The sequence below is a fragment of the Lepisosteus oculatus genome, chromosome 13 (genome assembly GCF_040954835.1).
Source record: "Lepisosteus oculatus isolate fLepOcu1 chromosome 13, fLepOcu1.hap2, whole genome shotgun sequence".
Taxonomy (NCBI): domain Eukaryota; kingdom Metazoa; phylum Chordata; class Actinopteri; order Semionotiformes; family Lepisosteidae; genus Lepisosteus; species Lepisosteus oculatus.
In genome coordinates, this window is record NC_090708.1 from 29,851,054 (window position 1) to 29,923,142 (window position 72,089).

A 72,089-nucleotide genomic window follows, 5' to 3' on the forward strand; every position below is an offset into this window, starting at 1 on the left:
GTAGTTAGTTTGCTTTAATGGAACAAACCTCCAAACCATCCTAGCAGATACCCAACACAGGTGTTGTGGTTTATCGGGGGGCTGGGAACAGGAACTGTTGTTATTGTAGCACTACTGCCGAGTAGCTGGATCATGACTGACAGTGTACTCTGAATGCTGTACTCTTGCATCAAGATGTACTCTGGGTAGCATGAATGAGTCAAAGGTAGCATGTCAAAAGAAAGGAAGTGACTTCTCCCCAAATATCTACTACAGAGGTATCAGATATTGACAGTGAGCTTCCTGATGTGTACTCCTAGACTTAGATAATGTCTCCTACCGTGTTTATACATACTCCAGATGTTATTCATCCTGTTTGTATCCAATGCTGGTTCCGGTATGAATTCTCGAGGAGTAATGTAGACATTTAAGATTAATGTTCTAATGGCAAGGGACATCACTTAACTCTGTTTTGTTTTGAAGGCAACAATGCCTCGGGACCTCGTGACCTTCAAAAAGGGGGGATATGTAGCGGCGAGGCTTATTAATAAGAAAGAATTAAGTGTTCTGAGCCTTCCCAAATGAGGCCCCATTTCTCTGTTCATCTCTGTGGTGCAGCCACAGAGAAACCATTCATGCAAGATGTTTTCTTTTGATAAGGACAGCTCCCAAAGGGGGATGCACTTAGCTAAGCCTGGCTATCATGATCAATGGTCATCCATTGGCGCCTATCTGTCTAGGGAGTGCCAGTTGGACATCTGGACTGCATTACTAAGTGTCAGGAGTAAGTGACTCATATCTCACCTTGATCAACCAATCAGGGACTGGTAGGGCCGAGTAACCCACGTGGGACTCTGATGCCCATGGAACTTTCAGCCAATCAATGAGCTGAAGTTCCTCCAGGTAAAAACAGGCAACACAGAGAGCCTGAGAGATTCAGATTCAGATTCAGATTCAGATTTAGATTCAACAAGATTCAGTAAGATTCTAAAGGGAATTCAAAGGAGAATTCCAGGGCAGGACGGCCCAGGAGCAGAAGGCTCCCAAGGGCAGGACATTCTCGCAGCGTACCTCCTGACCATCCTGAGACTCAGCCCGGACAACCACGGAACGACCAGTGTGTCCGAGTGCCAGAACTTTCCTTTGTTCTAAGAGTCTAGAGTGGAGGTTGCCAGAGAGTAACCAGCAGCAGGCCTCGTGAACAGGTCGGAACTGTGGAAAGCTGAATCACTATTCAGAACTAGCTCTTCATCAGGAACGAACCGGTCCTCTTCCTGACTTGCTGGGACCCACAGTCATCTTTTCTCCTGTGCACAAACTGTGCTAGTTAAAACCAACACTAACTAGCAGGCCAGTGAGCATCTGCAGCGCACCGTCGCAAGTCGCACAGCACAGCCTGGCACGGAGCCAGAGAGCGCGGATTGGACAGCAACAAGCCTGCAACTGTTTCTTTGTGCCCGCAGGAGATCTTAATCCCCAAAGATTGGATGAGTATTCAACTTCAATGCATTACAACTCGAGAATTCAAATGTTATCCAAATCAGTTGATATCAATTTAATTCCTAAGAGTTATGTACTTGTTTTGAGTATCTAATGTAGAAGTTGTAACCAAGTTCACTTTACGAAACGGTCTTAATGAATGATATACTGAACGTATGTCCTCTTGATATATGTAACTCTTTGTAACTGATTGAATATATACCTTTTGTATTCTGATAACCCTCTCGATAAGATATGTTAGGTTTACATGCATATTCTATGTATTAATAAATGTATCCTCGTGTATTAGTACCTGTGTGTGCGCGTTGTTTGAGTTATGTCGCATGGTTGGATTCTAAAGCCATCAAAAGAATCAACTTTGTGATTTACTGCTACAATTAATAATTGTCTCAGTAAATGCCCATACCCTACAGAACTGGTGCCTTCAGAGAGCCACTATGATTACATATTTGGCGTCCCTGAGCCGGTTTTCCCTACACTTCCTAGCACAATTTATGAGCGCTCTTACATTGTCATTCTCACTGTGCATAACAAGGAAGATTAATCAACATAAGGTTGTTTAATGACAATCTATTGTTTATCTCATGGCTAAATAGTCAAGTCTAGCCAAAAGAGAAAACATCGACTTTATTTAAACTCCAGCGAAAGTATTAATGGTTTTTAATTACCATACTTTTATGGTACATGACTTTGCTAAAATGTATTTAAAAATAAAAACAATTACAAATGCCAACAGAGAGAGAGAGAGAGAGAGAGACACAGTTTTTCAAGTAATTGTTTTTTACTTTGTGAGAGACTCTTCATGATTGTTTTTTACTTTGTCAGAGAGTTTTCATGATTTTGGCCATAGTCCGTCTCCTTACCAAAGCAATACAGTGGTGTAGCTTGAAGTCTGTGCCTGTATACAATATGGTACAGATAAACTTACCATACAGATGAGCTAATACCTGGGAAAGACACTCCTATCTTATTTAAAACACAATACGCAAGGAAATGTGTCTGATGCATTAGCAAGTTAAATAAAAGCTGCATCGAAAAGCCAGGCATAACAATTGTTTCCTTTTTCTGATCACTCACTGTTTGGATACTCGTCTCACCTGCTTTGTTTTTTGTTTTCATTTGCTGTGTATTCCTGCTGCGATCCACTCCTGCCCTCACACCTAAAGAAGACTATTTTACATTTCTTTGTGCGGTCCATAGCTCAATTAGCCCTTGCTACTGTAGTATTTTGCGACCTTCTGAGCCTGTGCTGTCCTCTGAAAGCGAGATGATCTCTGGTTCTTTGACAAAACAAGGCTCGCCAGATAATGTGAAAAAGTCACGAATCGAAACCTGTTTTTATAGCTTTTAAAGTCGTGCAATGTGTAAGCAGGAACACATCATTGTATCTTATATATGAAAAATACATACTGTAATATAGCTCCCAAACAATCGCAAATGTTTTACATATATTGTCAAATGATTACTTCTTTTTCAGGAAGTTAAAAAACACTTGAAGTACTTATCCAGTCTCTCAAAATAAAATTATTTTTCAAGCAATGTGATGCAAGATGCTTTTTTAACGTCAGGCAATGTGTTTTTTTTATCTAACATTGATAGATTAAAAAATAATTCCTAATAGAAATCAATCTTAATAGAAATTATTTACCTAAATTATTTAATCCACCAGGGATTAAAAAAAAAAACATGGAATCACATATCTAAAAAGATGCTTAGACTTTTAATTAATTTAAACTGCATTACAGCAGCACAATGTGCTTTTTCACGAAACCTCCTAGAGTAACGAAATGTCTTGCGTTGTACAGCTTTTCAGCTAAATATATTTATTGCTTACGCCTGACGTAAGAGGTGCCTGATAAAAACGGGTTGAACAGCTCTGTTGGAGGTTTCATGAAAAGGAAGTTTCTCTCTAGGAGGTTTTATGAAAAAGCTACAGGCGTGCCAATCGTAATCGTTTTTATTTTTAAATACATTTTAGCAAAGTCATGTTACATAAGAGTACGGTAATTAAAAACCATTAATACTTTCATTGGAGTTTAAATAAAGTTGCTCGCCTGCGCTGTGACTTCACCGCATTTCCCTCTGAATAGCGACTAATAAGCTGTGAAAACATTTGTCTGTCTTTCCTTGGGGGGAAGGGAATCTGATCTGATCTGCAAGGCCCTTTGGCTACAAAACTAAAAATAAGATACACTCTACAGACATTCACAACAGCGACATATCATAAAACATTTGCACATACTGTATTGTTAAATTATTACCTGTTTTTCAGGAAGTTAAAAAACACTTGGATTACTTATCCAGCCTCTCGAAATAAAATTATTTTTCAAGCAATTTGATGCAAGATGCTTTTTTAACATCGGGCAATGTGTTTTTTTTTTTAAAAAACTGCGAGCCTGCACTACAGTGACCATAGTACTTCCCTTTTACGGGAAGAAACGAGGTGCTTCTGCCGCCCCAGATTGCAAAGAGCGAAGGGTAAGCAAATAAAGCAGGCGTCATCTGAAATGATATTAGTGCATATTACAAGGTATTATTGCCGTTTTGAATTATACATTCAATTATAAATATTTCTTCGCAGCCTGTTCTTCAGGAAAACACAGCACGGGCGAAACGATCTTAAAAATCTACCACCAGGACAGTAAAAAAGAAAGCGGTAAGACAGATGACAAGAAAAGTTTATTTTGACGTCTGTTCCGCAAGTGATGAATACTACTGTGTGACTTTATTTCTTACATGAATTATGTTATTTTGCCACAGGCTATGGGTCTCTTCTCTTGGCCACTGGCCAGGGTGCCAACCTGTAGAAGCAGCACTTGTATGGAGACTTTTCGGCAGCAGCAGGAGCAGTACAATGCATTACTGGGGAGGATTGGGAGGTTAGAGACACACCTGAAGATGCAGAAGAAGGAGACAGTATGTTCCGGCATACTTGTGACTTTTGAAATTTACTGGGGTGAGGACCACATCGGTAAATTTCGCTGGGTCCAGAGGCAAAAGTGCCTTGCCTTGCAATCTCCGAGAAACCATTAGTAGCATGGTGAATCGAAGATTCTCAACACTTACATCGTGCGACTGGAAAATAATTTGCGATCGGATCAACGAAATGCATTACCATTCTCACGTGCATAACAAGGAAGATTAATAAACATAAGGTTGTTTAATAACAATCTATTGTATATCTCATGGCTAAGGGAGCAAAACATCAATATTTACTGCTAGTAATTATGTGCGATTTATAGTTGAAATCCTGAGCCTAAATATAAACATCTCAAATCAGTTTCGATCAAGGTCTCCAAAACGAACAAGAAAAAGAGCATTTTCAGAGAGCAATTACGCTGTGTTTATGTAGAATAAGTGATTAGATTTATGAGCAATCTAATTTCTTATTTCTGAACATTATTACACAGAAGACAAAGGTAGGGATTTACGTTGTATTGTGCATTGTGCTGCTGTAATACAGCTTAAAATAAAAGTCTAAACAGTATCAGCTTTATTTATGGGTTGTAATTTAAAAAAAGTCAAAAACCGCACTCAAAATGCAATTTAGAGCTTTCTGGCAAGAGGAGACACCAAACTAATAATGTAACATGCTACTGTTTGTGCATGAACATAGTTACAGTATACTGTTATTTCTTTAGATACGTGATTGCATGTTTATTTTTTAATCCATGGAGTGACTGGACGTCCATAAGAATCAAATTATAGGTTTAATTGGGCTTTGACAGAAACCAAATTTCACAAATTTAATATGTGCTTTTCTATATTTATATTTGTCAATTAATTGTCCATAATATTGCTAATCTATTTTTTCAAAGACATGTTTGTTCAAATAAAAGTCACGGCGCCAGCTGGATTTGAACACCCAACCTGTGGTTTAGTAGTCAGGGACATAGACCTAGACCACCTGCTAGTTCACATGAGGAGTGGTGAAACAGCCCTACACAAACAGTATCAACAGACATTGTACAGAGTATATTATTCTTGTGTTGCAGTACATGGATATAATTATTTCGTTATTAATTTCATAATATATTCCCTATTAATCAACATGGAAAGCATACACCTAACCCATTACACCATAGATGTAATCACCTGGGAAGGAGTGATGGAGACATTTTCAAAGAAAGATGGAGACATTTTCAAAGTAGCTCAGTATATTTATATACTGAGCTACAGTATATAAATATAATTATATGGTTATTACTTTCTTTAGATATGTGATTCTATATTATATTCCCTATTAATCAAATTCTAAAAAGTATGCTTTTGTTTACTGCGATAACAAGCATATTAGCAGAAAAGGTTAAAACATTATAACTTTTTACAAAGTATAGAAACTTAATATAGTAAAAAGGAGCATGTAAAAACTTTTTCAAAATAACCACAGTATGTAATCGAATGAAAGACTTTGATGCTTAAAATGTTTAGGAAGAAAGTGGAATACTGGTGTGTATTTTTTCTTTAAACTACCAATACCAGCCATTTACAGTTTACATAATATGTGTATGTTCCTAAATTATTATCGTTTATGAGCATGTGAAAGGCATGGTGAGTCAGAGATTCTCAAAAGTTACTTGGTAGGAAACTAATATGTGATCGTATCAACGAAATGCTGTGGTATTACTTTTTGTCAATGAAAAAATAAATTGTAAAACTTTCGTTTACAAAGACGGTTACAAAGAAAGTGGACCACAGTAATACTTTGAGCTTACAGCCTGTCCAAGGTCATTCATAATTAATATTGTTAGTAATATCTTCCGTAAAGACTTTGATGCATAAAATATTTCTACATCATTAAAATATTTATGATGAAGCTTGAAAGTTGTGTGCTTTTGTCCAACTGAGCAATCTTGCTTTTATAAAATTTACCAACTTTCTTATGTTTAATGATACACATGCTGTAATACACAGTTTAAAATTATTAAAAATCTAAAGAGTGTACAACTTAAATTCTTAATTGGAAAGAGATTGTCTTTCAGCAGTGACCGGAAATTAAAACTGGCCACAGCTCAAATGTTCTACTAGAGAGGTTAAGCTTTATTAGCTCCACCTGGTGGTTTTACAAGGTGATTCCAGATACTTTTATCATAACTGCGGTATGACTTTTCCATAGCGTACTCCGTGCATTTTGAATGGCTGCATCTGTACATATACAGATATAAAAAGTGTAACTTTTCTGAAGGAATGCTCATAGATAACAGTTTCCATAGATTCACTGGTACACACAAAATGCATTATTTTTACCCCCCACCAATGTCACCTTACTTTAACTTTGATTAAAAAAAACATAATGAAGAGATGGGAGAAAAAGAAGTGAAGTAAGAGGCCAGAAAATCAGTCATAGTCCTGTAACGTCCTTCTTCTACTATCCCACAGATTGTAGAGGAAGAAAGATATACAGATGCAGCCATTCAAAACAAGCGGGCGATACCGCATTATTTTGTGGTGCACTTTATGCAGTCTACCACGAGTTACCATAAATTCTCCTATAATACCGCAAGTAAAATAATAGTATCCGGAATTTCCGCAAGGTGGAGCTAATAAAGCTCAACCTCTCATGTTTGAGCTGTCGCCATCAAAGTCTTACTAATAGTATTAATAATGAATGACCTTGGACAAGCTGTAAACTCAAAGTATTGCCCTGGTCCACGTTCTTTTTTTCATTTACCGTCTTTGTAAAAGTAACACCACAGCATTTCGCAATCACACATTTGTTTCCAATCATGCAAAGTACAGTAATTTTTGAGAATCGATTTACCATGCTTTTCACATGCTCATAAAAGAGATTAATTTAGGAACATAAACATATTACTGTATGCAAACTGTACTGTATACAGTATGTGTATGTATATTTAATGTCTTTACTGTGCCCATTTAAGTATTGAATATTTATATGGAAATTTACCACTGAAGGGAAATCTTAGTACCTGAGAAAATTAGGTAGGTGACTATTCATTGTTATTAAAATGACTTAAATTCGATCATGTTGTGATATTTAGAAATATAAATTTGTTTGGTGCGAGTGAGGTTTTAATTTAATCTCCGACCCAGGGAAACGTTTTATTTTTTCAAAGAAATGTTTGTTAAAAAAAAGTCATGGCTCCAGTGGATAAACACAGAGCGTGTGACGTGGGAGTCAGGAACCTAAACCACAGCGCCACCGGCAAGGTCACATGCAGAGTGCTGAAAAAGCTCTACAGAAACATTATCAACAGACAATGTACAGCGTGTACTATTCTTGTGTTGCGGTACATGAATATAATTATCGTTATGAATTTCTTAAGATACATGATTCCATATTATATTCCCTTTTAATCAAATTCTAAAAGTATGCTTGTTGACTCCGGTATCACATTAGTTAAAGACTTCGAAGCTTAAAATGTTTAGGGAGAAATGGAATACTGGTGTGTATTTTTTATTTAAGGTACCGAGACCAGCCATATACTGTATGTTTATGTTCCAAAATTAATATTGTTTATGGCCTTCACACGCGTTACAGTATGCTCCTATTCTTTTTATGCTCAGCTACTAAGATTTCCCTTCAGTGGTAAAATTCCATATAAATATTCAATACTAAAATGGGCACAGTAAAGACATTTACTGTAAATCTTTCTAGACCGACCAACGGACCACGAGTGCCCGTCGGTCAACCAATCACGTACCGCGGTATTTTGTGTCATCATGTGTCACGATGCGCGATGCTGTAGCCAATTACCTCTGGTACGTGTCTGTACTGCGCACTTTGAATGGCTGCATCTGTAGAAATTAGAATTATAAGATTATTGTCACTGTCTTGTTTAGATCTTCTTGCTCTTTATCTGTTTCTAGTTGATGTCACACAACTAGGGAAAGCCAACACATACAACTCAGTGAAACAATTACTCTGTTACACTAATTTTAGGTGCAGTGTCATAAATCTTTATTGCTGGATTGTATCCAGCAAATTGTCATTCAACTAGAAATCTATAGTATTATTATATCTTAAAAAAATATTAATATACAGAAATATGCCAGAAAGAATGGGTTTACAGTTTAACATTCTTCATATTAACGTAGTATTTTAACATTAGTTTTACATTTTATTAGTATTATTACAGTATTATCACAGAATATCAATAAGATAGTAGAACATATTTTCTATGTTTACAAACAGTGCCAAAGAGGCAGAAACAGAGGCACTTCAGTCTTTTTGTTTCATTCAAATTTAGAACTGTTGTTACTATTCGTTTTTGGAATGCAGAAACATAATTTTCAGTTGTGCTGTTCATATCTGACTTCAGAATACACAGACTGTCTGTCTGTTTTTCTCCTCTTCTTCCCAGTCTTAGTTTTAGAGTCAGCGAAGCTCAAGGCAGCATAATTCAGCACATCTGTGTCCTCGTTCTGAAAAAACAGTAACATCACACTTTTCACTGGAAGAAGCCTGAGCTAGTAGAGGGTAGGAAAGGGTCTCCTGGACCATCCTTTGAACTTTTAGTGTGGATACTTTGTTTATGATTGTTTGTGAATTGGCTAGCCTAATGGTATCCAGGGTCTGAAAACAAAAAGATCCCCAAACTTGTTAAGAGTCACTTCAAGAGGTGCAGTCTCATGACTGGGAGCTAATCCCTCAAATATAGAGAAGGAAGTCAGATTCCATTTTGCATGATACTGTTATCAGGAATAGTTTTGGAATAGCTGGAGGACTCCAAGCTGAACCAATTGAGATTTAAGTACTTGGGACACAAGGAAGAGAAGGTTCATAGAAGTAGTCACCTGAATTGGAGAGAGTAAATTTGAGAGACACTGCCTAATGACTTGGAGCTGAGAGCTCAGGGAACTGAAGGAGGGGTCAAGGTGAAAGAAGGGAAGGGGACAACCTAGGGGAAAACTAAAAGATAATGCAGAAGGAGGGAGATCGAGGGAACTCAAAACTTCAAACGTATGCATTTGAGAACTTGAGGTTTAAATAGAGAACAACTGAAAAATTGAGGAGGGTTTCTGTCTTCTCTTCCTGAACCCTCACTTGGTAGTTATCATTAGAAATAACACAGTAATACCTCTGAATGTCATACTGGTAACACATTTTTATTTATTATATATTATATTTATTTAATATATATGAAATATTCCAAACCAGACAGATTATCTTCTCAGCTTGTTGCCTGCTATCTGTGTCCCTATTGCAAATACCAGAATTAAATAACTGTCCACATACTATTCCTTTTTTTTCATTCTGATGAAATTAAGTAATTAATTTTATTGAAAATATCAATAACACTAAATCACATTTTCATAAAAATAATCAATTTTTGCAATTTATCTGAACTATTGCAAGCATTGCATTAACTTTTGTCAAAATGTTTCTCTAATATGATTCACGTATTTGAAGCAAAACCTCTTGAGAAAGCGAACAGAAGAAATTATAAATCAGTTACAATTCATGTGAAGCTCTTAGTATTTATAACAAATTATATATGAAAAAAGACTAAAGATAGGACCACTTTGTAAAATGTTGATAATTTGGGGGCTGATGAAGAGGATAATACATTTGGAATGTCAGACCTCACTAATTATAATGACAGCATTCATTTTAATCCTAAGGCAACATGAATTGTGTTTTCAATTACAGGCTCTATATGTCTTATTTTTAATCAAATATTCTTTATTACTATGACTGTTTATGAAATGTTTATACATTTTATTACTTTAGTTCAGCAGCCAATAAAGTACCTGTTTATTTGAGGAATCCACAGTGGTGTGTTCATGGAGGCTCTGCTGAGAAATATGTCCTGATAAGAAGACATACAGTGAATTATCATCACACATTATCTGCCCTCTGAGTTAAAATAAAGAAAATCACTGAAACTGAAATGAAATTTGTGATTTTTTAATAATATATTACTTATTTTTTCAGAGGATTATGGACAAAGATTTTAAAACACAACACAATCCTTCTTTAAAGCTATAACTATCTGAAATTCATATTTTGGGATGAATCTTAGTATTTAGTTGCAAACAGCAGTATTATTTCTTTAACATCATATTTATTTTTATGTTTATGTTGATTTTTAATCCACTGACCTGTACACAGATTGCTTTTTTTCTTCAGTATTGCATAGTTGAGAACAACGATCACCATCACACAAACGGCATTAGATACCAACAAGCCAAGGAAAAAGGGATGACTTAGAATTTGATCAATATTTCCTGAAACAAGTTGCCATGGTTATGAAATGCACCATAAATGAAACACAATTTCAATAAAAAAATCAAGACAATTTTTTGTCCTTTTTTAATTCAGGTTTCATTGTAAATATTTGTTCATACATGCAATTTCTCATGTACAGCAGCTTTGGATTTGCCAGATCAAAAAATGTGAGAAAACTACAAATCCAAATCCATTTGAACATTTAAATATAGAAATATATTGGCATACATAGTGTTTTAAAAAATAAGCATAGAGATATTTATTTTAGAGTTACCTTATCATGTAGAAGGTGTGAAGGCAAAACATTTTTCAGACATTTCAAATGTTTCTATGTGACGTGATGAAAATTTCAAAGTAATAGGATTATTATTATTATTGTTCACTCACCTTTACCTGTAATCTCCAGCTCTGTTCCATTCCCAAACAAGATCTCCCCACATATAGCCACAGCACAGTAGTAAGTTCCAGCATCAGAGGGGCCGAGGTTCCTCTTGGGGAGGTTATAGACACAGGTCTGTGTAGGATGCTTAGCCACAGAGATCCTCTCACACTGATCACTCCTGTTTCCTTGGGTGTAAATTATTCCTGGAAGGGATTCTCCTGATCCATGTCTGAACCAATAAACACTGTGCTCTCCTGCACAGGTCTCAGTGTGTATTGTGCACTGCAGAGTCACATTATTTCCTTGCTGGACTGGGACTGACACAGGCTGCTGTACAACACTCCTGCTTATCAACCCTGACTCTAAAAATAACAATTATAGAGTTAAGAAAGTGTGAATTATCTACTGTAACTCAAGTTATCTATAAATTGCAATCTCAAATAAATATCCAAAAAAATTAATAAAAATAAACAGAACTACGTAATAGTAATAATATATAGTGTGTATATTATTGTAAAGTTTAGCTACACATCAAGACTATTATGGTGAAGATCATATAACAGTTGTTTATAAAAACTTAAAACATAAAACAGTACAATAATTTTGATAAAAATTAAAAGAAAAGATAAAATTAATAATCAAATACATACAATTATGTCTTCAAATACTGTATAATACCAAATATTGAGGTATGAAAAAATCAATTATAACAAATTATATGTATATGAGTATTATGCACCTATCTCATTTTCAGCATTTTCAACAGTGACTCACATATGCAAAAAAAAAAACAATTCTGGAGGTGTGCATGGGTTATTGATTTTTTTTTTCATTTCGTAAAACATTTAATCACTGTCTTTTTTCTTAATTAAAAGATTGTCGTTTTCAAAACATTGCAAACATAAACAGCACCAAATTCTGATATTTCTTATAAAATATTAAGGCAATAAGAAGAGATACGATATTGACTCCAGCTTTCTAAGAAGCCGCCACTGCAAAAACAGTTATAACCATTAGGAGACTTGTTTGACCTCTATGTTGTACATTACTTTTTTAAAAAATTTAAAACAGAAATTTGTGAAAATGTATAAGATACTATTTTATAGACAAGTTTGGTAAACTACAAATATGCAAGCTGTATACAATTTTTATTATGCATATTTATTATAATATATTTATATCCTTATGATGAATTAAAAAAAATTCTAATACTATTCTTACAGTAACTGATGTGATACCTCATTAATGATGCTTTCATATCTAATTATATCATTGTTATTGTTGTTGTTAAATATTGCCTAAATGTAAGTAAAAATAAATCAGTTATCTCCATAAACCTCATTACTCCGCTGCAGTTTGATTTTTAAGTATATAATCATGATATTGATATTATCAATCCTGTCTTCAATCTGTCACTGTCATTAACTAAGTAATGTTTTATATTTATTAGTGCACATTCATAAATATTCCAGACTGTTACTATATAGAATGCAAGATTCTCATTTACCCTTAACGATCACGAGGGTTCCGTTCCCAAACATAACTTGTGTTGTGTAAGCTGTTGCACAGTAATACGTTGCTGTATCTGATTTCTTTGTTCTAGAAATTATCAGGTGAAAAAATCCTTTTCCTGTGTTCTTTTCCACCATGAAGTGTGATTTTTTAAACTCATCAAAAAATGTGGTGTCATTAGACAAATAATATGATCTTAGTATACATCGAGGTCCCTGTCCAATTGTCTGTTTGAACCAAAGCATGTAAGAAATTTTGTCAAAAGGTAAAAAGCATTCCAGAGTAACACTGTCTCCAGGCTGAACCATCTTCAAGATGCTGGGCTGGACAATGTTATCAATGTTAGCCATACCTGAAATACAACAAAAAGAATATAATTGAAACAGAGGAGGAAACTTATAAATTTTATATATCAGTTTATTTTATTTAACTACAGCTCAACTAAAGTTCAGGTGAGAATTAAATCAGGTAGTCAGCTTACTCATACTTTTTTTTCTTTTGTTGCATTAAATATACAGTAGTACATCTATACTGCTGATTTTATTTTACCCTGAAATGGGTGTTGCTTGTTTTTAAACAGTGTCAGAAAAAGTAAATTAAACTTAACAAATACTTGCAATTTTCAAAATAGTTTGTACTAGTAGAAAAAATATAACAATCTGCTGATTTTATCCTAATATCAAATTGAATTTATACTTACACACATCACAAAACAATGCAAGAGTCACACTGAATCTGATCATGACCATAGTTGATCTGTGTTCAGATCAGCTTGTCTTGATTAATGAAGCATATGAATTGGAATTAGGAATCAGACTTCAAAAACAGTGTCAAGCAGCAGGAGGATAGGCGGAGAAAACAGCTTGAGTGACTTGATTGGGTGAGGGGATTCCACACTGGTTTGTGTTAGTAAATGAGAGGTCAAACTACTCTTAACCACGTCAGGGTTTTGAGGATTTTTACAACTAATAATTCCTGTCAATTTTTTAGATGCTTTGTATATGCATTGCTCTTCTCACTGTCATATCATTTAGATTTTTACACAGTTTGTATAAATAGGTTTATTAAGGATGCCTGCAAATGAAATATTGTATATTTTTTGTCCTCAATCTTCTCATAACTATATTGTAAGATAAGTTAAGCGAGAGATACAACTGGTGATGTCGTTTTACTTTCCAACATGTGACACAGACATTGTGAGAAATGAGAAGGGTGGTTGTGTTCTGGACCCTTTATTTTCAAAGAAACTGCTTTGATGTGTGAACACCAAAAAGGAAATACATTCTTAACTACTTTAAATTAGTTGACTTGTTAGCAGAAAATCTCAAATCTCAGATTTAACAGAAAGGTTAAACTTTCTGTAAAGCTTTTAGCTTTTTATTGAATGGGATTCATTTATATCCTCTGAAAGTAATTGATAATGAACTATGTTATTTAAAAATATTATTTATAGAGGTTCCCAGTGCTGGTGCTAGGGACCAACACACCTGCTGGTTCTAGTTCCAACTGACATGACATATGCGACACTGTTTGAAAATAAATAAAAAATACTTGGGAATTTCTTTTAAATTATTGTGTTTTCAATTACTAATACCATTGTAGAAGTATTGCTCCGGTTTGCTTCAATCTTCCAAAACCATGCAGCCCAAATTAAGTGACCTCTAAGTTAGTACCTGTGTGTGTACCTTGTGATAGACTGGAGTGTCACCCAGAGTGTGAGCCGTCCTTATGCCCTGCACCTGCTAGATTAGGTTCTGACATGTTGTGGTCTTCTAAGGATTACTGGATAAAACGTACTGGATAATAGTAACAGTTATTACAGTATTGTTTCTATTATTCTCACATTAAGCTCTCTAGTGTCCAAAACAAGTTTGTGAGCTATAATTTGCAAATGTGTATGAGTATACACACAGGCATCAAACCTATAGGCTCTGCTAGACAATGAGATTAGGATAAAATGAGTGGGTGTGTTGAGAACTGTGTATTTTGTAAACTGTTAAAGCTGTGTGACACAGTTCTAAGAGTGTAAAGTGGTAACCAATTTCCACAGCTAATGCAGCTAAGAAGCTGAGATGATCATGGGAGGGAATATTCTAATAAGACATATTGGCTACAACATCACAAAACATGGCTTGGAAAGATTTTTCTTCCAGAATATTTAAGTTTTTCACTGCAATATATTCAGCTGCAAGGCTGTGCTACTACTATTGTAACTTTACTAATTTTTGTTAAGTTTATTTGATTTGGCAAATATCTACTACATCTTGGTATCTGAGAGCTCAGGATGAAAGGAAAAGAGACCAAATAGGCCTTGAAGGACACAACTGAGTGATATTGCTTTGAGTAAATAACTCCTCACAACAAATCAGAAGCTTCAATTTCATATTTTTAAGCTTGTTATTTTTAAATATACAACAACACAGTGCACTGATGTGTAGGTTGATTTTACTGAAAGAATTAGAAATTGTAACAGTACATTACTGAGATGGGGCAAGTTGTTTAACAAGCACTCTTTGCACACATATTTGAAATATACAATATAATATTAATAAAAAAAAAAAACAGAACATCACATTAAAGCAGAAAGAATAATATCATATATTTAAGATGACCTGATACTAATTCTGGGGGCTTTGGTTACCTACCACAGTTCAAAGACATCCTATTAAGTGTAAAGGTTTTTACTGGCATGACATTTAGTTGCAATAGTAATTCTGTGAGTTTACCTTGGCTATTAGGAATCAATCGGCAGAATAACAAGGAGGTTTAACAAGGATTCACAATACACACACAATATACATTAATTGATACATAAAAACAACATATGGGCTCGCCCTCTAACTCTGTGCTTTGGTAAAAAAGTTTAAGTCCCAAAGTTCAGACAACAATTGTGTCAGGCACGTGTTTCTATTGTCAGTCTGCCAAATTATTTCAGGAGAGAGAGGAGGCTGGCAGAGTTAGAGGTCACACACTGCTTTTTTTCTGGGGAGAATATGGTTGGTGATTGGTCAAGAGCTACCAGGTGAAGTGGGTGCCCGCACCCTGCAGGTCCGTGATTGGTTGGTCATCTTGTGAGATGATTAATCTTGCCTTGTGACTTTTATAATTATCATCGGATATACCTCTCCCACACATCCAGGCACAAGCAGTGGACTTCTTTCATAAGGGAGTATTGAAAATGGATCTAGACTGCTGCAGAAGAGATGATTATCCAAAAGATAAGCTCATCTCCCTCACTTACTCACATGAAAGACCACTAGGTTATCCTGTGGCTGATCACAAAAAAGGGACTGCTACATTTCTGTGACAGGCTGTTTGGTGTAGGTACACATGGATTGTTAGAAATACTTAATATCTTTTAATTGCAAGTGAAACAATAGGCCTTGTCCCTACATAGATCAATTACCTACTATAGATATTGGTCCTGTTGTGAAAGTGAATGTGTTTGTGGGTGTGTGTGCCCTGTGATAGACTGGCATCCTTTGCAGGGCATATTCCACATTGCACCTGTTGATTCCTGGGATAGGCTTTTATGACATTGAATTGGATAAGCTGTATAGGTCATGCTATTTGATGTTAAGGTATGTTTGTACTAAGTTCTTGCTAACAAGTCCTCATGCCTGCATCTCTGAATAATGGAGGATTTGTTATTCCTTGTTGCTCCACAAAGTCTACAAGAACTGCAAACTGCTCTTTCAAGGAGAGATAAGAGTTGCACAGACACAGCCATAAAACCATTAGGCCATGAACAAAGTAGGCCTGGTGATTCTCAAGACAAGAGAAGAGATTCACCAACACCAGAGACAAGGCCATACATTTGGAGCAACTACTTGGCAAGGAATGCAATTAACGGCTTTTGTAAGCTGCAGTCTAACATACCTTAAAAATGTCCATGTATATATATATACTGTATATCCTATGTACCGCAAACAGCATGTTTTGGTTTGTAAGAAAACCGGTTCAGGGACGCCAAATATGTAATCATAGTGGCTCTCTGAAGGCACCAGTTCTGTAGGGTTTGGGCACTTACTGAGACAATTATTAATTGTAGCAGTAAATCACAAAGTTGATTCTTTTGGTGGCTTTAGAATCCAACCATGCGACATAACTCAAACAACGCGCACACACAGGTACTAATACACGAGGATACATTTATCAATACATAGAATATGCATTTAAACCTAACAGATCTTATCGAGAAGGTTATCAGAATACAAAAGGTATATATTCAATCAGTTACAAAGTGTTACACATATCAAGAGGACATGTTCAGTATATCATTCATTTAGACCGTTTCGTAAAGTGAACTTGGTTATAACTTCTACATTAGATACTCAAAACAAGTACATAACTCTTAGGAATTAAATTGATATCAACTGGTTGGGATAACAATTGAATTCTCGAGCTGTAATGCATTGAAGTTGAATACTCATCCAATTTCTGGGGATTCAGATCTCCTGCGGGCACAAAGTTGCAGTTGCAGGCTGTTGCTGTCCAATCCGCGCTCTCTGGCTCCGTGCCAGGCTGTGCTGTGCGGCTTGCGACGGTGCGCTGCTGATGCTCACTGTTGGCTTTAACTAGCAAAGTTTGTGCACAGGAGAAAAGATGACTGTGGGTCCCAGCAAGTCAGGAAGAGGACCTGTTCGTTCCTGATGAAGAGCTGAATAGTGATTCAGCTGTCCACAGTTCCGACTTGTTCACGAGGCCTGCTGCTGGAGCTAACCTCGGGTGGATCCTCTGGTTACTCTCTGGCAACCTCCGCTCTAGACTCTTAGAACAAAGGAAAGTTCTGGCACTCGGACACACTGGCTGTTCCGTGGTTGTCCGGGCTGAGTCTCAGTATGGTCAGGAGGCGCGCTGCGAGAATGTCCTGCCCTAGGGAGCCTACTGCTCCTGGGCCACCCTGCCCTGGAATTCTCCTTTGAATTCCCTTTAGAATTGTCCACTGAATCTCACTGAATCTTACCTTCTGAATCTGAATCTCGTTGAATCTCCCAGGCTCTCTGTGTTGCCTGTTTTTACCTGGAGGAACTTCAGCTCATTGATTGGCTGAACGTTCCATGGGCATCAGAGTCCCACGTGGGTTACTCTGCCCTACCAGTCCCTGATTGGTTGATCAAGGTGAGATATGAGTCACTTACTCCTGAAACTTAGGAATGCAGTCCAGATGTCCATCTGGCACTCCCTAGACAGATAGGCGCCAATGGATGACCATTGATCATGATAGGCAGGCTTAGCTAAGTGCATCCCCCTTTGGGAGCTGTCCTAAGACCTTAAATCACCCTGCATGGCTGCACCACAGAGATGAACAGAGAAATGGGGCCTCATTTGGGAAGGCTCAGAACACTTAAATCTTTCTTATTAATAAGCCTCGCCGCTGCAACTGTTATCTAGGCAAATACTACCCCCTTTTAATGGTACCTTCATACCAATCAATACACGCATGCGCAATCCTGAAACAGGCACTACTAAGCCAGCCCCTGTTGCCTTGCTAAAGTTTGGGTCCTACAGATTTGCGGGAGAAACCATTTTGATAGTGAGAAATCCTAACAGCTTATTTATTTGAGATACGTGAGTTGATTACCAATTTGGTTCATTTTCACTTCTAAATCAAAGGAATACAGGTGTTTGGTTTGAGTTAATGATTAATTTTGATAATACAGGAACAAGCTTACTTTACTCTGTGTGTGCAAGCAAAGCTATCCCCCTAATTCCAGACTAGTTTGTTTATATTGGAAACCAGCGTTATCGCCTTTGTTTAGACAGTGAAATGTTTACATATGTGTGTGTATGTGTTCATGTGGATACCTCACAAGTGCCAGTTGATCTGGAAATGGTGTCTCCAGTCACAAGATGAAACTTTTCTAAAATGTATAACAAATTAAAGACGATTAAAATCTATAATCTTTCCACGTGTAATGTCATTAGAAAGTACAATAAGTTCCTGCTTTGTCTAACGATGGTATCAAAAAAGAAACCTGTGCTTAATGATAATTAAGGGACTTAGAAGTCAAAGAAAAATATTTATGTTGTTTAAATACTAAGTACTTAAATACTTTGAAAAACCTTGGGGTTATATTCGATTCTGGCTTAACATTCGACCCACATGTACAGCATACTGTCAAAACATCTTTTTTTCACCTTAGAAATATCGCAAGACTACGCCCTATGCTATCATTAACTGTGGCTGAAAAGCTGATCAACATATTTGTATTCTCTCGAATTGACTACTGCAATGCTCTGCTCCCTGGGGTATCTAAATCTACTCTGAACAAGCTGCAGTATGTCCAAAATTCAGCAGCCAGAATCCTGACCAGATCTAGTGCAAGTGTTCACATTACTCCTATCCTGGAGTCCTTGCACTGGCTTCCGGTCAAATTCCGCGTAGACTTTAAAATCCTCATGCTCACCTACAAGGCTTTACATGGCTTGGCACCTCAATACCTGTCTGAACTTTTATCGCCCTACTCCCCACCTCGCAACCTCCGCTCTTCAAATTCTGCCCTCCTTACTGTCCCCCAAGCCCGTCTACATTGTATGGGCGACAGGGCCTTCTCCTGCTATGCCCCCAAGCTCTGGAACTCCTTGCCCAAGGATATTAGAGAGTCACCTTCTCTAAACTCCTTCAAATCCAGACTCAAAACCCTCCTTTTCAGAAAAGCCTTTACTTAACTGCTTCCATTCTTCACCCCTCTGCTCTTCTTAATACCATCTTCCACGGTCTCCTCTATTGTTATTGTTGTATTGTTGTAATTATAATTGTGTCCTGTCTTGTGAAATTTTCTTATTTATTGTTGTAGTCTTCTTATTTATTGTTATTGTCATCCTGTAAAGCGCTTTGAGAAGCCACCTTTAAAGGCGCTATATAAAATAAAGTTTATTATTATTATTATTATTATTAAGTTCTCTTAGTGACACTGTCGCTGTGTCTTATGAGGTCCCTTGAATCCCCCTTCAAACAAACTGTCACAAAGATCCTGAATACCAGCTTTATCTTGTGTTCTGGTGACTACAGAGCATTTATTACATCAGAAAGCAGGTCACTCAACACAGGCAGATACTATCCAATAATCAAGTCATGTCAATAATGTTGCCTGATTGGCTATGTAGATCCTGGGTTCTCCTTCTCCCCCCCAAAATTAAAAAGATGGCATTGCCACAAAGCTGTAAAGCTGTAAATTTAATGGATGAAGGGTGTACAGATGCAGCCATTCAAAGTGCGTGGTACAAACGCGTACCGCGGGCAACTCACTACGTCATAGCGCGTCATAATGTGTCATACCGCGGTAGGTATTTGGCTGGCCAAAATGACCGACAGGGGCACTCATGGTGCGTTGGTCGGTCGTGGAAAGATTTAATCATTTAATGTCTTTACTGTGCATGTTTTAATCCGCTTAGTATTGAATATTTATATGGAATTTTACAACTGAAGGGAAATTTTAGTAACTGAGTATAAAAAGAAGAGGAGCATAATGCATCTGAAGGTCATAAACGATATTAATTAGGAACATAAACATATTACTGTATGTAAACTGTACTGTATACGGCTGGTCTTGGTAATTTAAAGAAAAGATACACACCAGTATTCAATTTCTCCCTAAACATTTTAAGAATTAAAGTTTTATAAAACAGTCCCTAAATAAGCGATTGCTGTGTAGAATTAATTTTAATTTTTAAAATTTATTTAACATGAAAATTAAGCTGCTTACAATCCTCCACCTGAGAATATAGTCCCTCGTTGCTACGCAACACAGAAACACAGTCACAAGTAACTAACAAAGAGAGGAAATTAGCTAGCCAATATTATAAAGGAATAAATTACTTGTTTTTTGTTTATTTCTTCTGCACATTTATTTGAACATTACCATTAACTGTACAAGCACTGAAAAACTGTCCAATCCCTAGTTCGTCAGGCATTTTCTTTCACTATAACAGACATAAAAACTCCCTTGCTTTTAACAGAGCGTTTCATAGTTTCTAAGAGTGAAAATGATTTAAACTATGTGACACTTATCATTCAACGAGAGCTCAAAATATCACAAGGATCCTCAAGAACACAACAAAGACAGCAGAAAAAGATATCAGATACATGAGAATCCAAGCTTTTTTATCTACGCCAAGAAGTAATCTTTAAAATTTCTTTATCACACAGTGAAGTCCAAATTCCGGGGTGTGCGTATATTAGAGAGTATAGCACTTCTTCGAATGTGTGTCAGCCAGATTTCAGGACCGGAATTATTTTAAAATAGGGAATTTAGTGTAGCGGCAATGCTTGTTAATAAGACAGAATTAAGTGTTGCTGTGCTTTCCTAAATGAGGCCCCATCTCTCTCTTCATCTCTGTGGTGCAGCCAAAGAGAAGCTATTCATGCAGGCTGATTTAAAGATGTTTTCTTTTGATAAGGGACAGCTCCCAAATGGGGATGCATTTAGCTAAGCCACGCTATCATGATCAATGGTCATCAATTGGCGCCTATCTGTCTAGGGAGTGCCAGATGGACATAGTGTCCAGGAGTAAGTGACTCATATCTCACCTTGATCAACCAATCAGGGACTGGTAGGGCCGAATAACCCACGTGGGACTGTGATGGCCATAACACTTTCAGCCAATGAACAAGCTGAAGTTCCTCCAGGTAAAAACAGGCAACACATAGAGCCTGTAGTGGACTTTTCAGAAAGGGAGAATCTCAAATGAGAATTCCAGAGCAGGACGGCCCAGGAGCAGAAGGCACCCAAGGGCAGGACATTCTCGCAGCGAGCCTCTTGACCATCCTGAGACTCTGGACAACCGCGGAACGGCCAGTGTGTCCGAGTGCCAGAACTTTCCTCTGTTCTAAGAGTCTAGAGTGGAGGTTGCCAGAGAGTAACCAGAGGATCCACCCGAGGTTAGCATCAGCAGCAAGCCTTGTGAACAGGTCGGAACTGTGGACAGCTGAATCACTATTCAGAACTAGCGCTTCATCAGGAACGAACCGGTCCTCTTCCTGACTTGCTGGGACCCACAGTCATCTTTTCTCCTGTGCACAAACTTTGCTAGTTAAAGCCAATTCTAACTAGCCGGTCAGTAAGCATCAGCAGCGCACCGTCGCAAGCCGCATAGCACAGCATGGCACCTAGCCAGACAGCGCGGATTGGACAGCAACAGCCTGCAACTGTTTCTTTGTGCCCGCAGGAGATCTGAATCCCCAGAGATTGGATGAGTATTCAACTTCAATGCATTACAGTTCAAGAATTCAATTGTTATCCCAACCAGTTGATATCAATTTAATTCCTAAGAGTTATGTACTTGTTTTGAGTATCCATTATAGAAGTTATAACCAAGTTCATTTACGAAATGGTCTAAATGAATGATATACTGAACGTATGTCCTCTTGATATATGTAACTCTTTGTAATTGAATGAATATATACCTTTTGTATTCTGATAACCCTCACGATAAGATCTGTTAGGTTTATATGCATATTTTATGTATTAATAAATGTATCCTGGTGTATTAGTACCCGTGTGTGTGTGCGTTGTTTGAGTTATATTGCATGGTTGGATTCTAAAGCCATTAAAAGAATCATTTTGTGATTTACGGCTACAATTAATAATTGTCCCCGTAAATGCCCAAACCCTACGGAACTGGTGCCTTCAGAGAGCACACAACAATAGTATGGAATCACGTATCTAAAGAAATTAATAATGATATTAATTTAAGTATCTAAATATCTAAAAAATATGTATCTATATAACAGGTAGTATTACTGTATTCCCCTTTCTTTGTAAACATGGAAAAACAGTTTCACAACACGAAGCTATGTCACTCTTCTGTGTAAAAAAAATGGTTTGAACACCTTGTTTTTAATAAGCTGCTGAGTAAAGAATAGGAATGTTCCTACTGTCAGTCTTTACCGAAGATGTCACTTATAGTATTAATAATGAATGACCTTGGACAAGCTGTAAACTCAAAGTATTACTTTGGTCCACATTCTTTGTAATCCGCTTTGTAAACGAAAATACTTTTTCACCACTGCATTTTTTTAACACCACAGCATTTAGTTGATCCGATCACGTATTCATTTCCAATCATACAAAGTAAGTCTTGAGAATCTCCGATTCACCATGCCTTTCATATGCTCAAAAACGATATTAATTTAGGAACATTAAACTGTACTGTATAGTGCTGATCTTGGTAGTTTAAAGAAAAAATACACACAACAATATTACATTTCTCCCTCAACATTTTAAGCATCAAAGTCTTACATGTGGTTATTTCGGAAATGTTTTTACATGCTCCTTTTGATCATGTTTCTGTTTACTGTTACTGTCCATATTATGTTTAAGTAGTTAATGCCATTTTTATGACCACGCACGAATATTCTTATGTTCATATTTTCGCAACAGAATCAGTGCGAATTGTAATACTAATTAAATGACCACGGGCAACATGTTCGTACTGTATGTACACAGCCCGAAAGCCTAACATTAATGTTGTGCATTCGCCTGGTGCTGCGCGGTTATCACATCTCTCTCTGTGTGTGTCTACAATGTTTGTAAACAAACCAGTTTCACAGGTATTTTCAACGTAGAATAAGGGTGACTCCACCTTCCCCCACTGACATGTTTTCTTAGAAAAACAGATTCAAAACACGAAGCTGTGTGAGTCTTCTGTGTAAAAAAAATCAGTTTGAACATTTTTATTGGCATTATTATACAGGACAGACACAGTGACTCAGGCACTCGTTAAATGAAAAATGGTGCTTTATTTTTCAGTACAGCTGAGTACAGAGAGACCCACACACTTTTTCATATATAAGATGTATTATATATTTTTCATATATAAGATAGAATGATGTGTTCCTGCTTAGCCATTGCATGACTTTAAAAGCTATAAAAAGAGGTTTCGATAGTTAATAACCACTTTTTATGCGCAAAACACGGGTGATTTTCTTCCTTCTGATCAGCTTAGAAATCTGTGTATGCTGTAAGGTTTTAATTTCTTAATTTTCAAATAGAAAAAAAATATTTTGTTGTCTTCCTGGTATGTAGAACAGGTCAGCAGGTCTTTTTTTCCCCAATCAGAGACTCGCCACAATTCCACAATTCACACTCAACCACATCACAGATCACACACATACGTATCAGGACAGTGACATCATTGCCTTTCAAATGAATCCTTTCATTTCATTTAAAATGAAATTTTAAAGACTATTTCTTAACATACATAAAAAGCTTGGATTCTCATGTATCTAATATCTTTTTCTGCTGTCTTTGTTGCGCTCTTGAGGATCCTTGTGATATTTTGAGCTCTCGTTGAATGATAAGAGTTTAAATCATTTTCATTCTTAGAAATTATGAAATACTCTGTTAAATGTAAGGGAGTTTTTACGTTTGTTATTGTAAAAGAAAATGTCTGACAAGCTACGGATTGGACAGTTTTTCAGTGCTTGTACAATCGACGGAAATGTTCAAATAAATGTGCTAAAGAAATAAACAAAAAACAAGTAATTTATTCCTTTATCATATTGGCTAGCTAATGTCCCCTCTTTGCTAGTTACTTGTGACTGTGTTTCTGCATTGTGCAGCAACAGGGGACTATATTCTTGGGCAGAGGAACATAAACAGCTTATTTTTTGTGTTAAATAAATTAAAAAAAATAAAATTCATTCTATACAGCAAGTGCATATTTGGGGACCGTTTTATAAAACTTTGACGCTTAAAAAGTTTAGGGAGAAATGGAACACTGGTGTTTATTTTTTCTTTAATCTACCAAGACCAGCCATATACAATACAGTTTACATATATTAATATAGGAACAACATATTACTGTATTTTATGAGCATGTGAAAGGCATGGTGAATCAGACATTTTGAAGAATTGCTTTGTATGATTGGAAACGAATGCGTGATCGGATCAACGGAATGCTGTGGTTCTTTTTGTGAATGAAAAAATAAAGTATTTTTGTTTTCAAAGACAGTTACAAAGAATGTGGACCAAGGTAATACTATGAGTTTACAGCTTGTCCAAGGTCATTCATTATTAATACTATTAGTAACATCTTCGGTAAAGACTTTCATGCATAAGATATTTCTGCATAATGAACATATTTATGATAAAGGTGGTAGGTTTTGTACTTTTGTCCAACTGAGCAATCTTGCTTTCATAAAATATACCAACTTTTTAATGTATAATGATTAACATGCTGTAATACACAGTTTAAATGTAAAAGTCTAAAGAGTATACAACTTAAATTCTTAATTGAATAAAGATTGTCCCTCAGCAGTGATCGGGATTCGAAACCGGGTGTTTTCTGGTGACAGCTCAAATGCCATGCAGGAGAGGTTAAGCTTTATTAGCTCCACCTGCCGGTTTTAGAAGATGATTCCAGATACTATTAACATAATCTAATTTACATATGGTATGATGCGGTATACTGCGACAAGCCCCCCGTGTTATACTCCAGCATACCCCGCTTGTTTGTATGAATGTATGAATGGATGAAAAGACCGGTTTAACTAATAATAAGCTAATAATACTGGGGAACGGAATGTGTTAGTGCTGCTTCCTTCTGTCACAGCACCTTACTCTTTCATTACAGTTTAATTCTATTATTATAATATTTGGAATATATATACGTAATGGCCAGCAGCTATATCACCCTGCAGCTCTCAGCTGGCTACACAGTGAAGCTAAGTAGGGTTAAACCTGGTCAGAACCTGAATAGGAGACCTCCTGGGTAGCTATGGTTCCTGCTGGAAGTGATGTTATTGGAACCAGCGGGGAGTGCCCACCCTGCGGTCTGTGTGGGTCCTAATGCCCAGTATAGTGGCAGGGACGCTATACTTTAGTGGGCGCCATCTTTTGGATGAGACGTTAAGAAATGATCCCCGGGCATTTCTTGATACGAGTAGGGAGTTATCTCAGCGTCTGGGCCAAATTTCCCCCCTCAGCCTTTTCTGTGGCCTCCAAAATTGTTCCCGTGTATGATTGGCTTGCACTTGCCCTGTGATGGACTGCTGCCCCATCCAGGTTGTATCCTGCCGTGCACTCCTTGCTTGCCGGGTAGGCTCTGGTTTCCCGCAACACTGTATGGTATAAAGTGGTTTGACAAATGACATAATATATATACATCATTTTCATTGGTAAGTCAGATACACATCCAGTTTTGTCTATCTCTCTCATCCTCATGCCAGTCTTAATTTTAGTGTCAGTGAACCTTAATGCAGCATAACTCAGTGTATCTGTTGACTCACTCTCAAAAAGAGTAACATCAGTAAATGTATTTGTTTTAATCGCATATCTAAGGAAAATTGCAGTATAACTTTGTTCATGCACAAACAGTGGCATGTTACATTATAATTTGTGTGTCACCTCTTGCCAGAAAGACTTTTTCAAAATTGCCAGATTGACTTTTTCTAAGTTGCAACCCATAAATAAAGGTGATAAAGCTTAGACTAACTGTATTCTAAACTGTATTACAACAACACATTGGACAATGCAATGTAAATTGCAAAAATGCACTTGGAATCTGTCCAAGCCCTCCTACGAAAATTATTTAAACTGCAACACTGATCATTCATCTCTAAATAAACTTTATTTTATATAGGGTTTAAAGCGAATAGGTAATTAGATTGCTCATAAACCTAATCGCTTTTTCTACATAAACACAGCGAGATTGCTCTCAGAAAATGCTTTTCCTTTATATTTAGGCTCAGATTTCAACTATAGATCGTATTATTATAAACTTTCTTGGAAAAATTTATTTTATGTTAAGCATGTTTGCTAATAATTCATTAAGGGCTAAAATATGTTCATTGTCTTCCAATTGAGTCGAGTTGACATTGGAAGCTTGCCACTCCCGGACTGTTAAACCAACGCATTAGCATGTTAAAGCGATTCCATTGAGGAGCCCAGCTACCAGTTAACACTGTACTTCCTACTTTGAAAATACCTGTGAAACCGGTTTAATTCATCACAGCCAGCACTCCGGCAGAGAGGGGGTTGTACTCGTAAAGTGGAAGCAGGCGAGATTTCCAGTGAAAGACACCCCCCCGCCCCCTCAAAAACCCAGTAGGCAATAATGCTTTAAGTTGAAAATTGAGGTGGATTTTGTTTATGATAAAGAGGATAAACTGGGATGGGAGGAGGGTTTGGTTTTACATAAAAGGCGGGATTATGATAATTGGAGGAATTTGCGAGAGTATAATGGTTAGATATATTTGATTTTGTATTGTGGTCGTTATCTATGTTTTTGGTTGGTATTATGTTTATATGGTTGTTTTTGTTGGTTGGTTGTTATTATGGTTATTAATAATATGATCTATAGTTGAAATCTGAGCCTAAATAAAAATAAAAAGGCCGTATGGACTAACCTACAGATGGCTGTCAAGTGTCAAGAAAGGACTGCTAACTGCTAACTGCTAGGGTCTTAAAGAAGAGTTGCCAAAAAGTCTCACTGCAACACTTAATTATTTGAATGGCCGGTGGGAAGCTGGTGTCCCCAGTTCATTGGCCCAGACAAAATCCTGGATAATGTAAACACTGTTACTTACTGTCTATCCCTACCATGATCACTACGGCAACCAATATCATTGGTGTTAGACATCTTATTTCTGCTCATCCCACACCACATCCCAGTTGCCTGTTGGGTCCAATCAAGTCTACAGTATCTAGCCATTGGCAAAGAAGATGACCTGAGGAATGGACTTGGGTTACAGCCTGGAACAATCCTCAACTGGTCCAGACTTTCCGCCAAACATCCATCCCGACACCATCTATATGCCTGGGCTGGGAGCAGCTTGCATCTCACTGTTGCCAGGGGCAATTAGAGCATTTTCATGGGGACCTTTCAATCAGGCAGACTATTTGAGGCCAGATTCTCTGTTAGATTGGTGCTCCAACACTGAACCCGAATCACTGTTGTAGGGGTTTTGTGCATTTACTGGAACAATTATTAATTTTAGCAATAAGTCACAAAATGATTCTTTGATGGCTATTAGAAAACCGACCTTGCAGGATAACTCAGCAACACATACACACGGATACTAATTCACGACAGTACATTTATTAATACATAAAATGTGCATATAAACATAACAGATCTTAAGAGTGAGGGTTAGCAGAATACAAAAGGTATATATTCAATCATGAAGAGTTACAAACCAAGAGAAACATACATTCAGTATACCATTCATTTATACCACTTTGTAAATGAATTTTGATTGCAACTTTTACACTAGATACTCAAAGGCAAGTATATCACTCATAGGAATTAAATTGATATCAGCTCAGGTTGAGGTAACAATTGAATTCTTGAGCTGTAATGCAGAATGTTGAATACTCATCCAATCTGTGTGGATTCAGATCTATCGCGGACACATAGAAACAGTGACAGGCTGTTGCTGCGTCCAATCGGCGTCCTCTGGCCTGGTGCCAGGCAGTCGGTGTGAGGTGTGGGAGAAGGAGGGAGAGATTCCTGCTGCAACGCGCTGGCAGTAGGCTCTCTGGCTAGTTAGTGTTGGTTATACTAGCAGATTGTGCACATGGAAAGTGACTGCGGGTCCAAACAAGTCACACTCTTTAGACGGGAAGAAGACTGGTTCGTTCCCTGATGTAGCGCTAGTCTTGAATACTGATATTCAGCTGTAGACAGTTCCAACCGTAGTTCACTCGTTGATCAGGCGAGCATTCGCGGTGGGTACCGGCAGTTCACGAGGCTTGCTGCTGGGCTAACCTCGGGCGGATCCTTTGGTTACGCGCGGATGACCTCCATTCTCGACTCTTAGAACAAAGGAAAGTCCTGGCACTCATACCCACTGGCCATTCCATGATTGTCCGAGATGAGTCTGAGACTTTCCTGGAGGAGCCTCTTTCTGGGCCCTATGCTGCCTGTTTTATCTGGAGGAACTACAGTCGTTCATTGGTTGAATGATCCGTGGACATTCAAGACCCACGTGGGGTTACCCTGCCCTACCAGTTCCTGATTGGCTGATCGAGGTGGAGGATGAGTAACCATGCTTTCTAACATTAGGGTTGTAAGCAACCTGGGATGAGACTCTCCCAAGGAATCTCCCAGACAGTAAGGTGCAGAGATGACCATTTATTAGGGTGGCTGGAGAATCTAAGCCTTGGGAGGTGTTCCTTATCAGGAAACTCTATCAGCTAGAAAAACACCTTAAATGTGAACCAAATGGAATGGCCTCTCTATATCCAGCACCACTGAGATGAGGGAGAGAGAGACTGGCAAGGGAGCAGAAACTTAATTTCTGCATTTTTAATAAGCCTTGATGCTACACTGTAAAGCTACTGCTTATTTGTACCTTATAATTGTATTTTTCTGTTGCAAACAGCGATTCAGTGGAGTCTCACTTCTCCCTGATTAAGCACCCTTCAGCACTCCTTATTCCACTCATTCTCATGTCCCTGCTACTGGACCTTGCCTGAACCTTCCTGACAGATTCTATCCAGAGATCCAGTTGCCTGAATCTCCTGGCGATCTCTTTCCCACTGGTTTTCCTGCCTATCTCTATGGACAGTCCTCACTCAGTGATATTGCAGCCTTTGCTTACTTCTTTACTTCCAGCCTACCTGCACAACTCTTTTTGTTCCCTACTCACTGACTCACTACCATCTCATCTCCCTGGAACTCCCAAAGATCCCAAAGTCTTATACTTGGGGCTCCACCTGTCATTTCACTGCAGCACTTAATTCAAGAAATTTCGCTTGAGGGTAAGATCACCAGAATCCGGCTCACTTATTTTTGTCACTTGATGCGATCAGATTCATTGGAGAAAGCAATGATGCTTGGAATGGTCAGTGGAAGAAGAAGACGAGGCTGCCAAAGAACGCGGTGGCTCGACGCCATCAAAACGGACACTGGCTTAGGCATAGAACAGCTGAAAGAGAAAGTCCAAGACCGGAAAGCATGGCGGGAGATGGCCTATAGAATCACCGAGAGTCAGATCCGACTGAACGGATGACATCATCACATCTGATATTTAATAACAGTGACATTATTTACATGTTTTAAAGTAAATAAAAGTAATACAGTCCAGCTGAGTATTATTTTTTTACAATTGTTTTACAATTATGTATAAAATAACATCTACTTGAACTTTTTAGTCATTTTAAGCATTAGTGATAGTGACTTTTTTGAGTTACAAATATGACACATCCATAATATGTAATCATATTAATGGTATTGGACCTGTGAATAAATAGCTTGTCTATCCATTTCGTTCCTCTTTCTTCCAGGATTAGATTTACCAGCACTGAAGTTCAAAGCAGCATAATTGACAATATCGGTGTCCTGATTCTGAAAAAAAGAGGGTCATTAGTTTGCTACAGCACGTTTGTATCAATACAGTGACAAATAGAACCACAAATAAAAAAACAAACAGACATTATTGTCATGCAAAAGAAAATAGTTTTAAACAGTTCTGTCAGTTTTGCAGATATTTTCAATACTGGTAAAGCCATTACCAAACATGTATACTAAATATGTGTGGACTAAATAAAAACACCATTTAGGTGGCAAAAAATAATTAAAAATAATTCAAATTACCAAAACTGACTATGAGTATTTAGAATACTTTAGAACGTGCAATGAAAATGGTCTTTCTCCCATGTACACATTTGTTGCATTCATTTTTTATAGCAAATTCATTTTCAGAGCGAAAAATATATAAAATGCTCCTATATAAACATATTTTATATGTAAGACCCTCTGATTTAGACTGAATTTTGTTTTTTAATTTAATTCAATCACTTTTCATTTAATTGCATATTTGTTTTATAATCTTCCTGTCCAGGGTCATTGCTCACATTGTAGATCGTGTTACATTCTTTGATTTCACTATCCAACATTGTAAAAACATTACACAAATGAGAGAGAGACAATGAATGAAGTTGAAGTATTTAAAGTACCACATTCAGGTAAAAATACCCTTTTTCCCCTTGTAATTGTTATTAAAAAATGTACTGTAAATGGCTTAGATACAGTATGCATTTTAGTGATTTCAACAGCACACTACCACGGCTTATTTTTGACATTTTGTTATAGTTAGTGAAAATTGTTTTTCATAATTGTTTTGCGTATCACAGATTAGAATTACAATTGTTTTCACTTAGGAAACTATTAATAAAGTATAAATATAAGGTATAAATGACCTTGATGATGATTCTACTTAAGTGCACAAATCATTAGAACATAAGAAAAATTACAAATTAGAGGAAGCCATTCAACCCATTTATATTTTGGTAGTTAAACATTACATTTTTGGTAGCTGTTTTGATTCAATACTTTCAATCCAGCCATTTCTTGAAATAAGCCAGGACAATGATGTAACCAAAATAGCTGGATAGCCTGTCACTCACACAACCCCTTCCATATAACCACAATTTTTAATTATATTATGATGCACTTTTTATTCATTATTAAGGCAAACTTGCTACCAGGAGACCTATGTTCATACAGATGCAGCCATTCAAAATGCGCGGGCTGTACGCAGTCTACCGCAAGCTACCGGTAAATATCGCGAGTTACCGTAAATTCTCCTATAATACGACAAGCAAAATAATAGTATCCAGAATTTCCGCAAGGTGGAGCTAATAAAGCTCAACTTCTCATTTTTGAGCTGTGGCCATCAAAGTCTTTAACGAAGATATTACTAATAGTATTAATAATGAATGACCTTGGACAAGCTGTAAGTGTAAACTCAAAGTACTGTCCTGGTCAACATTCTTTTTTTCGTTGACCGTCTTTGTAAAAGTAACACCACAGCATTTCGCAATCACGCATTTGTTTCCAATTATGCAAAGTATTTTTGAGAATCGATTCACCATGCCTTTCACTTGCTCATAAAAGAGATTGATTTAGGAACATAAACATATTACCGTATGAAAACTGTACTGTATACAGTATGTATATGTATATTTAATGTCTTAACTGTGCCCGTTTAAGTATTGAATATTCATATCTAATTTTACCACTGAAGGGAAATCTTAGTAGCTGAGCATAAAAAGAATAGGAGCATACTGCAAGGCTTGTGAAGGCCATAAACAATATTAATTTTGGAACATAAACATACAGTATATGGCTGGTCTCGGTACTTTAAAGAAAACATACACGAAACATGGTTTCATTATGACCAGAATCGGTCTTGAGATATTTTTAACTTGATTTACAGTATTTGAGAGGTATGTCTTAACACCGATACTCCAGTGCGTAAATACTGCTCACGTATATGTTTCTAGGTTTATATTATGCATTTCATACAGTAAAATTACTTTTGAGCAACTAATAAGAAGCGCGAAATGGTATGCGTTTTAGTTTTGTTTTGTGCTGGGACTCTGCTTAAACCTTTGTCTGATTCTTGTGAAACTATCCACACGACAGTTACAGTACCTAGGAGTTGACTTCAGTGATGTCACTGATGGGATGTTTCTAAAAATCCATCCTCTGTAAAACGTCTTCTCTAGTTATCCTGCATATGTATTCGCTAATGAAGCTGTGTGTTCTGAGCCTGGGTCTCTACATTTCTGTATGAACCAGCTTAGAGGGCTAAAGACAGCTTGTGTAAGGCAATTTATGCTCCTAAAGTCATGGTCAGCATTTATTATTGTACTGTGCTGTAAACTTGTTCTGTGCCTAGTCACATTATTTTATAGCGTTTTTATAGCGTTATCAAATCTGGTGGTGCTGTCTGTTAGTTTCCTGACTCCCATGTCACATGGTCTGTGATTGAATTCCATGGAACTATGACTTTATTTTTTAACAAACATTTCTTTGAAAAAATAAAACGTTTCCCTTGGTCAGAGATTAAATAAAACCTCACTCGCATCAAACAAATGTATATTTCTAAATTTCACAACATGATCGAATTTAAGTCTTTTTAATAACAATGAATAGTCACCTATGCGTTACAAAATAAACATTTATATTGATTTGAATCACGTTTTGAACCCGCTACCAGTTAACACTGTACTTCCTACTTTGAAAATACCTGTGAAACCGGTTTAATTCGTCACAGCCAGCACTCCGGCAGAGAAGGGGTTGTACTCGTAAAGTAGAAGCAGGCGAGATTTCCAGCGAAAGACACCTCCCCCCCCCCCCATACTATTCAAATTGTATTACAGCATTGTAATTACACATTGTAATTGTATTACACATTGTACACATGCTTAAAAGAGAAGAGAGAAAACGCCAGCCTTCTTCAGGTGTGAGGGTTTCTGCTCAGAATGAAACGCTGAAATGTAATGTAGGCTCTGAATGGGTTCAATTATGATTTGGGCTTGATTAAGGTCGCTGCCTTTCATCTAAAACCCTACTTGAATCCTTCTAAACTAAAAATCAGTTCTAAATAAAGAGGTATCCAGGTAAGAGTGAAACGGGCTGACAGTCTGTGGAGATCGCCCGTTTTCCATGTAAATAGTTCCCTGGTTCCGCACCCCTTGGTGTTTCTCTCGCTCTCTCTCGGGTCACCTGATCATTAGCTCGAAACATTTCAGTGCTTTGTGTATATTCTAATGGTAGTGGGGGCAGGGTGTGTGGGAACAGGTTTGGTTGAAATTGCATTGGAGATCTATGTTCTTCACACCTGAAACATTTTCTTTGAAAGCATTTTCTTCGCAGTTTAGCCGATCTTGTTACAGCATGTTACAGTTTACTATTATTAACCATATTAATTTTAAGTGCTTAATACCATTTTTTGACCAGACACGAATATTCTTAAGTCCATATCTTCGCAAGGGAATCAGTGCGAATTGCAATACTAATTAAATGACCGCAGGCACTTTCCACCCCCTCTGCCAGCAGGAACATTCCTATTCTTAGTTCAGCAGCTCATTACAAACCGTTTTTTTTTACACAGCAATACAGCTTTGCGTTGTGAATCTGTTTTTCCGTGTTTACAAAGAAAGTGGAATACAGTGATACTACCTGCTATACAGATACATATGTTTAGATATTTAGACCCTTAAATTAATATAATTATTAATAATAATGATTATAATGATAATAATGATAATCAGCCAGTGAAAGCTCTGTTGTCCTTCACATCAATGCCTGAAACATTTTACCGAACCCAGGATTTTACAGAGAGGGAGGAGGCGCGGAGCTCAGCAGTACAGAACGAACATTCTGCTGCCTGGAGCGCTTATGGCAGCAATCACGTCTGCATTTATAACTTAGTTTTTAAAATTAATCAAGCAATATGAAGCATCTCTTTTTACTTTTAAGTCCCTTAATTATCATTAAGCACAGCTTTCTCACCACTTAGACTACTTTTTGATACCATCCTTAGTCACACCAGAAACGTGTTGTTCTGTCTAATGACATTACAAGTAGAAAGATTACAGATTTTAATCGTCTTTAATTTTGTTACGTTATACATTAGTTATACATTAGTGCTGGCTTAAGGAAACAGCCTTTCCACCTCTCTTGTACATCAGTATCCATACCTAGTTATTTAAACAAATTGCCTCTAATTATAAACATCTTAATATGCTGGCTCTGTGGATCCGCATCAGCTATGTTTGCCCATTTCTTCAATTCATGTGCATCCAACACACAGTTCAATGCCAGCAACTACACATAATCTAAAATACAATCCTTATTTCAGTATCTATGTAAACATATAGTCTGTTAACTTCATCATCTTCATCAAAAGTATGCCTAACCCCATTAGGAAGTGTTCTTGTTATAAGTGTATTCCTCAGCTTTCCCCAAATTATCTTCTTCTTGCCAACATCTCTAGTCTTTTATCCTGCAATAACTCAGCCAACACTTAAATCTCCAAAAGCTGCTTGTGTTAATTTCTTTGAATCACAAATATCATGTGTAAATACTGGCCATGTAATACTCTGCATTGTGGAATAATAGTTTATTTTAAAGGGAACTAGAGAAACTAAGAACTAGAGAAATCAAGAAATCTTTTTTTTCTAGAATTAATAAATGCACATCCTGTTCACTGGGGAAATTAAATCCACACTGAGCAATCTTCAATATGTTCAGAATATGACAGCAAGATGCATTACACCTGTTTTCAAGTCCTTGCACTGGTTACCTATCAGATTTCGAGTCAACTTCAAAATCTTTATCCTCCTTATATACTGTCCTACAACTGTTATTATTGATCACCGAATTATTGCACTTGAAAATAACTTCATTCAGCTTTTCCTGAACATCTATGACAGGCAGAGAGAGTGCTGTTTCTGGTGCGATCTTTTGCAGCTGACATTTCACTGTTTTAAACGAACAAGAAATTAGATTGCTCATAAATCACTTATTCTATATAAACACAGCGTAATTGCCCTCCGAAAATCCTCTTTTTCTTGTTCGTTTTAGAGACCTTGATCGAAACTGATTTTAGATGTCAGAAAGGATTTATTTTCTCTGTATTTCCTACATTGCTTTGTCGAGATTTTAACTTTATATCTAACTTTATATCTAGGCTCAGATTTCAACTATAAATTGTACAGTAATTAATAGCAGTAAATACTGATGTTTTGCGCCCTCTTACCACAAAAATATATGTTTTGTAGTTGGGATTAACTTTATTTCGTACGGGTAGCTACTCCGATTCGGACACCGAACAGTTAAAGATGGCGGCAAATCAGACACCCAGAGAGGGGGGGGGGCGTCTTCTCGCCTCCATAACTAAAATGCCAAATAGGAGTGGCTTAAGCGACATACACAGTCGTGTAACTGACAGTTTGAGGTAGCCTATCGTGTAAATTTCGCTTTGTTGCTGATAGGTTAAGCTTTCTAAACTTTGCCCCAAAGTCATGTGACTGATTTTTCGCCCTATTTCGTTGGTTAAACGCAATGATCACAAGCACCACCATGGTAACTGGGATGTGTAGTTTTTAATTCCGTTTGAATTATAACTGTACGTACTGTCTTCATATTTGGCCAGGGCTTTAAAAAAAATTAAAACATTTCGGTGCCGTCGTCTCCGCTTTATCTTTATAGGTACCCCCGTGCTGGAAGAATTTGACCTCGGACCTCGGAGTTCGCTGGCATTATATCCTAGAAGACACAGACCGGCGCCAGACCGGTAAATGCCTGATGAACTAGGGATTGGACAGTTTCCAAGTGCTTGTACAATCAATGGAAATGTTCAAATAAATGTGCAAAAGAAATAAACAAAATAATCATTTATTTCTTTATCATATTGGCTAGCTAATGTCCTCTCTTTGCTAGTTAGTGGCTGTGTTTCTGCGTTGGGTAGCAACGGGTGACTGTTCTCAGGCGGAAGATGTAAACAGCTTAATTTTCGTGTTAAATAATTTTTAAAAATTAAAATTCATTCTATACAGCAATCACATATTTGGGTACCGTTTCATAAAACTTTCATGCTTAAAATGTTTAGGGAGAAATGGAAGACTGGTGTGTATTTTTTCTTTAAACTTTAAAGACCAGCCATACACAGTACAGTTTATGTACATACAGTAATGTTTATGTTCCTAAATTAATATCGTTTATGACATTCAGATGCGTTATGCTCCTCTTCTTTTTATGCTCAGCTACTAAAATTTCCCTTTAGTGGTAAAATTCCATATAAATATTCAAAACTAAGCGGATTAAAATGTGCACAGTAAAGACATTAAATGATTAAATCTTTTCACTACCAACCAATGCACCACGAGTGTCCCTGTCGGTCATTTTGACCAGCCAATCACTTACCACGGTACCCTCTGGTGCCCTGCGGGTAGATTACTGTACCGTGGGTTTTTACCGCTCATTTTGAATGGCTGCATCTGTATGTTATAGATTCTCAATACATTATGAATAATACTCTTTATGCATTACGGCTTTTAAGGCATTTTTTTATCATGTATCACCACTGATATTAAATTATAATTATTTCAGAATTTGGGCATTATTTTCTGTTTCATCTTGTGATTTTAACTTTGTATTTTAAAAATCAATCTAGTTTCATGGAGATATCCAGGAACTAAAAACATACCTGTGTATTTGACATGACCTCTGAGACTTGTCCTGAAACAAATTCAGTGATAAGGTGAGTTCAATTCACCTGATTTGCTTCATATATATTATACCATATATATATATAGGACTCTATCAACTACAATGACAGTCTTGAAATATTTAATGTTTATTCCGTGTGCAGACAAGAATGAGGCTTTATAAAAAAAATATCATAATACCTTGGGATATACACAGTTCCAAATACAATTCTACAGTTAATAAAGAAAAGACAAAGAAGAATATTTCAACTTGCAATTTACATGCATTTAATTAACTTTAATTAATGTCTTACATGATATAAAAATGTTAGATATTGTTCCAAGATGTTGTGGTGGCACAGTCATTAGCTTTGCTGTGTCACAGTGCTGCAGCCCTGAGTTCAATTCTGGATCTGAGTTTTCACTGGGTGCTCCAGTTTACTTTGAAAACAATGTCTGTGTTTGTGTCTTTGTTCCATGCAATGGATTGATGTCCTGTAAAGAGTTTACCCCGTCTTGTGCCCATTGCCTGCTGAGATAGATTCCAGCTCCCCTGAATTGCATCAAGGGGTTAGGTAATAGATATTACAAATATAATTAAAGTGGACAAATCACAATAATCTAATTCAATTTATAGATTTACTATGGATGGCTTTAGCATGACACACATAAATAATTTAACCAAAACTTTACATTACTTTGTCTAGAAAATACTAACCTGTGCTGTGCTCAAACTTCCTTCTTTTCATTATGCAGATGAGGACAGTGATCACAATGAAACACATAGCATTTGACACCAGCAGGGCACATACAGAGGGAGGAAATGTAGATTGAGCAGTAGATTCTAATACAAAAATAATCAAACATAAAAATTAAGATAACATTGTCAAGTTTGATCAGTTAAACCTAAAACACTGTTAAATGAAACATCAGCTGCATATAGTGTTGTGAACTTTAATTAGTTCAGTGTTCAGTGTTTGATTTAAGAGCTTTATAAGTTTTGATTTTCTCAGCTTTATACCCTGAAGTATAAAATATTTATATTTTTTCATTATAGTTACAACATACTTTCAAAGAGATGAAACCATAAATGAAAATATGAAATTGTTTATACTTTAATTATTTCTGTTGACATTCCTGGCAGAAATATAACCAGGTATTCTTAATTTTACATTTTTAATTAAAATTCAAGCTCTCAAAATAGTCAAGAAGGACTGTCACAAAGTTCTGCACACAAGTAAAGACGTGATTATCAAAATAAATGAAGTTCAAGGGGCTTTATTCCTAACTCTTTCAGTACACATAAAAAATGCATTAAATGGTCAGCACCCACCAACCACACCTTTCACTGTGCTGACTTTTTAAATACCAAACAAAACCTTAAATACATTCAGGTAAATGTGAATTCTGAAGTCTTTTCTTGTTTACTCATAATAATACATGATGTACTGTGACTAATTACAAGAAATGGTGTCCCCTAGTGCCAGTTGTAGTTCCATCCCTTTCTTCTCCTATACTCAGCTAAACCTTTTATGGTTTAAATTCAATCTGGTTTCTTAATGTGGTTCTTTGTATTCCTTGATTTTGGCATAAAAGTAATTCAGGATTTCTGTGTATAGATCAATCACAATAAATATATTTTTGTATTAAATTTTAATGGAACAAAATGGGACATCAATGGAAAAGAGTGAAAGGCACTGTATATAATCTTCTACATATGTTATGTACATATAAAAATATTTAATATGTGATATATATTTCAGAGTTCTTTATGTCAAACAATTAGAGGCATTCAGACTTTGACATCCATTTAATTTGAGTTTTTATTTGATTTTTAACTTTTTAAAGTCAGTTTTTTATTGTTTATATTTTAAAGTCAGTTGTTTATTAATATATGTTAAACATAAAACTTACCTGAAATGTCCAACAGGGTCCCATTTCCAAACAGGATCTCCCCACAAGTGGCCACAGCACAGTAATAAGTTCCAGCATCAGAGGGGCTGATGTTCCTCTTGGGGAGGTTATAGACACAATTCTGTGTAGGAGCCCCAGTCACAGAGCTCCTCTCACAATGATCACTCCTGTTTTCATAAGTGTAAATTATTCCTGGAAGGGATTCTTCTGAGTCATGTCTGAACCAATAAACACTGTGATCTCCTGCACAGGTCTCCATGTGTATTGTACATTGCAGGGTTGCATTGTCTCCTGGCCGGACTGGGGCAGACACAGGCTGCTGAACAACACTCCTGCTTATTGATTCTGAGCCTACAAAAAAATATTTAATTATATTAATACCTGGTTTGCTGTATTGATACAGTACATATATACGGTATATCCATCCATTTTCTTATTGTGCCATTCAATTCTAACTTATTTGTTAAATGATATGAATATAAACAAATATTTATAATGTGACAATTCCAGTTAGCAAATTATTAAGTGCCACAATCTTTCATATAACAGAAATATCTGGCATGATTAATGCTGTATTTCGTCTTTAAAATATGCTATATACATTTTAAAAGTCTAGATGGGCTTACTGACATCCTTTCATTTCTAACTTTTCTTATGATCTAATGATGTCTGCATCTGTTTCTCTGAACCATCTGTGCTGATTTGCACTGCAGGTTTAAAGCTTAGAATTTAACCTTGGAGAGGAAAATTGTAGGCATTCATTTCAGACAGCATTGCAAGATGTTCAGCTATTTTCTCTTTATAAAAAAATGTACACATGTTGACTAATCTAACTGTCTAGTTATGATGGTAGACTAGTATTTAAGTAAGACCAGTATTAATATTAGGTAAGAATTTCCTAGAGGGTTGCAGAGAGAAGCAGGTTGACTCCCCCATAAGTTAAAAGGTGGGTTAATTTTCCATTATGATTAATAGTTAAAATTGGAGAAACACACTACAGCTCCCATCTTTTGAAGTTAGATTTACAGGGGAATCTTGAGAAGAAAAGCAAGTTTCAAACCATGTCTGGTTTGGAAGAGTTTTATATGAAGTTTGGTCTGGTGTTAGCCCATGTTTTCAGAATTCCTGGGATTTATTAATAAAAGTTAAACCAAATAGTTAACCTATAAAAGTTTTTTTTTGTTTTGTAGGTTTTCTAACCTCACACTTACTGATCAGGTAGACCTGCCACACCATCTCAATATTTTAAAGCACAGAGTACTGTACATTTGTATAAATTCCATTTAATATGAGCAATTTAGAGAAACCTGGATGGTTAATTGAACATACAGCATTTGTATTATTAAATTATATTGGTGCTGCACTATGAAATGAAAACATGGTTATAATGAAAAACCCATAATATTTAGAATAATTATTTGATGTTCACATGTATTTTTAGACCCATGTCATAATATACAGTGACACCTGTTATATACAGATGCAGCCATTCAAAATGGGTGAGGTATTTCGCGCCATACCCTGGTGGGCGTGTCGCGGTATCACGCGGTATCACTTGGTGTCACGTATCATTTGACGCTGTGCCGGAAACTATCCGGCGTCTCCTTGTAAAACCGCCAGGGGGAGCTTAACCTCTCATTTACAGCATTTGAGCCTTTAATTTTGAACTGTGTATTACAGCATGTTAATCATCAGTCATTAAAATGTTGGTATATTTTATGAAAGCAAGATTGCTCAGTTGGACAAAAGTACACAACCTACCTTTATCAGAAATATTTATGCATCAAAGCCTTTACTGAAGATATTACTCATAGTATTAATAATGGATGACTTTGGACAAGCTGTATACTCAAAGTATAATTTCTTTAGCACATTTGTACAAGCACTTGGAATCTGTCCAAGCCATACTTTGTCAGGCATTTTCATTTACTGAAACGGACATAAAAACTTCCTTGATTTTAACAGGGCGTTTCATAATTTCTAACTACGAAAATGATTTAAAATGCGACACCTATCATTCAACTAGAGCTTAAAATATCACAAGGATCCTCAAGAGCACAGCAAAGAGTGTATTAAAAGACACTTGTATTTATCAACGCTTTCTTTTCCGTATACCAGATTTTATGGAACCACTTCAGAGGGGTGTCAGCCAGTCAGATTCCAGGAATCGGCACTTTAAAGGAAAAATACACACCGGTATTCCATTTCTCCCTAAACATTGTAAGCTTCGAAGTCTTTAACTAACGTGATACCGGAGTCAACAAGCATACTTTTAGAATTTGATTAAAAGGGAATATAATATGGAATCGCGTATCTCAAGAATTTAAAGACCAGACAAACACGTTTTCAATAAAATTATTTTATTCATTCAGCAGTTTGTGAGAGGGACATCCAGCAGGTAGAGACACACACACCGGTTTTCATTGACAAAATTGTTTTTTTTTCAATTCCTCTTGTCTAACAGGAATGTTTTGTTTGTGGACAGACTGTTGGACTAGAGGAAAAGACCGCCTCCTCCTACGAAGCATTTCGTTGATCCGATCACGAATTCTTTTCCAGTCGTACGCAGCAAGGGTTGAGAATCTCCGATTCACCATCGTACTAATGGTCACATTATTTTATAGCGTTTTTATAGCGTTATCAAATCCGGTGGTGCTGTGTGTTAGTTTCCTGACTCCCATGTCACATGGTCTGTGATTGAAAACTGTGAAACCGGTTTAATTCGTCACAGCCAGCACTCCGGTTGTAAAGTAGAAGCAGGCGAGATTTCCAGCGAAAGACACCTCCCCCTTCTTCAGGTTTGAGGGTCTTCTGCTCAGAATGAAACGCTAAAATGTAATGTAGGCTCTGAATGGGTTCAATTATGATTTGGGCTTGATTAAGGTCGCTGCCTTTCATCTAAAACCCTACTTGAATCCTTCTAAACTAAAAATCAGTGTTAGTGAGTTCTAAATAAAGAGGTATCCAGGTAACAGTGAAACGGGCGGACAGTCTGGGGAGATCGCCCGTTTTCCATGTAAATAGTTCCCTGGTTCAGCACCCCTTGGTGTTTCTCTCGCTCTCTCTCGGGTCACCTGATCATTAGCTCGAAACATTTCAGTGCTTTGTGTATATTCTAATGGTAGTAGGGGCAGGGTGTGTGGGAACAGGTTTGGTTGAAATTGCATTGGAGATCTATGTTCTTCACACCTGAAACATTTTCTCTGAAAGCATTTTCTTTGCAGTTTAACCGATCTTGTTACAGAATGTTACAGTTGACTATTATTAACCATATTAATTTTAAGTGCTTAATGTAAAATCTTGTAAAAATATATTTTCATTGTTCAAATATACATTAAGTCTGACTATCATATAATAAGTTAAATACAAAACTAAAGAAAAAATAGGGTTAAATATAATTCAAAATATTTTGCTAACAATGTTAACTGTTTATGAATAATAAAATGTATTAACTAAGGAGTAGGATGGCACAGTTGTTAGTATGTTTTTTGTTTTGTTTCTTTTTCATAAATACAACAGTAGTACCTGATGTCTCAGTGGCTTTCAAAATTAAATTATGCATGCAAACCTGTGAACTAAAAAGATAACTAAGATATCCATCCATTTATAATAGTGGCAAAGTGGTTAGCGTTGCTATCTTGCAGCACTGGGGTCCTAGGTTCAATTCCTGCCATCCTGTGTGTGTGGGGTTTACATGTTCTCTCTGGGTTACATGGTTTTTCTCCATATGTGTGATATGACTCCCTCTCGCACTCCAAAACATACTGGTAAGTTAATTGGTTTATGGGAAAACTGGCCCTGGTGTGTGTGTGTTTGTGTCTGTCTGTCCTGTGATGGACTGGCGCTATGTCCAGGGTGTATTCTGCCTTGTGTCCGTTGCTTACTGGAATAGGCTCCAAATCCTCTGTACTGGATAAAGAGATTAGAAATGGAAGTAAAGGCACTGTGTGGATGGAACTATACACATTGTTAGAAACCCACTATGAAATGGCAGCATCTCACTGAGAAAAAAAACATTTTATAGTGCTTGCTTAAGGAAACAGCCTTTCCACCTCTCTTGCACATCAGTATCCATACCTAGTTATTTAAACAAATTGCCTCTAATTATAAACATCTTAATATGCTGGCTCTCTGGATCCGCATCAGCTATGTTTGCCCATTCCTTCAATTTATGTGCATCCAACACACAGTTCAATGCCAGCAACTACACATAATCTAAAATACAATCCTTATTTCAGTATCTATGTAAACATATAGTCTGTTAACTTCATCATCTTCATCAAAAGTATGCCTAACCCCATTAGGAAGTGTTCTTGTTATAAGTGTATTCCTCAGCTTTCCCCAAATTATCTTCTTCTTGCCAACATCTCTAGTCTTTTATCCTGCAATAACTCAGCCAACACTTAAATCTCCAAAAGCTGCTTGTGTTAATTTCTTTAAATCACAAATATCATGTGTAAATACTGGCCATGTAATACTCTGCATTGTGGAATAATAGTTTATTTTAAAGGGAACTAGAGAAACTAAGAACTAGAGAAATCAAGAAAGGCTTTTTTTCTAGAATTAATAAATGCACATCCTGTTCACTGGGGAAATTAAATCCACACTGAGCAATCTTCAATATGTTCAGAATATGACAGCAAGAATCCTATCAGGGATGCATTACACCTGTTTTCAAGTCCTTGCACTGGTTACCTATCAGATTTCGAGTCAACTTCAAAATCCTTATCCTCCTTATATAATGTCCTACAACTGTTATTATTGATCACCGAATTATTGTACTTGACATGACTTCATTCAGCCTTTCCTGAACGTCTATGACAGGCAGTGAGAGTGCTGTTTCTGGTGCGATCTTTTGCAGCTGACATTTCACTGTTTTAAACGAACAAGAAATTAGATTGCTCATAAATCATTTATTCTATATAAACACAGCGTAATTGCCCTCCGAAAATCCTCTTTTTCTTGTTCGTTTTAGAGACCTTGATCGAAACTGATTTTAGATGTCAGAAAGGATTTATTTTCTCTGTATTTCCTACATTGCTTTGTCGAGATTTTAACTTTATATCTAACTTTATATCTAGGCTCAGATTTCAACTATAAATCGTACAGTAATTAATAGCAGTAAATACTGATGTTTTGCACCCTCCTACCATAAAAATATGTTTAAAAAAATGTCATGTTCCCATAAAAAAGTCATGCCTTGGAGTATAGACCCCCAAAGGAATGCCGTAGACTCAAACTGCAAAATAAACACATACAGAAAGAAAGTATTTGTATTTTAATTGCAAATCCTGGTACTGTATGAGTGATTGGTATGACTTTCCTCATTACAAATCTCTTATTAGAATTTAAATTTCTCTGTAACTCCAGGTCAGAACAGAGAAAATGTATCTGCATTAAGGAGTTTACGATTATGAAAAATAGAAGGATAAGCATGATACGTATGTCTTCTGTCATTTTCTAAGTCATGTTACTGAGCACCAAATCTTATTGAGAATATGAATCCATTTAAGGTTTATAACATTAAAGTAACGGTTTATTCCATGCTGAAAATGTTTGTACCAGACTTTTTTGAGGCCTGTTTAATTGTGTCTGAAGTCTGATGTTGTAAATTTTATTGTTAAAAAGATCCATGAAAATGTCACTACTAAAGTTAGCTGGTACTGTTGGTATTGTAAGTGGCAAGTAGAGCTCATATTTTAGATTTTGTGTAGTTGCTAGCGTTGAAGTGTGTGTTGGATGCACATGAATTGAAGGAATGGGCAAACATAGCTGATGCGGATCCACAGAGCCAGCATATTAAGATGTTTATAATTAGAGGCAATTTGTTTAAATAACTAGGTATGGATACTGATGTGCAAGAGAGGTGAAAAGGCCAGCACTATAAAATATTTTATTCTCAGTGAGATGCTGCCATTTCATAGTGGGTTTCTAACACTGTGTATAGTTCCATCTATTTCTAATCTCTTTATCCAGTACAGAGGATTTGGAGCCTATCCCAGTAAGCAACGGACACAAGGCAGAATACACCCTGGACATAGCGCCAGTCCATCACAGGACAGACAGACACAAACACACACACACCAGGGCCAGTTTAAATCTAACCTCAGAACCTTTCTTTTCAGAAGACTTAGTGTCTGTATCTGCTTCATTTTCTAATTTTGGTAGCACCTTTAACTGCTTGTCTTTCTTATATGCATTTACTTTGTAATCTGCGGTCATTTTATCTGTTTTTACATCTACTGTATTGCTTTGAGATGCCACCTTTAATGGTGATATATCAAATAAAGTTTTTTATTATTGTTATAGGGAAACATGATCAGATTTTCCCTGGTTCAGAAAAAAAGATCTAAAGTATACTAGTTTGTCACTGTTGTCATTCCCTTTGCTAAGTGACTTTTCATACTAATCTGATCAATCTAACTGCCAGTTTTCTGTGCTTTCTCTATCCTGCTAGATTTGCAATTATACTGAAAATTTTCATCTTGAAATAACTCATTTCTAAATACCTTTTTCACTGTTAACATCTTGCAGCAACTCTGCGACAAAAAATACACTCTGACATTTCATCCTGCTACCAACATTAATTAAAACAAATCTTAAGATTTCTATATTTATGTCTTTATTTAGTGGTTTCATTAGTGACAAAGGCTAAACTTTCTTGGAAAAATGTCTTTTATGTGTTGCGGAAAAAACTGACTTGCTTTAACAAAATATGTTTACAAATCCTTTCACCTGGCATTTTCGTAGTTAGAAATTATGGAAAGCTCTGTTAAAAGCAAGGGAGTTTTTATGTCCGTTGCAGTTCTTTTGCAACATGAATATAATTATATCGTTATTAATTTCTTGAGATACGCGATTCCATATTATATTCCCTTTTAATCAAATTCTAAAAGTATGCTTGTTGACTCCGGTATCGCGTTAGTTTAAGACTTCGATGCTTAAAATGTTTAGGGAGAAATGGACCAGCCATATACTGTATGTTTAAGTTCCAAAATTAATATCGTTTATGGACTTCACACGCGTTGCAGTATGCTCCTATTCTTTTTATGCTCAGGCACTAAGTAAAAGGAGATGCTTCATATTGCTTGACTAATTTTAAAAACTAAGTTATAAATGCAGACGCTCCCTCGGTGCGCTGCTCTGGTGCGCCGGCTCTTACACAGTGCCTGTCTGCCGTAAGCGGTACAATATACATACCCAACACTGCTTGTACCCATCTGTCATGCAAATAAAACACCTTGAATTGAATTGAATTGAGGGGAGAGGGGGGGAATACTAAAGCCAATACTGGCTTAATACCCTCAATGGGCTTTGACATGCTAATGCGTTGGTTTAACAGTCCGGGTGTGGCAGGCTTCCAATGTCAACTCGACTCGATTGGAAGACAATGAACGTATTTTAGCCCTAAATGAATTAATAGCAAACATGGTTTACATAAAATACATTTTTCCAAGAAAGTTTATAATTATACGATCTATAGTTGAAATCTGAGCCTACTTTAAAAATAAAGGAAAAGCATTTTCAGAAATCACACTGTGTTTATGTAGAAAAAGCGATTAGGTTTATGAGCAATCTAATTACCTATTCGCTTAAAACGCTATATAAAATAAAGTTTATTTAGAGATGAATGATCAGTGTCGCAGTTTAAATAATGGGAGTCAGGAAACTAACACACAGCGCCACCGGATTTAATAACGCAATAAAAACGCTATAAAATAATGTGACTAGGCACAGAAAAAGTTTACAGCAAAGTACAATAATAAATGCTGACCATGACTTTAGAAGCATAAATTACCTTACACTCAATTTAAACACAAGCTGTCTTTCTGTATGAACCTCTAAGCTGGTTCATACAGAAAATGTAGAAATGCATTAGCCTGATTTTGATTAAAAAACACATAATTAAACACGCGTTTGCGATTTAAATCAGAACACGATTTAAATCAATATAAATGTTTATATTGTAACGCATACTGTCCAGCCTCCATTTCACTATAAAAATTTACTCTGTTGCACACACACACCCAATAGAAGCAGGAACCGCTGTCAGAAGGGAAGATATGTTCAAAATATCGCAAATATCGATCATGTTGCGATATTTTGAAATATAAAAGTCAATTGATTGTCCATAATATCGCTTTGTTATGTTTGTTAAAAGAACAGATCCAGCACCAGCTGGATTCAAACACACAACCTGCCAGTTGGCAGTCACGCACCTAGACCAGTCGGCTACAAGACAGCTCGCATGAACAGGCAGGCGAAACAGCCCTACACAGCCCTGTCGCAGCACATGAATACCGTTATTAAATTCTTGAGATACACGATTCCATATTATATTCCCTTTTAATCAAATTCTAAAAGTATGCTTGTTGACTCCTGTATCACGTTAGTTAAAGACTTCGAAGCTTACAATGTTTAGGGAGAAATGGAATACTGGTGTGTATTTTTTTCTTTAAAGTACCAAGACCAGCTATATACTGTATGTTTATGTTCCAAAATTAATATCGTTTATGGCGTTCACACGCGTTACAGCATGCTCCTATTCTTTTCATGCTCAGCTACTGAGATTTCCCTTCAGTGGTAAAATTCAATATCTACAACGGGCACAGTAAAGACGTTTACAGTAAGTCTTTCTACGACAGACCAACGGACCACGAGTGCCCCTGTCGGTCAACCAATCACGCACTGCGGTACCCCGTGTCATCTTACCTGCGGTACGTGTCCGTACCGCTCACTTTGAATGGCTGCATCTGTATATATACTGCCTGTGCCATTTATTTTTTACTGTACAATGAATTTTGTAAAAATGTATTGTATCAGTCCTTCATAACAAATTGAAGAACCGGTCTAATAAAAAATGCAATAGCTCTAACACATTTTAATAGTTTTCTGTCTGTTTTAAATGATAACTTTCTCCGTTAAACATTTTAAAGACAATATTTTGTTTAAATATAGGATTAAAGTCAAAAAGATTAATAAACAACAGTAAGTTTTGTGTACCATGATATAATAATAGAAAGGAGCATTGCATCCAGATTTTCTTATATACTTTTTTTTTTCTCTGTTCTCATTCCAAGCTTAAAAAAGTTCTTAAAAATCTTCATCTCATATATTCATCTGCAGGGCTGTTTGTTAGTGGAGATCAAGTTCAAAGCTATCCTTGTGTATATTTGAACTGAACCAAATAACTATTTCAGGCTTTTGCAGGAATGAAATTATAGTTATGATTTTTTTTGTAAAAACTAAATTAAATCTCTGTGCTGTATCTTGTATCTGTACTACATGAACAGAGACGTGAACACAAAAACATTTAGCATACAATTATGGACAATATGTGCATGTACGCACATGTGAAAAAGAAATAACTACTTTAATTTCTACCTTACCTTTAAGATCTAAAAATGTCCCATTTCCAAATAGCAACAGGTCATAGTCACGGACCCCGCAGTAATAAGTTCCAACATCTGAAGGTTTTGTTTTTGAAATAATGAGGTTCAAACTGCTGATGTTTTTTGACACTTCAAAGCGGGTATCATTTATGAATTCTCCATACCGTGTAGCTTGAGATGAGTGAGCATACACTGTTAATATACACTTGGGAGCCTGTCCTGGGACCTGTTTAAACCAGGAGAAGTAATTAGCAGTGGAGTGTGATATGGAGCATCTCAGAGTCACAGATTTTCCAGGACTGGAGGTCACCAGGACATTTGGCTGGACAACAACCACTGGGCTCACACCTGTAGAAAGAAAAAAATATATACTTGCACATTGGAAATCTAATGCTGGTTTATTATTTCTGTTTAATGTTCACTAATAAAATTAGATAAATATTGGTTTGAGCTTTTTTTTATGAAACTCATTAAATGTTTTTTCCTTGTTGCTGCTGTTAAATTAATTATATAAATGAAAAGTGAAACAAAATATTAAATAATTTCAATGAAAAAATAATTGTAAAAATAAATGAGGTCTAAATGTTAGTTATATTATGATTAAGTATTGTGCATCTTATTAGTTTTGAATATCATTATATAAAAAATAGTGAATAATACTGTATAATCTACATAAGAAAAACATTTTCATCAAGAAATATGTTTTAACAGATTTGACTTACTTTTTCTGAACAGAAAGAGTACAAGTAAGCAGAATCTGAGCATACTGGCTGCTGCTCTCTGAATCAGGAGAAAGTGAGATTCCGAATGAAGGGAGTGCTGTGCATGTGTGACAGCTCAGGCATTGTCCACCACCCAGAATGTCATGTGTTTTGGGCGTCTAAAGTTAGCATAAACAAACGAGACATTCAACACCCACTGTTTCCTACATTTCAAAAGACCCATTATGGAAAAAAAGTGGTTATGTACAGAGAAATCTTTGCAAAAGCACCACTGAAGCCTTAGGCGCAATTATAAAGGTCCGTTTTCTTATATTCAAATCCCATATGGAAGGACCGTGTAAATTATGAGGATAGTGCAATTCTGTCCCCATTCTATTCACTCTACATTTTTTTCAACCAAAATAAGGCTGTAATTTATCATTTACTGTTATCACCTCAGAGTCTTTTACAGATTTTGAAGTGACAACAGGAAACGCTGACAAGGTGCATTACATTGTGTGATGCTTACTAGGACTGGTGGTAAGATTGTATGATCATCTTGCATTATTAGTACAATTATTATAGAACATACTAATATTGATAGTATTTCTGAGACTGTATATCTTTCAATTTTTTTATAAAACCACATTTGTTTCCTAGCATGTAGTACTGGAACTAATATTAAAAGGGCAAAGTAATAAGCTAAAATGCCCATCTTACTTTCTCACGTATTCATATGCCATCCTTCTGAGAAGAAGTTGGTGTACCTGAAGAAAATCAGAACAAAGGTAGAAAACTGAAGAAAAAAATAAATGGAAGCTTAAACAAACATATGGCCCAAATTATTTGAGATTGCATATGCAGGAGTCAAGGCTTCTGCATTATGCATTACTTTTAACTACAGTATAGTTTGTCAAAAAGGTCAGTTCAGTCTCCAGTCTGGTGATTTTAAAACAAGGGGACAGGCAGTTTAGAAAATGCTTCTGCATAACTCTAATGATTACTTGTATCATTAGATTGTATTAAACATAACTTTTGAGGTGTGGTGGATATTTTGCGCATGACCACTGACATACTGACCTGCTCATTTTATATGAATCAGACCTGAGATTTCTCTATCATTTTGATGATCATGCACACTTTCTGTGAAAATGATGAGAGAAAAAGGAAATACATACCATTTGGCCAGTAGGGTAACTTATATCTAAAATCAAAGTATTGTAGAGGGTTGTAGAAGAATGAAATATTTTTCATGCTTTTCAAGATTACATTTTTCAGTTTGCAGGCTCTTGGTAGTTTTGGTGCACTCTAATCTGTCCATAGATTTGCTAAAAACTTTAGTAACCCTTCCTATGGTAAATGACAAAATTATACATACATACAGTATTTTTAAGCTTAATATTTAATTCAAAACCTGAATGCTCAAACTGAAGACTTCTAAGTTTCAATAAAAACGTAAACTAAAGAGAAACAAAACTGACCCATTATGAACTCAATATTTGCTGAAAGCAGTTTGTTAGCAATAACAGTGCACATTTCTTGCAGCTACCACAAGTCTCCACCCTCTTTGCACACCAATGTGGTACAATTTTCGCCTATTGTTTTGTCAGATAAGCTCACACTCTCCCAAATGTCTTGGTTATTGCTTATATATAAAAGTTTTGAAGTTTTTGCATAAAATGATAATAGGATTAAGGAATTTTACTGGACTGCTTAAAGACATTAACATTCTAATTCTTACAGTAATCCACTTCTGTGTTAGCCTTGTTTTCTGGATCATTGTCCTGTTTGAAAGGTACATTTTTGTTTTAAGTCTGCAGTAGACTACAAGTTTCATCTAGTATTTATGTATACCTCTATTTTGTTTGATCCCCTTTTTTCCCAGTCCCCCAAAAGAGACACATCCTCATAGCATGATCCTGCCACCATCATGCTTTACTGTACAGAGGGTGCTGATGTTGAAATGTTCTGTGTTTGATCAAAAATAATCCAGCTTCAACTCATCTGACCTACAAATCTTTTGCTAAATTTATACAGGATCACTGTAGTGCTTTTTTACAAACCCCTTGGGGGATTTGATATTTTTATTTTAGCTTCGTGGGGTTGGCCCCCCTACAAACAGCACAAATGATGAAACCTACCTCATCCATTAGTAGTGCAGTTTTGCCGTTGAAAGTAGCGTTTGTGCTGTTTTTGTTTCCGCGATATAGTGCCTTGTTTTATCGGCATCATGACGTTTCTCAGCCTCACAACAATATTGTAAGGAAACTGAACTGGTCTCATTTGTTAATGCTACATTTGTGCTGGTTTTGTGCTGCTGAAAGTAACTTCCCAAAGTTTTTAATTTTGATATATACAGATGCAGCCATTCTAAATGCGCGGTACAAACCCACAGTACGGTAAACTACCCACAAGCCTACGGTGCCCCGCGGTAAGTGATTGGCTGGCCAAAATGACCGACAGGGGCACTCGTGGTGCATTGGTTGGTAGTGAAAAGATTTAATCATTTAATGTCTTTACTGTGCACATTTTAATCCGCTTAGTTTTGAATATTTATATGGAATTTTACCGCTAAAGGGAAATTTTAGTAGCTGAGCATAAAAAGAAGAGGAGCATAACGCATCTGAAGGTCATAAACGATATTAATTTAGGAACATAAACATTACTGTATGTACGTAAACTGTACTGTGTATGGCTGGTCTTGGTAGTTTAAAAAAAAAAATACACACCAGTCTTCCATTTCTCCCTAAACATTTTAAGCATCAAAGTTTTATGAAACGGTACCCAAATATGCGATTGCTGTATAGAATGAATTTTAATTAAAAAAAATTATTTAACACGAAAACTAAGCTGTTTACATCTTCCGCCTGAAAACAGTCACCCGTTGCTACCCAACGCAGAAACACTAGTTGCCACTAACTAGCAAAGAGAGGACATTAACTAGTCAATATGTTAAAGAAATAAATGATTATTTTGTTTATTTCTTTTGCACATTTATTTGAACATTTCCATCGATTGTACAAGCACTTGGAAACTGTCCAGTACCTAGTTCATCAGGCATTTTCTTTTACACTGCGGGCATTCTCCCGGTCTGGCGCCGGTCTGTCTTCTAGGATATAATGCCAGCGAACTCTTGTTTTTATGTCCACTATAACAGACAATCTCCTTTGCTTTTAACCGAGCGTCTAACCCCTCTGATTGGAGAAAAAAGTGTGCTGGTTTGCTATACATACTGTACCAGGAAGATGATTTCTTTCTATTCGAAACGTGTATTTTAAAAGTTTAAGAGGTAAAAACCTTACAGCATACACAGATTTCTAAACTGATCAGGATCGTTATCTTTGTCTTATCCATAATAATGTTCACCGCTCTGTCCAACAAATTAATAATAAACTTTTATATAGCGTTTTAAACGAATAAGTAATTAGATTGCTCATAAACCTAATCACTTTTTCTACATAAACACAGCGTGATTGCTCTCTGAAAATGCTTTTTCTTTTTATTTAGGCTCAGATTTAAACTATAGATTGTATTATTATAAACTTTCTTGGAAAAATGTATTTTATGTAAACCATGTTTGCTATTAATTCATTTAGGGCTAGAATATGTTCATTGTCTTCCAATCGAGTCGAGTTGACATTAGAAGCTTGCCATGCCCAGACTGTTACACAAACGCATTAGCATGTTAAAGCAATTTCATTGAGGAGCCTAGCTTTTTTAACTAGTAAGTACTGTACTTCCTTGGTTTTGGAGGGGGGAGGTGTCTTTCGCTGGAAATCTCGCCCCCTTCTACTTTGAAAATACCTGTGAAACCGGTTTAATTAGTCACAGCCAGCACTCCCGCAGAGAGGGGGGTTGTACTCGTTAATGTCTTAGCCGGAACACATCATTATATCTCATTTTGTATTTCTATAAAAAAATTGTTTGCCCAGCCTAACACTATTGTTGTTATTGTTTTTATCCTGTAAAGCGCTTTGAGGAGCACAGCTTTCTCACCACTTAGATTACTTTTTGATACCATCCTTACACAAAACAAAAACTTCTTGTATTTTCCGATGACATACAAGTGGAAAGATTGCAGATTTTAATTGTCTTTTTTCTGAGCCAAGGAAAATCTGATCATGTTTCTCTATAACAATAATAAAAAAACTTTATTTTACATATCACCTTTAAAAGTGGCATCTCAAAGCAATACAGTACATGTAAACCGAAGATTACATAGTAAATACCCAGACAAACACAAACGCGTTTTTAATAAAATGCTTTTATTCATTCAGCAGAGAGACAGAGCGTAAAACCTGGGCGTAACAGCTGTTTATTTTTCTGATCACTCGCTCTTTGGATAAACGTCTCACCTGTCCTGTTCTTTGTTTTCCTAATTTGCCTTCTGCAATCCACTCCTGCCCTCACACCTAAAGAAGACTATTTTAAATTTCTTTGTGCTGTCCACTGTGCAATTAACCCTTGTATGTGCTGTCCTTAAGGTGAGGAGAAAAAAGAGCTGACTGACAAGATTTAAGATTTAAGACAAGCCGATACATACTCTTAGAGTTTGATAAATAGGGAATATAATATAAAAATATAGTACTAAAAATAAGATACACTCTACAGACATTCACAACAGCGACTGTCAGAAGATAGGACACAGCGGCTCAGACACCCGCTAAATGGAAAGGGGCACTTTAATGTTCTGTATGGCTAATACTAAAGCCAATACTTTAATATTCTTTTCTGTATGTTTAACAATAGCGGGTACTGGCCTAATTTGGCCCTGCTCCTGTTGTTAGGTGTTAATGTGTTGTTGTTAAGTGTGAATTTGTACCTGTTTCCCTGAGGTTCCCTTTTTTCTGGAAAACCATAACTCTGGTCTTGTCCAGATTGACTGTCAGCGCCCAGGTCTGACAGTGCTGCTCCAGCAGTGACAGGTTCTGTCGCAGCCTCTGTTCTGTGGGCGACAGCAGGACCAGGTCGTCTGCAAAGAGCAGGAACTCGATTTCTGTAATGAATGCAGATCAGTAAATCAAGGGACAAAACAATTGTTGCGCCATTTGTGGTAGTTTGTGCCAATGAAAATAACTTCCCAGCTGCTTACATGCAAATATAGCACAATTAGGTCACAGCCCATTTATTTGTGTATTCCTGGTCAATCCTTGGTATAGAATACAGCGTGAGGGCACACCCTGACATATGAAGACATGTTTATGAGTGCCAAACTGACCTGCTTTGTAGTTACACATTAATTAATCCAAAGATCTCATCCAGTCATTTGTTGAAATAAGCCCTGGTATCTTCTTCAAAAAGGTGGTTGGATAGTGTTACAGATTGAAAAGTTTAGGTGTTGGACACCAGATGTTGAAGGCTGCATGGATATGAATTGCCTTGATGCATCAATGACACCTTGGTGTTGATTCAGTTTGATGCCTTATTCTTTGACTTCCTGCCCTGATCAAAAACCCTTTTGACACAGACAGTAGACAATTACCACACCATGCATCTGGCAACATGTGGGGTTGCCAAACTGGTTTTACTGGATCTGTGATTGAGAGGGCTCACAAATGTGAGCATCCATACCAAACATCCATACCAAACATCCATACCAAACCATACCAAACCCGACACTCCATACCAAACCCGACACTGATGTGGCTGTCTCTATTCTATCTAATTGCATCTCTGACATAAAAATTTGGATGACTCAAAACTTCCTTCATCTTAACTGTGACAAGACTGAAGTCATGCTTATTGGTACCCCCCATCAACTTCGTAAAGCCAGTCCTGTAACCCTGTCTGTAGATGGCTCTGTACTTGAGCTCCAATCAAAATTGAAAAACCTTGGGGTTATATTCGATTCTGGCTTAACATTCGACCCACATGTACAGCATACTGTCAAAACATCTTTTTTTCACCTTAGAAATATCGCAAGACTACGCCCTATGCTATCATTAACTGTGGCTGAAAAGCTGATCAACATATTTGTATTCTCTCAAATTGACTACTGCAATGCTCTGCTCCCTGGGGTATCTAAATCTACTCTGAACAAGGTGCAGTATGTCCAAAATTCAGCAGCCAGAATCCTGACCAGATCTAGTGCAAGTGTTCACATTACTCCTATCCTGGAGTCCTTGCACTGGCTTCCGGTCAAATTCCGCGTAGACTTTAAAATCCTCATGCTCACCTACAAGGCTTTACATGGCTTGGCACCTCAATACCTGTCTGAACTTTTATCGCCCTACTCCCCACCTCGCAACCTCTGCTCTTCAAATTCTGCCCTCCTTACTGTCCCCCAAGCCCGTCTACATTGTATGGGCGACAGGGCCTTCTCCTGCTATGCCCCCAAGCTCTGGAACTCCTTGCCCAAGGATATTAGAGAGTCACCTTCTCTAAACTCCTTCAAATCCAGACTCAAAACCCTCCTTTTCAGAAAAGCCTTTACTTAACTGCTTCCATTCTTCACCCCTCTGCTCTTCTTAATACCATCTTCCACGGTCTCCTCTATTGTTATTGTTGTATTGTTGTAATTATAATTGTGTCCTGTCTTGTGAAATTTTCTTATTTATTGTTGTAGTCTTCTTATTTATTGTTATTGTCATCCTGTAAAGCGCTTTGAGAAGCCACCTTTAAAGGCGCTATATAAAATAAAGTTTATTATTATTATTATTATAAATGTTTTGTAAGGATGAACCTTTGTAGTGTAGAACTAGCAGAAGTAAGAATCTTGTTATGGGGGAATAAAGCAAACCATTTTTACCAGTTTTTAAGGACTTATCTATTTACAGTATATTCTCAATTATTTCATTACTGAAGGACTTTTTTCACTTGCTACAATTTGCAGAAAACTGTAATATTGTAGCAGTGTTCCATACATGGAATAAGGAAGATATTAATTTCAAAATGAGAAAAGTTAACTAATAAAAAATATTTTCAAATATCATTGAAGTCTGTATTTATGATACAGTAGTATTGATTTTCAGATTTGTTATTAACTACTTTGGTCAATTAAATACCTTTCATCTCCCCAAGCGTCCTGGAGATTGTTGGTCTTGTGGCACAGTGACTGATAAAATATATTTAGTTATTTACAATTTAGTTACTAATCAAAGAAAGTTTAAATCTAATACACAATATGCATAATTTTAACCTGTTTAATTTCAATTATCTACTCAGTTGTGGGACAACACTACTTTGTAAAACCGCCAGGTGGAGCAGTGAAAGCTTAAAGTGGCATGCCGTGCATTTGGGCTGTCGCCAGAAAAAACCTGGTTTCAATGCTGAGGGATATTTTTTTTTTGAATTATAGAATTTAAGTTGTATATTGTTTGGACTTTTATTAATTTTAAGCGGTTTATTGCATGCATGTTAAATATTAAGCTTATGAAAAACTAGGTATATTCGACAAAAGCAAGATTGCTCAGTTGGATATATAAAAATAATTAACTATTATACTGTAGCTTGTGAATGTGATGTGCCTCTTTAAGGTTTACATTCACATAGAGAAAATCCAAAGGTAAATTTTGGAAGCGGAAAATAAAAACAGTAGTATAAGGTTAATACATATAGATGCAGCCATTCAAAGTGTGCGGTACAGACACGTACCGGAGGCAATTGGCTACGGCCTCGCACATCATGAAGCGCGTTGACGCAAAATACCATGGTACGTGATTGGTTGACCGACAGGGGCACTCGTGGTCCGTAGGTCGGTCATAGAAAGATTTACAGTAAATGTCTTTATATGGAATTTTACCACTGAAGGGAAATCTTAGTAGCTGAGCATAAAAAGAATAGGAGCATACTGTAACGCATGTGAAGGCCATAAACGATATTAATTTTGTAACATAAACATACAGTATATGGCTGGTCTCGGTACTTTAAAGAAAAAATACACACCTGTATTCCATTTCTCCCTAAACATTTTAAGCATTGAAGTCTTTAACTAATGTGATGCCGGAGTCAACAAGCATACTTTTAGAATTTGATTAAAAGGGAATATAATATGGAATCGCGAATCTAAAGAAATTCATAACGATATAATTATATTCATGTACCGCAACACAAGAATAGTACATGCTGTACATAGTCTGTTGATAATGTTTCTGTAGTGCTTTTTCAGCATGTGACCTTGCTGGTGGCGCTGTGGGTTAGGTTCCTGACTCCCACGTCACATGGTCTGTGATTGAATCCTGCTGGAGCCATGACTTTTTTTTTTACAAACATTTCTTTGAAAAAATGAAACGTTTCCTTTGGTCAGAGATTAAATAAAACCTCGCTCACACCAAATAAATTTATATTTCTAAATATCACAACATGATCGAATTTAAGTCATTTTAATAACAATGAATAGTCACCTATGCGTTACAATATAAACATTTATATTGATTTAAATCGCGTTTTGATTTAAATCGTAAATGCTTGTTTAAATATATGTGTTTTTTGATTCATAATCAGACAAATGCAACATAAATTGATATCTTTGTCTTCTAAGTATCTTAATAAACTTTCAGCATAGCTTTCTCCCAGTTTAGATTTATTTTTCTTGGGATCTTGGAATCAAACGTGGAAAGATTAGATTGTAATCGTTTTTATTTTTTAAATACATTTTAGAAAAGTGTAATCTATGCTAAAAAGTTGTACACCACCTGCTATAAAGATACATATTGTAATACTTTTGGGTTCGGATAGGACAGACACAAGAACTCAGACTTGCGGAGTTAAAGCGAGTTAAAGCCTCGATTTTATATATCACCTTTAAAAGTGGCATCTCAAAGCAAAGTAAATACCCAACACTGATTGTACCCATCTGTCATGCTAGTAAAGCACCTTGAATTGAATTGAATTGAGGGAGAGATGGGGGGAGGGTGTGCGAGAGAGCACAGCCAGGACAGACAGGCAAATAAGATATACTCCACAGACATTCACAACAGCGACATATCATAAAACGTTTGCACATATAGTTAGGTTATTACTTGGTTTTCAAAGTGCAATGAAATACAATATTGTTGTTGTTGCTGTTATTGTTGTTTTTATCCTGTAAAGCATTTTGCCCGGTTCCGCCGGGGATTCAAAAATGTTTTTTTTTAATTGCGTATCTAAGCAAATAGCAGTATAACCTTGTTCATGCACAAACAGTGGCATGTTATATTATTAATTTGGGTGTCTCCTTTTGCCAGAAAGCTCTAAATTGCATTTTGAGAGCGGTTTTTGACTTTTTTTAAATTGCAACCCATAAATAAAGCTGATACTGTTTAGATTAATTGTTTAATTAATTATTTAAATAAAATAATTGTTTAATTATTTTAAAATGTATTACAGCAGCACAATGCACAATGCAACATAAATTGCAAAAATGCACTTGGAATCTGTCCAGGCCCTACTCTGTCAGGCATTTTCTTTTACTCTAACGGACACAAAAACTCCCTTGCTTTTAACAGAGCGTTTCATAATTTCCAACTACGAAAATTATTTAAACTGCGACACTTATCATCCAACCAGAGCTCGAAAAATCACAAGGATCCTCAAGAGCACAGCAAAGACTGTATTAAAAGTATACTAGTGACAAACTAGTATACTTTAGATCTTTAGATCTTTAGATTGTCCTATCCAAACCCGAAAGTATTACAATATGCAGGTGGTGAACAGCTTTTTAGTATAGATAACACTTTTCTAAAACATATTTGAAAAATAAAAATGATTACAATCTAATCCTTCAACATTTGATCCCAAAATCCCAAGAAAAATAAATCTTAAACAGGGAGAAAGCTATGCTAAAAGTTTATTAAGATACTTAGAAGACAAAGATACTGTATCAATTTATGTTGCATGTGTCTGATTATGATTAAAAAAACAGATATAATTAAACATGTTTGCGATTTAAATAAAAATTCAATTTAAATCAATATCAATGTTTATATTTTAACACATACTGTACAGCCTCCATTTCTCTATAAAAATTTACTCTATTACAAATTTACAATTTGTTAATAATAGAAATGTTAGGTTCTCTAAAGCTTTGTGATAGTTGACCCACCCAGGCAGCAAAAGATCAGCTGCACTGGTAAGATGCGACACCGAAGATATGATTAATAAACTTTTAAATCTAAAGGGAGATCTAAAGGGATCGCCCCCCCAACTCACACATGATAGTAGCAGGAAGCAGAAGCAGGGACCATTGTCAGAAGGGAAGAAGGTAACTATTCATTAGATTCGATCATGTTGTTATATGTAGAAATATAAAAGTCAATTGATTGTCCATAATATTGCTATTTTATTTTTTCGAAGAAATGTTTGTTAAAAGAAAAGTCACACCGCCAGTTGGATTTGATCACACAACCTGTAGGTTTGCAATCAGGCATGAAGACCAGTGGGCTACTAGGGAAGTTGTATGAAAAAAGAGGCGAAACAGCCCTACACAGCCCTGTCGCAGTACACGAATATAATCATATCATTATTAATTTCTTTAGATACGCGATTCCATATTATATTAGCAGAAAAGCTTAAAACTACCACTTTTTCACACGCTATTTCACATGTTAGTTAAATACTTAGATGCTTAAAATGTTTAGGGAGAAATGGAATACCAGTGTGTATTTTTTCTTTAAAGTACCGATTCCTGGAATCTGACTGGCTGACACCCTTCTGAAGTGGTTCCATAATATCTGGTATACGGAAAAGAAAGCGTTGATAAAAAAGCCTGGATTCTCATGTATCTGATACGGGTATCTTTTAATACAGTCTTTGCTGTGCTCTTGAGGATCCTTGTGATATTTTGAGCTCTAGTTGAATGGTGTCACAATTTAAATAATTTTCGTAGTTAGAAATTATGAAATGCACTGTTAAAAGCAAGGGAGTTTTTATGTCCGTTTCAGTAAATGAAAATGCCTGACAAAGTAGGGCTTGGACAGATTCCAAGTGCTTATACAAATGTGCTAAAGAAATTATACTTTGAGTTTACAGCTTGTTCAAAGTCATTCATTATTAATACTATTAGTAATATCTTCGGTAAAGGCTTTGATGCATAAATATTTCTGATAAAGTTAGGTTGTGTACTTTTGTCCAACTGAGCAATCTTGCTTTCATAAAATATACCAACATTTTAATGACTGATGATTAACATGCTGTAATACACAGTTTAAATTTAAAATCTCAAATGCTGTACATGAGAGGTCAAGCTTTATTGGCTCCTCCTGGTGGTTTTACAAGGTGATGCCGGATACTTTCTGGCATGACATCAAATGACGTGATTTACCCCGTGATACTGCGTGATACTGCGACACGCCCACCAGGGTTTATCGTGAAATACCCCACCCATTACAGATGCAGCCATTCAAAATGCATGGGTGATACCGCATTATTTTATGCTGTACGCAGTCTACCGCAAGCTACCGGTAAATACCGCTAGTTATTGTAAATTCTCCTATAATACGACAAGCAAAATAATAGTATCCGGAATTTCCGCAAGGTGGAGCTAATAAAGCTCAACCTCTCATGTTTGAGCTGTGGCCATCAGTCTTTAACGAAGTTATTACTAATAGTATTAATAATGAATGACCTTGGACAAGCTGTAAGTGTAAACTCAAAGTATTGCCCTGGTCAACATTCTTTTTTTCATTGACCGTCTTTGTAAAAGTAACACCACAGCATTTCGCAATCACGCATTTGTTTCCAATCATGCAAAGTACAGTGATTCACCATGCCTTTCACATTCTCATAAAAGAGATTGATTTAGGAACATAAACATATTACCGTATGCAAACTGTACTGTATACAGTATGTATATGTATATTTAATGTCTTAACTGTGTCCGTTTAAGTATTGAATATTCATATCTAATTTTACCACTGAAGGGAAATCTTAGTAGCTGAGCATAAAAAGAATAGGAGCATACTGCAACGTGTGTGAAGGCCATAAACGATATTAATTTTGGAACATAAACATACAGTATATAGCTGGTCTTGGTACTTTAAAGAAAAAAAATACACACCAGTATTCCATTTCTCCCTAAACATTTTAAGCTTTGAAGTCTTTAACTAACGTGATACCGGAGTCAACAAGCATACTTTTAGAATTTGATTAATAGGGAATATAATATGGAATCGCGTATCTAAAGAATTTAATAACGGTATGATTAAATTCGTGTTCTGCGACAGGGCTGTGTAGGGCTGTTTCACCTCCCTGTTCATGCGAGTTGTCTTGTAGCCTACTGGTCTAGGTGCGTGACTAGCAACGCACAGGTTGTGTGTTCAAATCTAGCTGGTGCTGGACTTTTCTTTAAACAAACATTTCTTCGAAAAAATAGAATAGCGATATTATGGACAATCAATTGACTTTTATATTTCAAAATATCGCAACATGATCGATTCTAAGTCATTTTTGATAACAATGAATAGTCACCTTCTTCCCTTCTGACAGCGGTTCCTGCTTCTATTGTGTGTGTGTGTGCAACGGAGTAAATTTTTAAAGAGAAATGGAGGCTGGACAGTATGTGTTACAATATAAACATTTATATTGATTTAAATCGTGTTCTGATTTAAATCGCAAACGTGTGTTTAATTATGTGTTTTTTAATCGTAATCAGTCTAATGCATTTCTACATTTTCTGTATGAACCAGCTTAGAGGTTCATACAGAAAGACAGCTTGTGTTTAAATTTAGTGTAAGGTAATTTATGCTTCTAAAGTCATGGTCAGCATTTATTATTGTACTGTGCTGTAAACTTTTTCTGTGCCTAGTCACATTATTTTATAGCATTTTTATTGCGTTATTAAATCCGGTGGTGCTGTGTGTTAGTTTCCTGACTCCCATGTCACATGGTCTGTGATTGAATCCCATGGAACTATGACTTTTTAACAAACATTTCTTTGAAAAAATGAAACGCTTCCCTTGGTCAGAGATTAAATAAAACCTCACTCGCACCAAACAAATTTATATTTCTAAATATCACGACATGATCGAATTTAAGTCTTTTTAATAACAATGAATAGTCACCTATGTGTTACAAAATATACATTTATATTGATTTGAATCGCGTTTTGATTTAAATCGTAAACGCATGTTTAAATATATGTGTTTAAAGGCGATATACTGTATAAAAGCGCTGATTCCTATGGAGTGTGTTCCGCCGGGGATTCAAAAAAATTATTTTAAATAGGCTGATAAAGCTTAGACTACTGTAACTGTATTCTAGCCTGTATTACAACAGAACATTGGACAATGCAACGTAAATTGCAAAAATGCACTTGGAATCTGTCCAAGGCCTCCTACAAAAAGTATTTAAACTGCGACACTGATCATTCATCTCTAAATAAACTTTATTTTATATAGCGTTTTAAGCGAATAGGTAATTAGATTGCTCATAAACCTAATCGCTTTTTCTACATAAACACAGTGTGATTGCTCTCTGAAAATGCTTTTTCTTTATATTTAGGGTCAGATTTCAACTATAGATCGTATTATTATAAACTTTCTTGGAAAAATGTATTTTATGTAAACCATGTTTGCTATTAATTCATTTAGGGCTAAAATACGTTCATTATCTTCCAATCGAGTCAAGTTGACATTGGAAGCTTGCCACGCCCGGACTGTTAAACCAACGCATTAGCACGTCAAAGCCCATTGAGGGTATTGAGCCAGTATTGGCTTTAGTATTCCCCCCCCTCTCCCCTCAATTCAATTCAATTCAAGGTGTTTTATTTGCATGACAGATGGGTACAAGCAGTGTTGGGTATGTATATTGTAACGCTTACGGCCGACAGGCACTGTGTAAGAGCCGGCGTACCAGAGCAGTGCACCGAGGGAGCGTCTGCATTTATAACTTAGTTTTTAAAATTAGTCAAGCAATATGAAGCATCTCCTTTTACTTTTAAGTCCCTTAAATACATTGAGCACAGCTTTCTCACCACTTAAGATTGCTTTTGATACCATACTGCATACTGCAACGCGTGTGAAGTCCATAAACGATATTAATTTTGGAACTTAAACATACAGTATATGGCTGGTCTCGGTACTTTAAAGAAAACATACACACCAGTATTCCATTTCTCCCTAAACATTTTAAGCATCGAAGTCTTTAACTAACGTGATACCGGAGTCAACAAGTATACTTTTAGAATTGTGGTCACGGGTTTTTGAGGGGGAGGTGTCTTTCGCTGGAAATCTCGCCTGCTTCCACTACTCAACCCCCTCTCTGCCGGAGTGCTGGCTGTGATGAATTAAACCGGTTTCACAGGTATTCAAAGTAGGAAGTACAGTGTTAAGTGGTAGCTGGGCTACTCCCTCAATAGAATCGCACTTAGCTAAGCCTGGCTATCATGATCAATGGTCATCCATTGGCGCCTATCTGTCTAGGGAGTGCCAGATGGACATCTGGACTGCATTCCTAAGTGTCAGGAGTAAGTGACTCATATCTCACCTTGATCAACCAATCAGGGACTGGTAGGGCCGAGTAACCCACGTGGGACTCTGATGCCCATGGAACTTTCAGCCAATCTATGAGCTGAAGTTCCTCCAGGTAAAAACAGGCAACACAGAGAGCCTCAGAGATTCAGTAAGATTCAGAAGGGATTCAGTAAAATTCTGTGGACTTTTCTAAAGGGAATTCAAAGGAGAATTCCAGGGCAGGACGGCCCAGGAGCAGAAGGCTCCCAAGGTCAGGACATTCTTGCAGCGCGCCTCCTGACCATCCTGAGACTCAGCCCGGACAACCACGGAACGGCCAGTGTGTCCGAGTGCCAGAACTTTCCTTTGTTCTAAGAGTCTAGAGCGGAGGTTGCCAGAGAATAACCAGAGGATCCACCCGAGGTTAGCACCAGCAGCAGGCCTCGTGAACAGGTCGGAACTGTGGACAGCTGAATTACTATTCAGAACTAGCTCTTCATCAGGAACGAACCAGTCCTCTTCCTGACTTGCTGGGACCCACAGTCATCTTTTCTCCTGTGCACAAACTTTGCTAGTTAAAGCCAACACTAACTAGCCGGTCAGTGAGCATCAGCAGCGCACTGTCGCAAGCCGCACAGCACAGCCTGGCAACGAGCCAGAGAGCGCAGATTGGACAGCAACAGCCTGCAACTGTTTCTTTGTGCCCGCAGGAGATCTGAATCCACAGAGATTGGATGAGTATTCAACTTCAATGCATTACAGCTCGAGAATTAAATTGTTATCCCAACCAGTTGATATTAATTTAATTCCTAAGAGTTATGTACTTGTTTTGAGTATCTAATGTAGAAGTTATAACCAAGTTCATTTACGGTCTTAATAAATGATATACTGAACGTATGTCCTCTCGATGTGTAACTCTTTGTAACTTACTGAATATATATCTTTTGTATTCTGATAACCCTCTCGATAAGATCTGTTAGGTTTATATGCATATTCTATGTATTAATAAATGTATCCTCGTGTATTAGTACCTGTGTGTGCGCGTTGTTTGAGTTATGTCGCATGGTTGGATTCTAAAGCCATCAAAAGAATCAACTTTGTGATTTAATGCTACAATTAATAATTGTCTCAGTAAATGCCCAAACCCTACAGAACTGGTGCCTTCAGAGAGCCACTACATTTACATTTTGGCTATGGCAATGTTACATTTATGGCGTCCCTGAGTGGCTAACGTTACATATTTGGTGTCCCTGAACGGCTATGAATGACTACAAGGTTTACATCCAAATTGAGAACATCTATATTTGGTCTTAATCCAAATTTCAGCAGCCAGTAATCAGCCAACAATTTGACTTTAATTTTAAACTTTAACCATATATTGTACTGTATAGTACTGCGCAGTCCAAAGACTTACTGGGAGGTTGTTTCTGGCAAACTTGGCTCTGGCGTGAGTGTATCTAGATGAATTATTACAAGTTATAGTCTCATGATTAAAGATTTCTTCATGGAATTCTTTAAGTTAAACAAAGGAGGGAAGAAGGGTTATTTTTTAAAATTGCCAGTAACTGGAGAACAGTTTATCAATATGCTGAAACCGTACCATGACAGTGAAGACAGATGTGTTAAACCTTTAAGTAAGCCAACAACTGTTGTTTACTATGTTGTGGCAATGTTGTATGGCTCTGCAGAAGTTTTTCTGTAAAGTGAAGAGTTATAGAGGGGACATGTTGTGTATTGCCCCTTTTTATAGTTTTAAAAATGTTCCAATTTAATTGCAATACAGAATATACTATTAATAATATTAATAATGAATGACCATGGACGAGCTCTAAATTGAAGAATTATAGAGAAGACACTTTGAGTCTTGTCTTCAGCTTGGAAATAACCTTTAGAGTGATCCTTTTGGCTATATTTTGTACATAGCTGGATATGTAAAAATAGTTTGTCATTATAGCTTGTTGCTAACACAATTTAAGGTTTACATCTGTATTAAGAAAATCTATATTTTGTCTTAATACAAATTTCAGCAGCAAGAAATTTAACTTTAAATTTTGATTAAGATAAAAAAAATTCATACATAGTGTACTGTTAGTATAGTGGTGAGTATCCCCACCTGTCACGCAGGAGACCGGGGTTCGATTCACCGACAGGGAGTTGCTTTTCTGGGTCGGAGCGGTGGCTCTGAGGATAAGGATCTGTGCCTGTGACTGGAAGGTTGCTGGTTCAAATCCTACAGCCAGCAGAGGAAACCTACTCTGTTGGGCCCCTGAGCAAAGCCCTTAACCCTAACTGCTCCAAAGGTGCTGTACAATGGCTGACCCTGTGCTCTGACCCCAAGCTTCCCTCCCTGTCTGTGTCTCATGGAGAGCTAGCTGGGGTATGCAAAAAGATGAATTCCTAATGCAAGAAATTGCATAGGGCTAATAAAGCAACATTATCATTATCTGTAGTGGCTTTGAAATCATATTGTATATTCAGTATATGAACTCACTGCCGTTCATTGTCATGTACGCTACTGTTTCAGTATATAAGTATATATGTGGATCTGACTTCATGGGATTCCAGTGTGTGGAACAGTGGGAAGCAAGACCCATTTGGGGGGGGTGTGATTATACTATGAATGAGTCCCTGAAGCATATCGTCCAAGTTTCAGAATGATAAAAAATAAATCTTTGATGAGTTTGCACGAGAGAAAATTTTACTTTTTTCAGAAGGCATGTACTGTGCAAAGTGGGTGAATTTAACAAACAGCTTATGTTGCTTAAAGAATTTAAAATCTATCTCACCATACTGTGGCTCTCATATAATTGAGCAGAAGGTGTACCTTGCTCTTACAAACAGCTCTGTTAGAGTTTGTGTTTACACACTCCACCATTTTGAATGGATTTTTATTATCTTTATCACCTTTGTCTGGCTGGGGCATGGGTGTTGTATCCCTTACTTAGCTTAACATTTGAAACCTCCCCAGTAAACCAGGAGACTAAAACCCTCTATCAATAAAGCATCTGCCTTGCTACATTTTTAAAACTGCTTCAAAGTTGGGGCACAAACTAAAATCCTCCAGACTGAAAGCCACGATCGACACCACAATTACCCGTAATACAAAGGACCACTACAAACTAAAACATCCCCAAGTGCAGCACACGTGGACCAAGGGAAAAATATTGGCTCCACAAAACAAATCAAAGATCCTGAACAAGTCCCCAAATATGCTACTTCCCAAATATAGTCATGGCAAGGTAAAATGGGAAGCTGATTTTTTTAAACATTTTTTAAAGAAAATCAAAAATAAGAAACAATGACATATCTCTGCCTAACATAGACATTGCATGACTTTAAAAGCTTAAAAAACGTTTTTACAGTAGATGATTAAACACCATTTATTATGCATGAAAAGCAGGCGATTTTTCTTCCTCGTGATCAGCTTAGAATCTTTGTGAACACTGTAAGTTAAAATAATTTTTCCAACACAACATGAAGCATATACACAAAAAATCACATTCTTCTCTTCAAACCAGGCATTTAAACCAGGAATTAAGTGGTTTAAGCAGCATCAGTGACTATTGGGAATGTGTCTTAACTTAACTTCCCCCTACTGCGAGGTGAGAGTGCACTAGCTGGCATCTCTCCTTTCCGAGTATCCTGAAGATGGTCTGGAGGTTTATTCATTAATGTTATTACTAAAAGACCTGCTGACCTGCTTCACACCACAGGTCACATGGAGAGGGGAGAAAGCGATTTATTGTGTTGCATTTCCAAAATTAAACTGTTTTAAACATTTAAATAAAAAGAAAACAAAAAATGCAGCTTAGAGTATTTGTGAATAATAATAATAATAATAATAATTACTTACACTTATATAGTGCTTTTCTGGACACTCCACTCAAAGTGCTTTACAGGTAACGGGGACTCCCCTCCACCACCACCAATGTACAGCATCCACCTGGATGATACGACGGCAGCCATAGTGCGCCAGAACGCTCACCACACATCAGCTATCAGTGGGGAGGAGAGCAGAGTAATGAAGCCAATTCAATTCCAAAGTTCCAATGGGAAATTTTGCCAGGACGCCGGGCCAAATTTGAAAACAACTTGTTGAAAGTTGAACAAGTTGAAAACAACTTACTCTGAAAAAGACTCAAGAAGTTTGAAATTCTTCTTCTTATTATTTATTATAAATGAATACTGTTAATAATGATCAGATACAATAATATAGATTTAGTGGACTTTTTAATACCACTTAGTTATTCTCGATTAGAATTATAATATTATTACATTTTCGTTTTAAGTCATGTTGTAAAGGTGTGTGTTAAATTGCCCCACTGAATAAAGTGTTTTGAATTGAATTCAAACATTCAAACAAAAAAACAAATCTAACATTTTTACAAAGAAAGTGGACTATGGTAATACTACCAGCCATATAAATATATTATATTTAGATCCTCAAATTAACATTGTTATTAATTTCTCTAGTTGTGTGATTCCATATTATATTCCCTATTAATCAATTTCTAAAAAGAACAAATTTGTTTGCTAAAATAATGACAGCAAGCATTCATAGAAAAGGTTAAAACATTATAGCTTTTTATAAAGTATATAAAATTAAAATAGTCAAGACAAGCATGTCAAAACTTTTGAGTTGAAGACTTTGATACATAAAATGTTGATGAAGAAAACTGAAAACTGTTGTGTACTTTTTATTTATGCTACTACTACCAGCCTCGTATACAGTATGTATAAAATATTTATATATCCTAAATTAATATTTTTTATGATGATATGACATTCAGAGACATTATGCTCGTATTATTTGTATGCTCAGCTACCAAAACTTCCCTTTAGTTGTAAAATTCCATATTTAAACATGCACAGTAGAGAGATTAAATGATGCAATCATTTCAATAATATCTAATGCATCACAAGTGCCACCTTTCAATTATCTTTGGCCAGCGAACCACATCCTGTGGCCGCCTGTAGCTCAAAACCTGCAGTACAGCGTTTTACCGCACATTTTGAATTACTACATCTGTATATGGGATAACAGATAAATTCTGTGTATGTTCTAATCTGGTGACACAGGATACAAGTACTGATTAATCAACCTGTATTGGGGGAACTCACAGTTTCTTTTATACACCCAGTGGCTTTAGCCGAACATTATAGTATATAAATTATGATTATTTTATGATATTGTATATAAATTGATATGAATTATGATATTTTTAAAACAGAACAAATATAATACAATGTTTTCTCTTATCACCTTAAACATTCATGAATTTACATGACCAAATGCCCCCCTGACCCACATCTTTCTACAATATTTGGAAGATCACAAAAAAGTCAGATTATTAAAAAAATTCCATTATGCAGGGCTGTCTATCATACCACAGTGTCTACTACAGTATACAAACAGACACCTTGTGCATTCTAGATGGCTGAATCTGTAGTAGTCTATTTTAAAAGTTTGCTTACATGCAAATCTGTTTTACTTTGGCCCAAATGATCTGCCAATGGAATGGTGTGTGTGTAGGAATAACAAGACATTTTCCTTCACTGTTCGAAATATATAATATATAATTCTTCAATACATGTATTTCTTTGATTGGCCACTCTGATGATTATACTGTCTGTTCATCCACCTCACTCACTTGTTCAAACAAGGGCACCGAAAAGGGATCTGAGTGGTGTAATTTTCGTTTATTTCCCAGGATCTGCCATTCAAAGTCAATTCATCGGGGCCAATTGCTATCACCTGGGGACTTTTTCTTTTCAAGTCAGTGCTCACGACGACATTTCCTGGTATACCTGACCTATCGATTTATGAGTCATCAATCTTCAGCAATCGTTCCAACCCCTTCCACACATGTCCCTAAGCCATAACTTGACAACCTATGTGGTTTCCCTGCAGGAAATTGGTTAACACTGTCATCTATCTGTAGTGGTAAGGCTTATTAAAATACAGGAATTAAGTTTACTGCTCCCTTGACAGTCCCTCTCTTCTTCATCTCAGTGGTGCTTGATACAGAGAGGCCATTCCATTCGGTTCACATTTAAGGTGTTTTTCTAGCTTATAGAGTGTCCTGATAAGGAACAACTCCCAAAGCTGAGACACATCAGCCACCCTAATAAATGGTCATCTCTGGCGCCTCACGGTCTGAGATCCCAAGGGAGAGTCATATTCAAAGTTGTTTACAACTCTAAGGTCAGAGTGCATTGTTACTCATCATCAGCCAATCAGGAACTGGTAGGGCAGGGTAACCCCACGTGGGTCTTGAATGCCCATGAAACTTTCAACCAATGAACGACCGTAGTTCTTCCAGGTAACACTGGCAGCACAGAGCCCCTCCTGGCGCCTCCTGGACATTCTCAGACTCAGGGCACCTCCTGGACATCCTCAGACTCAGCCCGGACAATAACGTAACAGCCAGTGTGTCCGAGTGCCAAGACTTTCCTTTGTTCTAAGAGTCGAGAATGGAGGTTGCCAGCGCGTAACCAAAGGATCCACCCGAGGTTAGCCAGCAGCAAGCCTCGTGAACCCACCATGAAAGCTCACCTGATCAACATGTGAACTGCGGTAGGAACTGTGGACAGCTGAAATGAGTATTCAGAACTAGCGCTATATCAGGAACGAACCGGTCTTCTTCCTGTCTAAAGAGTGTGACCTGCTTGGACCCGCAGTCACTTTTGTCCTGTGCACAAACTGCTTGTTTCAGCCAACACTAACTAGCCGGTCTTCAGAGAGCATCAGGAGCGCATCGCAGCAGGCATCTCTCCCACCATGTCACAAGCCGCAACAGCACTGCCTGGCGCCGAGACAGAGAGCGCGGATTGGACACAGCAACAAGCCTGCCGCTGTTTCTTTGTCCACGGGAGATCTGAATCCCCACAGATTGGATGAGTATTCAACACTCTGCATTACAGCTCGAGAATTCAATTGTTACCTCAACCTCAGTTGATATCAATTTAATTCCTATGAGTGATGTACTTGCTTTTGAGTATCTACTGTAGAAGTGGTAATCCAAGTTAATTTACGAAAAGGTCTAAATGAATGGTATACTGAATGTAATAATAATAATAATAATAATAATAATAATAATAATAATAATAATAATAATAAACTTTATTTTATATAGCGCCTTTAAAGGTGGCTTCTCAAAGCGCTTTACAGGATGACAATAACAATAAATAAGAAGACTACAACAATAAATAAGAAAATTTAACAAGATAGGACACAATTATAATTACAACAATACAATAATAATAATAGAGGAGACCGTGGAAGATGGTATTAAGAAGAGCAGAGGGGAGAAGAATGGAACCAGTTAAGTAAAGGCTTTTCTGAAGAAGAAGGTTTTGAGTCTGGATTTGAAGGAGTTTAGAGAAGGTGACTCTCTAATATCCTTGGGCAAAGAGTTCCAGAGCTTGGGGGCATAGCAGGAGAAGGCCCTGTCGCCCATACAATGTAGATGGGCTTGGGGGACAGTAAGGAGGGCAGAATTTGAAGAGCGGAGGTTGCGAGGTGGGGAGTAGGGCGATAAAAGTTCAGACAGGTATTGAACTGCCAAGCCATGTAAAGCCTTGTAGGTTAGCATGAGGATTTTAAAGTCTACGCGGAATTTGACCGGAAGCCAGTGCAAGGACTCCAGGATAGGAGTAATGTGAACACTTGCACTAGACCTCGTCAGGATTCTGACCAGAATGTACATCTCTTTTGGTATTTGTAACACTTCGTTATTGAGTATATACAGATGCAGCCATTCAAAATGCACGATACAAACCAGTGGTATGGGCAACTACCCACAAGCCACAGCAGGGCACCATGGTAAGCAATTGGCTGGCAAAAATGACCGACAGGGGCACTCGTGGTGCATTGGTCGGTAGTGAAAAGATTGAATCATTTAATCTCTTTACAGTGCACATTTTAATCCGCTTAGTATTGAATATTTATATGAAATTTTACCATTAAAGGGAAATTTTAGGAGCTGAGCATAAAAAGAAAAGAAGCATAACGCATCTGAAGGTCATAAACAATATTAATTTAGGAACATAAACATTACTGTTTGTACATAAACTGTACTGTGTATGGCTGGACTTGGTAGTTTAAAGAAAAAATACACACCAGTCTTCAATTTCTCCCTAAACATTTTAAGCATCAAAGTTTTATGAAACGGTACCCAAATGTGTGATTGCTGTATAGAATAAATTTTAATTTAAAAAAAAAATATTTAACATGAAAATTAAGCTGTTTATATCTTCCGCCTGAAACATAGTCACCCGTTGCTACCCAACGCAGAAACACAGCAACTAACTAGCAAAGAGAGGACATTAGCTAGCCAATATGATAAAGAAATAAATGATTATTTTGTTTAATTCTTTTGCACATTTATTTGAACATTTCCATCGATTGTAAAAGCACTTGGAAACTGTCCAATCCCTAGTTTATCAGGCATTTTCTTTTACGCTGCGGGCATTCTCCTGGTCTGGTGCCAGTCTGTGTCTTCTAGGATATAATGCCAGTGATTTTTTGTTAAATTTGGGTTTCCAATAACGCCGCAGCAAACTCTTGTTTTTATGTCCACTATAACAGACAATCTCCCTTGCCTTTAACCGAGCATTTCATAATTTCCTAAAATGAAAATGATTTACTTTATTTTCCTCATGGGATCAATAAAGTATCTATCATCTATCTAAACTATGGTGCAGAATTCTGGGGTCTCCCTATACCAGAGATTACGGTAGGGCTTCAGAATGGTGATTGGCTGACACCATCTGACACCCCTCTGATTGGGGAAAAAGACGTGCTGATCTGCTCTACATACTGTACCAGGAAGAGGACTTCTTTCTATTCGAAACGTGTATTTTAAAAGTTTAATTAAGAAGTAATAACCTTACAGCGTACACAGATTTCTAAACTGATCAGTAGGAAGAAAAATCACCTGTGTTTCGTGCATAAAAAGTGGTTATTAACTACAGAAACCTGTTTTATTTATTTTATTTTTATTTAGATTAAGAGTTCCCGTCACCCCCATTCCCATTTAAATCACAAACCTGTGTTTAATTAAATGTCTTTTAACATAAATTATCTTTGTCTTCTGCATAATAATGTTCACCACTCTCTCCAGCAAATTAATAATAAACTATATTTGATATAGCGTTTTAAACGAATAAGTAATTAAATTGCTCATAAACCTAATCA

At 36.7% G+C, this 72,089-nt stretch overlaps 1 protein-coding gene across 2 annotated transcripts; it reads right to left on the minus strand.

The window, feature by feature from the left end:
- Positions 1-4,141: 4,141 nt before the first annotated feature.
- On the minus strand, positions 4,142-48,667 carry LOC102698442 (uncharacterized). Of its 2 annotated transcripts, none has more exons than XM_015361802.2 (9): positions 48,546-48,667; positions 47,821-48,171; positions 38,432-38,782; positions 12,562-12,918; positions 11,066-11,416; positions 10,546-10,671; positions 10,195-10,253; positions 8,198-8,865; positions 4,142-4,371 (listed from the first exon to the last, which is right to left on the minus strand). In XM_015361802.2, the coding sequence occupies exons 1-8, from the start codon at positions 48,586-48,588 to the stop codon at positions 8,734-8,736; spliced, it is 1,770 nt and encodes a 589-aa protein (XP_015217288.1). In that variant the 5' UTR covers positions 48,589-48,667; the 3' UTR covers positions 4,142-4,371; positions 8,198-8,733. The 2 variants fall into 2 exon arrangements, with proteins under 2 accessions (XP_015217288.1, XP_015217286.1); XM_015361800.2 differs by having other exon boundaries at positions 11,060-11,416.
- Positions 48,668-72,089: the final 23,422 nt, after the last annotated feature.

What these genes read in the sequence shown, in the direction of transcription:
- LOC102698442 (XM_015361800.2), bottom strand. Translation starts at nt 48,588, where the DNA reads ATGCTCAGATTCTGCTTACTTGTACTCTTTCTGTTCAGAAAAA. An exon ending in AACCCTCGTGATCGTTAAGG is followed by an intron (nt 11,417 to 12,561) that starts GTAAATGAGAAT and finishes TGTTATTTTTAG; the next exon opens with AGTCAGGGTTGATAAGCAGG. An exon ending in GCTGGAGATTACAGGTAAAG is followed by an intron (nt 10,672 to 11,059) that starts GTGAGTGAACAA and finishes AACTTGTTTCAG; the next exon opens with GAAATATTGATCAAATTCTA.